Below are 72089 nucleotides of genomic sequence, written 5' to 3'. Positions count from 1 at the left end.
TTTTCTTTCTCGGTTTAACTTAAGAAAATTCTTTCCACTAAATAAAGGAAGTGATTTTTTGAACCACGCCCCCCCACCCTTCAACACAGCTCCGTCCCTGTTTATATTATATATTTGTCAAACATACACTTAATAAAGAAAATTCTTTCCACTAAATAAAATTTGATAAAGGAAGTGATTTTTTTAAAAAATATTTATATACAAGTCTAAAAATAAAATAAAAAATGACATATACTTAAGTAAACGTGAAACTTTTATTATCTTTATTAGTATGGTAATAAAATTTCACCTTAGGTAAAAATAATAAAAATGAATAAATTTAATAAATATTTAAAAGGTAAAATAATACTAAATAAATTAAGGGTAATTTTGGAAAATTAATATAAATCACTAATAAATTAAATATTATTAACTAAATCAATCAAAATTCTTAAATGATATGAATTAGTTTGAAAAATCGTATATTTAGGAACAAAAATAGTAAAACATAAGAAGTTAAATGTTGCTTAAAGTAGTGTCTAAAAAATATTACAATTTATTAAAAAATACTTGTTCATCAAATACTACTAATAAGGTCAAACAAAATTTTTAGTTAATATTTTTTTTAAAGTGGCTAAAAATATTTGTCAAACATACACTAAGCAAAATGTATTCAATTAAAATTTTTAAATAATAGAAATAAGTTTGTGATATTCAATCAACACTATTAGGATTTTTTAAGAAATTCAATAAAGTTCGTTGGTATTCAATTACAATTTTTTACAACTTAAAAAAAAGTCTTTTTGTATTTGAAAACATGCATATTTCAATGAATTCTTTCTTAAAATAGATTTTAATGGATTCCATAAGATTATTTTTTTTTAGAAAATATGCATTAAACAGTCTCACCTAAACTCTTGAGATTTTATGAGATTTTCTTTCTTTCTTTTGCTGTAAATTGACATGTTTTTCTTTTCCCAACACCCATAATCCGCAAAAGCGATAGACATTCATAATTTGTTTTACTCTTTCGACTAATGATTAACATGTCCTGAAACATGTGATATGAGAGATTTTCCCAATTCTTTGAATTTTGGGAGCATCTTGATACGTGCTTATACATATAAATCAATATGAATATATACAATATATTCACATGAGAAATATATAGTTTTAATGAACGTGAGAAGTCACTTTATGTATAAATGGACATATATAAATTAGGTTTGAAACAATTGGTGTGCATATTTTTTGTTTGGTAGGATCATTGTTGTGGAAATGACTACAAATATTCATACTATTGGCAAACACTATGATATATAGTTTTTATACAATTAACATGATTGATGATTGAAGGAGAATGAACCTATTATGTTTGTAAATATACTAGGAAAAATTGATTTGTTATGTAACAAGTTTATAGTTCTTTGTATAAGATGAATTTTATTTAAAGTGTTAGGTGGATAAAATTCATAAATTTTTATCAATAATTTTAAATATTTTTTAAAAATTCACAAAGTGCTTTAAAATTTTAAAAACTCATAGTGTCTTTCAAATCTTATGAATTCACATTTTATAAATCGATTAAAATCTGAACTATAAAATTCTAATTATAAAAATCTTTTAAGAGTCATTACATTCTTACAAATTTTTTTAAATTTTAAAGGATTTTTTTATATTAAAATAATCTTTTAAAATCTTAATTCAATACATCCCTAGGTAGATAGATGTATCTCTTCTTGTGACCAACCATCAAGGATAACTGTAGGTTTTTTCTGTACAAGTATTGTAAAGATGTGACAAATAATTAGTAGGTGCATATCAGGATCTTTTAAGTACATAAGGTGTTTCTTAGACTATTTTAATATATATAGATTCTTTAAGTGGGTTTTATAATGAGAATCAATTTTTATTTTATAATTTAAATAAAGTTTAATCAATATATTGGTCCATATGAAATTCATTTTTTTAATCATAATAAAAATATTGTTCAAATTAGTCTTTATAATATTAAATTTTTTTTTTCATTTTGATTTAGGCTGTTAGTTAGTTAGCTTTTATTAATGAGTGTCGACGTAGCTTACAGAGGATTACCTTAACATGTCATGTAGGATTCACATTTTTGTAGTAATATTGTTATGTTAGGACTAAACCAAATACATATTACAATGATTAGTTTAAAAAATATTTTATAAAGACTAAAAAGTATAATTAAATCTAATAATGATAATAATATTTTTACTATTACACATTATAATTTACATAATTATTACACCATTAATAACTTAATATAGATCATAGTTTTTTTTTATCAATTTAAACATTAAATTATATTTAATTATTATATTTTTTTATATAAATACTAAATATACGATGGTTGAAAACTCAAAAAAATCAATAAAAAGTAATTGTCCTAAGAACCTAGGAGTTTACTCATACTTCAAGTAATATGTTGCATTTTGTATCTCGAGTTTGTTGGTGTGTCAACACATGTATTGGTCTCTTTAAAAATGTGGGTCACTCGCACTTGCTCATGTCCTCTAATCATATGTGGAATTATGTGGAATGTCCTGTGTTTGTGTAACATTTTGGATGTTGACAAGTGCGAGGAGTAATTGTTAGTGCACAAGAGATGTGACACGAACAAGGAGTGATCATTGGCAGACTTTCAATGGGAGGAGTAAATGAATGATCAAATACATACTTGAATAAGAAGGATTTAGAGATTTTGCAAGTATGAAACTATATAATTGAGGATGACTTAAATGAATGAATTGATATTACTTATACCAACAAGATACATTTACTTTTTGATAGTCTATCACTAAAGAATTCCATAGTTAAGCATGTTTGGCTTGAAACAATTTTGGGATAGATGACCTTCTGGAAAGTGTGTGAGTGAAGATAAAACATGCTGAAAAGTCTAGTGTTAGTTTGTGGAGAATCAATGATCTTGAAAGTAGCTAGCCCATTATAAGTGGTGTCAGAGCCTATCTCTTTCCTAATACGATGTGGTTCGAGGACGAACCAAGCAAAAGCTGGTGAACATGTCACATCCTAGTTGCTGATGAGGTTGGGGAGTGGTTGCCGATGCACAAGAGATGTGGCACAAACAAGGAGTGACTCCTGGCAGGCTTCCAACGAGAAAGGTACATGAATGAATTGAATACAAACTTGAATGAGAGGGATCTAAAAACTATGCAAGTATGAAACTGTATAGTTGATAATGACTTAAAGAAATTAATTGATACTATCTCTATTAACAAAATTCATATACTTTATAGTAGCTTACCACTTAAGGGTGCATGACTCTTGAAGTAATTTTGACATGAGTGAACTTCTAGGAAGTTTTTTCGAAAAACATGAGTGAAGACAAAACACACTAAAAAGTCTCATATTGATTTATAAGGACAGTCAATAATCCTGAAAATAATCGGGATTTCACATCCTTTTTTTTTTTTTAAGAAAACATTAAATAAAAAATAAATATATTACAAGCATAATAAAAAAAAAACATCACATTTCACCTACAAGTCATTGTATAACTAATAGTAGTATACCTTCAAATATAGACTACTAGAAAAAAAATACACAAATCGATAATTATGTTTATATATCTTTATCCAAGTATTACTAAAATTATTTTAAATTAAATATATTGTTCACAATTAAATATAAATTATAATTTTACAAATATATATAAAAAATAAACATGAATAATATGATAAATTTATAAATAAAAATCAATTTGAATTAGATTAGATAAATTTTTAGGACCAAATCCAAAATTTGTCTCGAATAATTTGATCCAACATTTTCTTTTATTTATTGGTTTTTTAGCTTCTATTTTTTGATAAATCACCGTAATTAAATCTTTTGACTTTTTAACGAGATTCCAATATATTTTACAAGCTTTGATCCTTTTAGTCAACTATTGAACTAATTTTTGATTCAAAACTTGATCATACTTAAAATTAGAAGTGGTAAAATAGGTTGACTATGACCAATTTTAACCCATCCGAAGAAATATAGGACTTGGGGCTTAAAACTTGTAGTCCAAATTAAATGTGAACTTTTTAGTCCGACTCAATGAACTCAATACGTACTACACCCATAAACAACTTTTAGGAGACTTGATTTTCTAGACCCTAATTAATTCGGACTTTTTTTGCCAGGCCCATCATAGACCGTTTTGTCACGTATGATGATGAACTACACCCATGGGATAGTTTTCGGCTTATAATTAGATGGCATGGGTTTTTGAAGAATCCTGTATTTATCGGCATGGGTCATGGTATAGTGTCTTTTTTATTTTCTTTTGTTAACAGAACGCAGTGACGCACACAATAAGTCAATAACACGGTGGTAGTACACGGAGTCACGGACTTGCCTATTGGGTAGATACGCCACTCACGTTTTCTTCCTTTAGTTTCGTGGAACCATATGATGTCTGTCTGTCCCTTTTTCTATTTGACAACGTTACGTGGTGCCGTTCCATGATTTATGAACTATGACCCTTCTTTGTCTCGGTGCGTCCATTGCTCCAATCCATTTTTTCTTTTTCCTTTTCCGACTGTAACACCCATTTTCCTTCCCTTGTCTCATTACTCCTATAAATAATTTATCCATCTATCTTATGCATTGTTATTTATTACAAAATTTAATAATATCACACCTTCCAACAACCCCTGCCACAGTAATCTTGGGTTCCAAAAGAAGGAGAAGATGAACGTGGATCTGGAATCATTGGCAGAGGCAACTTCTGGGGCCATAGGATCACTGATCAGCACCACTATTCTCTACCCACTTGACACCTGCAAGACCAAGTACCAGGCTGAGGCTCGTTCCTCAGGTCGAATAAAATACAGGTTTTTCTTTTTCTTTTTGATCCCTACCCATCATTCTCAATTCCCTTTTTATGATTGATTTTCAATTTGTTCCTGCTCCCCTTGTTGAAGGGTGATCAAAATTGGTTTCTGTGTGTTCCTCCCAGAATTGGGTGTTTTTGGATCGAGACTTTGTGTTATGGTGTTATGTTGAGGAGATGGTGATCGTTGATCAACCACATGTTTAATTGCCTTGCCCTTTTCAAGTATTTGCTTTGTAGTCTCAGATACGCTGTTGTTAATATTGAAAGATGTAATCTTTTTATCTTGGGTTTATCTTAATTCTAGTTTTCTCTATTAGATTGCATTCCTTAAGTCGTAGGAAAAAAAAAAGACTTTACGGGGTAACCGGATCACCCAACAATGGTGATTTATCGGGAACACTAGAGAATTGGAGATGAGATGGTTTTTGGGGAGTTTTTTTTTCTTCTGATATTAGATGGAATTGTCTGAATAGTTTCTGTTTAAGAGTTAAAGCTTCTAGAATGTGTAAAACTGTCAAGTTGGATCAATTTAAAAGGCCTTGTTTGTTTACTATTTTCAAAAACAGTTTTCTATTTTCTAAGACTTGTCCCCTATGTACTCCCTCCGTCATCCTTTTCTATTCTAATTTCTAGATGCATTAATTATTTTTTTTCTATATATCCTTACTTGATTATTCTTTTTCAAAACATTAATGATAAATAATTAAGTGAATAGAGACATAAGAAAAAGGTAATTTTGAAATGATAGTACAATTAATTGACAAATTTAATTTGATTAACTAAATCAACTATTTTGCTTAAGGGGTGTGAATTAGTTGAAAGGGTCTTATAATTAGGGACATAGGGAGTATTGAACAATGAACATAGCACTTGAAAAAAACAGAAGAAGAGGATGAAAACCATTTTCCAGCTGTTTTTGTTTTTGAAATACTTGTTCTGGAAACAATTTTCAAAACTTGATTAGATTTTGGATGAGAAATTGATTGCTGAGTAGTGTGGAATTGTTTGAGAAAGCAGTTTTTAAAACAACAAACTGAGAAGAAAATCAAATAGACCACCCTTTTGCATTCAATTATGAATATTAGAAATAGAGGGATCAAATTGAGAATAACTAAGTCTTACAAGAACCTATTTAGTGGTTTAGTCGGCTTAATAGTTAAATTTTTCCTTTGATGACTGTTACATTTTATGTTTCTTTAAAGGAAGTAAACAAGGAAGTGTGATGCATTCATAATTTACAAATGATAAAATTATTCTGCATGTGGTGTGCCAAATTGCATTTGCATCAAAGTATCATTTTCACATTTTGTAACATCAGAATTTCTTGGGCTGAGTATGCAGGTTAAATGGTTGATTGATTTTACCTCTTGGCCATTGTGTGTCAAAATTAGCCAACAGAATGTATCTCTTGGGTATATATACTTAAGTTCATTCTATTTGTTTTTACATTTGCAGGAATCTCACTGATGTATTATTGGAGGCAATATCTAACCGTCAGGTGCTTTCACTTTACCAGGGCCTTGGAACAAAGAATCTTCAATCCTTCATTTCACAATTTGTCTACTTCTATGGATACAGCTATTTTAAAAGGCTGTATCTAGAAAAAAGCGGTTATAAATCCATTGGAACAAAAGCAAACTTGGTTATTGCTGCTGCTGCTGGGGCTTGCACAGCCATTGCGACTCAGGTGAGGCAGCATTTGCTATTTCTAGTTTTAACCGTGCATTTAAAAATTAAAGCGTTTCTTTTATGGTTTTAGGAGCAGGACACTTTAATACAAAATTTTCATTATCTTTGTACTGGTATCTTTGATGGCACAAAATTGTGATTACAGTCTTGTATAGTTATGCATTGTGGATTGATCTTATTTTTGGTGATTCATAGTTTGATCGTGGAACCAAAAGGAGAGTATCTAGTGCATATCTGGAATAAAAAATGTTCGACCACAACATACTTAAGAAACTATTGAAGTTTTTAATACATAATCTACTACAATTTTTGGTTAAGCATCCACTGTTAATGGTGGATCTGCTAATAAATCATAGGTTTCGTTTCTATGTTACTAGTTTACTATAAACATTATTTTCTGTTTGTCCTTTGTTAAATTGTGTATGAGAGACAAGGTATCATATCAAACTTCGTTAAGTTTAATGCTAAGCATATCGTATTGATGACTTTGTAGCCCCTGGATACAGCCTCTTCAAGGATGCAGACAAGTGAATTTGGAAAGTCTAAAGGGCTACTGAAGACCCTTACAGAAGGAACCTGGAGTGATGCATTTGATGGCCTCGGTATTTCCTTGCTGCTGACATCAAACCCTGCAATTCAGGTAGGTCAAGCTGCAGTTTTGCATCATCTGGAACTCTGTATATGATTGTGTGTTTTCTGTGAACTTATATTTAGAATTCTTGATCTGAGACCAAAATTTGGAACTACCATGTGCTACAGTATACGGTGTTTGATCAGCTGAAGCAACGAGCACTGAAGAATAAACAAAACAATGCTGATAAAGGAACATCTCCAGCATCCCTTTCCGCATTTATGGCCTTTCTTTTAGGTGCAATTTCAAAGAGCATTGCTACCTGTCTAACATATCCAGCTATCAGGTATTTAAATGTTTCTTCAAGCTGGTTTTGATTTGTGAACTAAGTTTATAAGTCCCTTCTAAGATCTCTTTCTGCTTATAGGTGCAAAGTTATCATTCAAGCTGCAGACTCGGCTGAACCAACCTCCAAAACAATGATAAAATCACAGAAAACAGTGTCTAGTGTTCTCTATGGAATATGGAAAAGGGAGGGCTTACTGGGATATTTCAAAGGATTGCATGCTCAGATCTTAAAAACTGTTTTGAGCTCAGCACTGCTCTTAATGATCAAGGAAAAGATCTCTGCTACTACCTGGGTGCTTATCCTTGCACTTAAAAGGTACCTATTACTTCCAAGGGGTAGGATTAAGAACTTGTAATTTATAATAGCAGTTACTGGAGGAAGAAGCTTCAATTCGTTGCGGATAATGAATGTGGTTGGAGTGCAAAGTGTGCACTTTAACAGATACATCCATCTCTTCAAAGTTGAGACGAGATTGTTTTGGTGGCTTCTCTCTTCTGTCCTCTTCCCTGGCTTATTGATATAGAACAATTAGTCCAGGAATTTATGCAAAAGACTGATAGAGCAAGGCAAAGTAGAAAATCTTGACAATAAATGGTTTTTTTATTTTTAAATATTTCTTGTTTCAAATAAAGGCTTGCATTACTTATTTATTTTTTGTAGTTAGTTCTTTTATATGTAGTGGAATTCCCACATCAGAAGGATGTCAGTTAAGAGTAGTGTAGGAGCTTTATAAATAAGCATCCTCTTTTATGTATGTAGTCAATTCAGTTTCAGATTGCTGAATAGTTTTGTTCTGATTCTTTTGTTGTGTCATTTTCTGAATCTTTTTTCAGACAAGGGGGTACCTGTTGGTGTGATAGTTAGCTGGTTCTAGCATTGGTTCCTAGTCGTTATTCAGGGGAGTTTTCTATCAAATAGTATCACTGATGAGTTTCTTTGCAGTGTGGTGCAATACCAAAAACTATGATCCATGCTTTGTTACACAGTGAAGGTGCTATGAACAATTTAAGTTTGTAACTCACTTTCATTCAGCATTTGAGAGAAATAGTTATGGTACATAAGTATGTAATTGGTTGATGTGGCCGGTGATTGGGATATTGTAGCATACTTTATGATAGGTTAGGACATAGGAGGGTGTATATTAGGAAGAATAAGAGGAACACAGAGAATTAGACCTTTGTTTGTAGGAGACAGATTGCAACTGCTAACTAACTCAGTTAAGAGGGAGGTTGTTAGAGGAATAAATGGGGAAGGCCAGGAATTGTAAGGGCACGTAATTAGATGATTAGGAAGTGGAGAATTCAGATCTCTTGAATACCATAGTCAATGTTATGATCATCAGTCGGAATACTGAATTACAAGTGGGGTCAATCTAATGAATTACTCATGATTCTATCTATATTAAAAAATATATAAATAATTTCATAATCTGTAAGTGTACACTTGATATTTAAACTTTAATAAAATTCAACATAGAAGCTTAATTATGAATTTATTTAAAATTTTGAGCACGTAACATTTTTTTAGCATTCAATATACTCAATCTTAAGTTAAAATTTAAAATATTTATTAAAACTATCATTGTTTTGGTAAAAAAAAAAAAATTATCATTGTTGTACATTGTCAAACATAATCTAATATATATAGACACACACACAAATTAGCCAAGGAAAAATTTAATGTAACAATAATTTTATCATCTCAAATTCTAAAATGCGGTTATGCTTGGTAAAAAAAAAAGGTAAACAAATCTATAAACAACACAAATGTAAGATATAAATTGAATTTTTTCATGAATGATATTGTTCAGCTGTAGAAAAAAAAATCAATAATGCATGATCCGTCGAGTCAACCGAGCCATTGGTTTGATGTTGAGTTGTGCCAAGTCTAATTGAGTCACATCGGATCATGTGCATGCTTGTTTCAACGTGCGGTCCATACAGATGGGACTCTTGAGTCTAGGGCTAACGAGTTGACCCAACTGAATTAATTTAAGTCTTATAACTATGACCATAGTACTCTCTCCATCCCATAATAATCGTTATGTAAGAAGAAAAAAATTGTCTTAAAATGATTATTATTTCAGCTTTTTAATGTAACATTAATTACATTTGCTCCAATTATCCTATCTTTTTTTCCTTAATAATGACCAATTAAACCTAATTTTATTTTCCTTTGCGAAGAAGTATGATCTTTGTTTTGTTTCAAATGTTTTTTCTTGCTCTTCTCTTTCTCCTTCTTTAGTGACCACACTATTATTCAACTCAACTTGGATGAAAAATATTAGAATTTGAGACTCAGACGTCAAGTCAGATGGTGTGTCATGCTCTCTTTCATTACATTGGTTGTCACTAGTATCCACTAAAGACCTGCGGAAGGTGGTTGAAATATACAGGGGTGTAGGATACTGAAATGAAAACTGATCATGTTAGGATTATTTTGTAGGTTGGTAAATTTGGAGAATATTGATAATTTTGTTGATAATTTGACCTCAAATTTAATCATTGATTTATATGAAATGAATTTTGATTTGGATCCATTGAATGAAAAGTAGACCAAAGTAAAAGTTGATAATTTTTTGAGGATGAAAAAGAGATAAATTTTAGAGGTTTTGGTTGTGTAAAAAAATTGAATTGCAATATATTTATATTGTAAAAGAATATATCTATTGCCCAACAATATATTCGTTGTCAATACGTCCGTTGCCAACAATATTTTTGCACTAATTAATATTAATATAGCCATTAGAATGAATAACATAATAATAATAATAATATTTTTTGTTTTCTTGTTTTAGTTTTACGGTTGCTTCACGAAGCCACTGTTGCCACCGAAGCACCCATCTGAATCTTGTAATATCAGGAATTGCTATCCGAGCACATTGCTTCAGAAACGGCCTGTTGTGGATGATCTTAGCCAAGACAAACAAGACACGATTGAGTAAATGGGGGAAAGATAACCACTAAAACATTTTTCTTAACCATGTACATTTCAATTTATACTTTTAAGTAATATTTCTTATATGATTTAATTTTCACGTTTTGTTGATGGAAATATATTAATTAATTAGAAAATATTTTATTTAACGTAAAACAATTTTATCACATCATAATTTATAATTAAATAACAACTTAAAGAAAAACTTTTATAGTGTTTGTGCTTTCTAGATGTTTTAATAATATAAAGACTATTTAACAAGAAATTACAATTTGTTCCATTGAGTGAAAAGAAAATATAAATAATAAGAGTTAATTAAGTTTAGTCCCTTAAGTTTTTTAGATTCCAATTTATAGTCCTTCACAATTTTTTATACAATTTTTAGTTTTGCATTAATTTTCCATCAACAATTTTAATCCTTCTAATTTTTTTTTGTCCATTTTTAGTCCTTTGTTTGTTTTTATTGCTCAAAATTAATTCTTGTTTTATCAATTTTTAGACTCTTATTTATTATTTTATATTTAGAATTACTTTTGAACAATAAAAATAAATGAGGGATTAAAAATAGACAAAAAGTTATAGAATGAGTAAAAATGATGACAAAAATTAATGAATGATTAAAAGTTGTCAAAAATATTTTGAGAGACCGAAAATCATGATAGGAAAAAGTTGAGAGACTCAAAACTTAACTATCCCAAATAATAATTAGGTGAGTGATAAATAAATTTATTAAAGTATTTGATAATTCATTAAAAGTGGAGTACTGTGTCTTTCTAGTTTTTAGTATTTGCACCCCTTTTATTTTTGTATCTTTTCCTCAAATATTATTTTTTGGAATTTAATTTGGAATGTATTTTTTGAATAATTTGTAGATGTTCCAGAATTTAGTTTCCGAAATACTTCAAATAGATTCTTAAAAGTTAATTCTTATTATAATTTTAAGGACTGAAATAATCATCATTTGGTACTTTTAAGGATTAAAAATATATTTTTATAATTTTAAGAATTAAATTGATTAATTCTCATAATTTCAAAGGTTAATTGATATATATTTTGGAGCTATTTGGATTGTGCTACTAGTGTCACATGAGCTCTTGTGTGTGTGTGTAAATCAGGACATTTCTTGACTGAAAGTCAAGGATTAATCCTAAAGATACTAAGATTCATTTAAGAAGTTGATTTTCTTGGCTGAAAGTCAAGAATTAACTCCCAAGCTACTAAGATTCATTTAAGGAGTTGACTTTTCTCAACATTTATTTTTTCATATGCATGAGTCAAAGATGGAACCCATAAATACATGCTTAAGGGATAATATTATATACTAACCATATCATACCATGTTAGCGTGTCACATGAGCTTATGGGCCATACATTGATATAGTGGATGCATTTGATTTGGGTCTAATTTTTGTTCACTACAACAATTTGAGTTTGCTTAGCTTATGATAATTTTGTGCGGGTGCTGGTAATATATGCGAGTCAATTGCGAAATTTAATCCAATTTAAGCTCGTAACATAGGCATGGGTTAGGTTAGGTGTTGTTAAAATCTGATTTGGGGCACTCCCCTTTCCTATTTTAATTTGGTTATGACTTAATTGACCTTCTTTTTTTTCAAACCTCTTTTCAATATATTGTCGCACATTCCCCCCCCCCCCTTCTTATTACCTATGATTCAATATCTTGTTTTGATCTTCTTGCTTGCATGGTTTCTTTGTCTAATACTAGGGTTTCTTCACGACATGCCTACACTACTTTTTTGTGATTTATGCATAATTAAAAGAAATAAAGTTGTGAAAGAAATAAAATTAAAAATTAAATTTGATACAATAATTTTTTGAAATGCATTTGTTTTAAAATTCCAGAATACAAAATCTAAAACAACATCTTAGAAATTACTTTGTGGAATAATGATTAAAGAGGATATATGTGTATTTTGGGTATAGAGAGTGTTAATAATATTATTTTTTTTAAATTAAAAGAAAAGGGGAGTGTACTTAGAAAAAAATGGAATAGATATACCATTTGTCAATTTTTATTTTTTGGAAGGCACTTGTTTTTGGGTTGTTCGGTGGATATAGCAAGTTCCTAGTAATATAATATATAATCATAATACAAAAGGGTAAATAGTAAACATAAAATAAATTAGGAAAATATAAATAATAATAATAATAATAATAATAATAATAAATAGAAAAATAAATATTTTTTTAAGCAAAAAAAATCCATTTTTTTATATGTATGTACCTTTTCATATTATATAACCATGCACATTGTTTGAACTTATAATTTTTCTTGTGAATAATATTACATGTATATGTTGAACATGTATTACTCTTATTTAACCACCACCTAATCAATGATCACAAAAACATTTTGTTTAAAGAATTCACACTAAAGAGTTGATTTAGCTGGGACAATTTTATAATTATCGTTTGAAGAGAAAACAGTTTATTTTTGTTGGGACAGTTTGCTTTATAATTTACTAGGGGGAGAGAGGCAATGGTGCCTCTTTACGCATTTTAAACAAAAATAAAAAATAGAAAGAAAAAAAAGATTTAGAAATAAAAAAAAAAACTTATAACATGAGAATAGCGAGTAATTATTAAGAGAGAGTAACAAGTTTAAAAATTAATAAATGATAAAATTATCTAAAAGTTTATTAATAATATAAATAAAACAAAACTTAATTATTATTTCATTTAAATTATGAAGTTGATTTAGCTTAGACTACCACTCGTATAAGCAAAATATCCTACTAAAGAGAACACTTTAGTAGGAGGTATAGCTTATTGGACCATTTTTCTTAAAATGAAATTATGTTTATCATTTTTCAACTTAAATGAAAAGCTAATTTAGCTTAGACGACTTGTTAATTCTTGAAAAGCCAACTTGGTAAATCATTTCTTAAAATTCACTAATTACATAAAATTTTATCTCTCTAACTTCCAATTCTTTTTTAAGAATACAAAATTATAAATTTGGTCTTCCTATTTATCTCATAATTTGATTTTGATTTCTCTATAATTTAATTCACGAAGTTAGTCCCTTAGTCTTTTGCATAATATTCATCATTCAATCCACAATCCCGAGATTGGATGTTGACGTTGACAATTAGTTTATTACTTGCCTTGATCGTCACGTGTCACGTTTTTATTGGACGTTGATATGTTAATTAGATGCATAGAACTAAGTCTAATAAAAGCGCGACACGTGATGATCAAAATTCAACAAAAATGCAATGGGTGGTGGTAAATGTGGACAAGATACAGTTAACGTCCAATTTCAATGTTAGAGACTGAAATAAAGGGATTACAAAAAACTGAAGAACTAAATTAGTGAAATTTTTTTTATAGGAGATCAAAATTGCAATTCTAAAATAAATAGGAAGATCATATTTACAATTTTTCCTTTTAAGAATAATGTAACTTTGAGTTACTTGGAGATATGTTGGAAAGGAAATATGTCAAGTTAAAAGATTAAATGTTTTTATTTGTTGTAAGTTTATATTTTTTAAATTTTAGTTATTGTAATTTTTTTTGTTTATTTTTAGTTGATGTAAGTTTATATTTTTTTTAATTTTAATTCATGTAAGATATTTTGTTTATTTTTAGTTCCTATAAATTTAAGTTATTTAATTTTAATACATGTAAAGGTAAATTTATAAGAATTATAAATGATAAAATTAAAATATTAAAAAGAATAAAATTGAAAAACACAAACTTATAAGCATTAAAAAATAAAAAAAACCTTATAATGACTAAAATTAGAACCAATTTACTGGGATTGAAATTAAAAAAATAAATTACAAAAGGAAAAAAAATGAGTAATTTGCCGATACCAAAAACATAAGCCAAAAACAAAATTTATTTTTTACGGTGTAAAAATCTTTAACGCTTAAAAAATTGTACTCTTTATAATCATCTTTAATGTATATCCTTTGACGTAATGAAGTAATAGTACAACGATGCACCGTTCTGAATAAAAAGGAGGAAAAGGATAAAGCTTTCTCAACCAGTTTTTCTAAATTTCCAATTCTAATTTCTAAATAAATGGAAGAAAAGGATAATAAAGCTTAAATCTCAAGCAGTATTGTCATTAAGGAGAAAGCTTAAATTTCAAGCAGTTATTGTCAGCAACGAAAAGGTTTAAATAGTGACAGAACATACTAGAGCTTCATCCGTTGCTAGTTGCACTCGCGTACCTCGATTCCTCCCAGGTATTCTTACTCCCCAATTAGTTTTTTTTTTTTTTTAATAATCTTAAAAAAGAATCGATTTTTTGGTTTCTTTTTGTTGTTTCATATGAATTGCTAACATGGGTCGTGGTGATTTTGCTCTTTTGATGTAAACTAGGGTGGTGCTGTTTCGTGTTCTTTTTATTGGCGGTAAAATGCCAGAAGATATTGTTTACCAACACCCTTTGTTTGGTGGCAAGATATCTAGCACATTCCCCCACAGATTCCAGGTCATTGTCTTTTTTTTTTTTTTGTTCTTTGCATAAACCATTGGAAGACACTGTGTGACTTTAGTTTTGCTGAAATTAAGGTTCTGGTTATTTGTTGTAGGATGTCAGCAGCATTCGACAAGTCCCTGATCATCAGGTTTTGTCATGCTTTGTCTTTGATTGTATAATATTCCATGTTTTGTTTAGTCCTTTTTGCTGACTTGTTTTTTGGGTCTTGATGCTATGTAGGAGGTGTTTGCGGACCCGAGCCGTGATGAAAGCTTGATCTTTGAGCTTTTAGAATTCAAGCCTGATGTTGCTGATAATGGGAGTGCTGGGTGGTTTCTTCAAGACCTTGCTAGTGAACAGGATGCTGAAGGAAGTGTGGTATGTCGTCGTTTTATTAGGTTTTGTTTCTTCGAGTTAAGGGATTCATGAAGTGGACACTGTAATTGGTGTATGGAAACTAGATTTTATTGCGTTAATTGTATCCTATGTGTGTGTGCGTGTGTTTTTTTGAAAGGCTAAGAAGAAATTTTATTAATAACAACTAGTTTTAGCACAAGTGGTGCCAAAACCAAGTCAGAAACAACCTTCATCGGAGATTACAAAAAAAAAACAAGATTACCTCTAGCTCAAAATACCTGAAACTCCCTATCTAACACACCTTTACAATATAAAAAGAAATAACATTGCAGATATACTTTTTCCTAAAGTGCAGCATGTTTCTCTTATTCGTTCTTTTTCATTACTGCTTCAAATAAGATAAAACCTGCACACCAAAAAGAATCCCGAGCCAAAATAATTAATCTTTCCGCTGGCAGCAACTTATTGCTCCATGATCTTCAGTTATTCTGTATTCTGATTATCTTTCTGTTGTAATTTTCGGGCTGTCTTCCTCTGATAATTACTCATAACAGTTCCAGCCACCAATGCTCACCAATTGTTTGATCATCTTCCTCTAACAAAACCTGAAGCCACTTCCAAACCTCCTCATGTCCAAAAGTGCTCAAAACTGTTAGATGAACCCAATGCATTCCTTTGGATTTAAAATCCAATTAGACAGAATAATTGAATTTACCAGCAGCTTTGTTCCATTCCCATGTCAAGGCGACTTGTATTTTCTCCAACATCTCTTTCAAACCTCTTTCAGATTCTGAAAAAATCAAATCATTACGAGATTTCCAAATGATCCAAAGCACTGCATACCAAACTAAACACCAGTGCCACCTCTGTTTAATACTTTGATCAATGAGCCCCCTGAACTGAAAGAAGTTATGTTCATCAGTGTGCAAAGATGCACTCAATACCCACCAGTCCAAAACCCTACTCCATGCATTCCATGATTTCTTGCATTCTGTCAGAATATGAGTAGTGTCTTCTGTAGCATCCTCACATCTTTTACAAATAACATCCTCCTCACGCAAAACTTTCCTATACACAAGATTTTGCAAAGATGGTATTCTATCCTGAGCAGCTTGCCATATAGAAAAAATCTTCAAAGGGACAACATTCACCCACATTTTAGAGAAAAACTCAATCTTAGGACCACTTCTATGTGTTGCCAAAGAGGCATCATGGATTGAGTGAGTGGTTACCAAGAGTAGGCGTGTTTTCTGAATATTTGATTATTTTTTTATGCCATACTTTATGATGGGGTCCAATGAAAAAAAATGCTTAGAAATCTTGGTTGATTTAGTTCCATTAAGGGTGCTATCAATTTTATCCAATTTAATTATCAAAGTTTTCTTATAAAAGTTTGTTGGCTAATGGTGGTTGGGTATTATGATCTCTAACTTGTGTGAATGTTTTCTGTGTATTTTAGGAGGTTTATCTGTCATTGATGATTGATAGACTCCGTTTCCCTTTTCAGCACACTATAACATTGCTTGTAACATTTCTTCCATTTAATTCCAAAGTGTTTGATTTATCAAAGCATAACACTACAATTGCTTTGTGTGAGTGTGCATGTACTAATACATAGGAACAGGAAAAGGAACTTCTGTCAGAGAAGATAGCTTTCTTTTAATGTCTTATTTGTTGCACAATTTATTGTGTTTCGTGATCATCTAAGTTTATTGTGTCTCATGATTATCTCTCCCCTTTAAAGTACTTCAGGTTATTGAGCAGTCAGGAGTTCTTGAAGCACCTGGTTTGATGTACAACAATACGCCTGCAGTTGTAACAACTGCAGTGGGTCAAATGGTAAAGTTTCTATGCTTGTTTTGACCTTGATTTGTGTTTCAATACCATTTCCTGGTCGTCTAAATGAGTGACCTTGGGATTGATGTTCATACATTGTTTCTTATACTTCTCCTTCTCTGGCTTGCCAATTAGATTTCACAATCCACTTGCATGCCTAGTTATTTACTCTATATTCAGTGTCACAGATTGAGGATGTGCAAAGACAATGTTATGGGTGCAAAATTGAAACAACTTATTATCTATTATTTATTACTCTTGATCTTGATATTATTTTGACAACTTATATTACATGATTACTTGCTTAGTTGTATTTTAGCTTCTATAGTTTTTTTTTTTTGTTTGGTGTTAATTGTATCTGTTAATAATTTTGCATCTTGGTGGCCACCTATACCTCAATACTGTTCAATTGATGCCTACCCAGCCTTTTAAGATTTTGCTATAATTAGGAGTACATTTAGCTGCTTATTCATCAGAGGCAGTCTGAGATGTCATATGAATTCTGCTGGTGTAGTGATGCTAGGAGGACTGGCTTACAGATGAAACATAGTTTTTAGTCTGTTCTACCACTTTCCATAGATATTCCCATATATGTTGATCTCCTAATTGTCTTCATATTGCTTATAAAATTTCCAATCTATGCCTGTAATTCATTTGTTTTCTCACTTTATGGATTCAGCCTGTATTGTCAAGAACACAGGCTTCTCTTGGTGAGAACAATGGTTTGCATGTGGTCGATCTATGTCTATGTCTATTTCCTTCTGAGATTATCAAATGAGAAATTGAGTTTCACCTATGAAATATGTTCATTTTACTCGATAACCCTCCTGAATCAGACTTGTCACATGTCTCTCCGTGGTTATAGAGCTGCATATTGTAATTGGCCAAAACATCAGATCTGTATAAGCTAAATAAAAGAGGTTGTAAGACCTAGAAATCTCGTGTGAAATAATGTTGGTTTTGTCCAACTGCCCCACCATTTGTATATATTATTTCCGTAAAAAATTTAAAAGCTACAAGTGCCATGGTTCTCTGAGCCTTTTTAAAGCTTCCCATTATTGTTATTATAAGTTGATGTCTTTATCATGTGGCCCGTGTGCAAGATTATTCTTTATATAATACGTGCATCTGAGTTTTTGTTAGTATTTTTTTGCCATTGTACATGTTTTTAATCACTTGCTTGCCATCTGTTATTATGGCCAGGCAATTTCTAAAGGACGGCAAGGAAGGGAAGCACAAAATATTGTGAAAGTAGGTTCTGTTTTACTTCAAATTTTGCAAATACTAATTAGACACTGTTCCTGCATTGACTGGTCTTTGAGCATTCCAAAATTGTTTCATTTCTTCAGGTTTATTTGGCAAATTTGCGTCTTAGAGGAGTTGATACTGATGTACTAGTCTCTGCATATGAGCCCATTGTTATAAAGTAAGTTTTACAATATCATTTTCAAGACAATAAGCTATTCTCACAATTGTCTTGCAATTGGTCTCTAATTCAAGTTTTGACTTATTGGTTGAGTTCTATTTAGATGGATGTTCAGGTTTGATTTGGACCTTTTGTTTAGGACAAATTACACTCACATCCCCTGAAGATTAATGACATTACAGTTGATACTCATCCCTTTTTTGACATTACTTTGACCTTTTTGATCCATATAACTGTATAAGAAATCTGGAAAGCTTTGTGTTAATGTAAAAGATACACAGTATTATGCTGTTATATACACAGTTATGTTAAACCTCGGAGTGAGTGCAATTTGTCTTCTCTTTTTTTGGGTTGAAACTTACCCTTTCTGGTTTATATGTTAACACATGATTGAGCATTTTAAATCTACTAAGTTAGAGTTAAGCAGATTAAAGATAAAATCAGAAGAGAATGAAATATAATCTGTGAACTTATCAGGGAAAGCTCTACATATGCAATACATTCATTATAATTATATTTTATATCTGCAGCCCTTTGAGTGAAAGTGCAGACACAGTTGGTGCTGGTGTAGCTGTTCCAGCTGCTCAAGCCGGATGCATGCCCATGGATGAGGTCTTTAAACTTGCTGTTACAAGCTTCAGGGTTCATGACTGGGGTCTTTTTTGATGCAAAGACCATGCTAGGAGCAAGTTAATGCTCAACTATGTGGAGTTCAGGCTTAAAATTTTTTATTTGAGTAACATTTGGAAAAGTAGGGGAAATCCCATTTTGATCACTGTATATTCCTCGTGTTTTCTTTCTTGGTCCATAAGTACTCTTTTATTTTTGGCATTTGGTCATATTTCATCTAGTTATTAACTTACTAGGATTGTCACTAGTTACTTGAGAATAATGTGTTTGGAAATGTCAGTGACTTTTTTCCTTCTACAAGGTGCTGGATTGCTGTTTTTAATAATAGTTCACTTTTGATGTTGCTTTATACCCAGCAATCTGGGACAGAAACAACGTGCTTCCTGGAAGCTCTGTGATTACTTGCAGCATGAAAGGGCCATAGCCCCCAGCTTGTACGTGGTAGGGTTATGTATTATTGAGTTTTGGTAGACAGAGTAGTTATAGACAAAATGATGAAATGCTTGAAGAGACTTCTAGACAGAGCATTGCCTACTATAGACTTTCAAATCAATAGGTGACAGACATATGTTTCGTGCTAGAGATGAACTTGTATTTTAAAGATGTCTTTATACATGTCAGCTATCAATTTGAGTACTTAATAATAGATAATGATAGGATTTGATGCATGAATAGGATTGAATGATACGTCCGATTATGTTCTGGTATTTTTTTGTTTTACATTTTCCCCCCAATGAAATCAAGTTTTATCATTTTTTAACTTACTGTTTTATTCTTAAAACATTAAATAGAATTGAATTCGTGTATATTTCATCCTGTTCTAGTACTTCCATCAAACATAGTCAATGGTCAGCATGAGACTTTCATGAATTCCATGTCATTGAAAGGATTTAAATTGTTTGGTTTCACGTCTTAGATGTGATTTTTCATGTTTACTTATAGTGTGTTTGGATGTACATTAGTAACATGGATCAGGACGTCTTACGTCTAACCCAGAAAATAAGCAGAAGCAACTTATACTTGTTTCTGTTGGACGTGGATCCGTATAGCTCGGACGCCCAAGCAAACATGCCATTAGTAGTTAGTAGTTATAAGTTATATGTTTCAATGAGTTTCCATTTTTTCAAGAGTTTTCAAGCACATTAAGAAAGCATTTCCTTTTCCTTTTACTACAAGCTATTGCAGATGCCTGTCATATTAAATGAATTTGGAACCCTCTCGTCTCTTAGAATTTCTTTGCAGCTAAAATTTCAATCAGTCACTACGTTCTTTCTTTTTCAGTTTCTATGCAATGATTAATAAAACGGTTGAGAGTTGAGACACACATGTACACAGTAATGGACAAGCACAAAAGCTTGCTTCAATCTAGGAACTGTATTTGCCCCCTTTAGAAGGCACATAAAAATCTTTGGGTTGAGAATTTTCCAAGAAAAATAAGGCAAAGACCCCAAACCTTAGAAGCCCAAATAGAAACCAGGATCTTAGTTTCAGCCATCGCAATCCATGCAATGCAAAAAATTCTATCTTCGTTAGGCAACACAGTCACAGTAGAGTGTCCATTTCACATGTAGCCAAAACAAGTTCAATTCTGATGTTTTGGACTGTGTCAACTGATGAATGATGCAAAAACCATTAGAGGTGGCACTCTTAGGACCCCAAAAGTTACAACCATGATATTGTGATGAGTCAATCACGTGTCATGCAACTAGTTTGAAAAATAATGCAATTTTATGGTCCCACCCAATAAAATAAACGATATGGCAGTCTTCTTAGGCCAGATGGTTTCACACAATGTGAAATGTAGAAAGGAAATTATTGGTGAGCAATCAACATCATATCATTGTCATATCTCTTAAGATCAAGGTGCTGCCACACTGACATAGGTTTATTATGCACCCTGTTAATGGAGAAACCCAAAATTAAAAAAAAAAAATTGCCCTGAAATTCCATTGGAAGATGCTTTATGAAAGTTGATGGTACCCCTTTTCTCCGTCAATTTTGCAATGCTTTCTCACAGGAACACTAACAGAAATTTTGTCGTAACATATTCAAACATTTTTTTTTTTACATGATAACTCTTCAATTTCAATTTCATTATAAATTATTCCTTTCCTTCTAGATTATTATATGATGTTTTAGAAAAAAAATATATTCTAAAAAAAATATTATTTTATAAAATCAATGTTACATTAAATATTTTTTTCAGAACTATTCTTAATTAATACTTTATAGAAGTAATATATAGTAAGAATAAATAAGTAATTAGTTAGAGAGAAAAAGATATATTAGAAAATTATTTAATATTTTTTAGAAAATTTAATAAATTAATTACATTTCTTAATTTTTATATTAAAACCTTAAATGTTATATAATATAAAAGGGAGGGAGTAACAAATTATTCTGATTTTGATCTATTGAGAATTATTATCCACTCTGACTCTCACCGGTTGAAGTGCATTTATCAGCATTAAGCATTAGCCAAAATTAAGAAAGCTCCTTCTCGTGAGTTTGAATTTGGAATTTGATACGAATACAGGACAAGAATGCTTTATATTCATTGTAATTAATGAAAAGAAAAACACAACGAGAGAAAAGACTGCCGACAATGACGAACGCGGAGTTACTATCGCTCAATTCATTTGTGTCCATACTTCAAATGTCAGTAATGATACGAAAATGTTTTATGGACTACCTCTATGTTATTCTACACTTTAGGGGTGAAAGAAAAGAGAAAATAGATAAATACATGTATAGCAACTTTGAAGTGTTATAATATGATTATGATAAAAAGAAAATGATAGGGAGATAAAATAATTGATGTTTATATAATATTTTATAAAATAGTATTCATGTATGATCACTCTAGTAATATATGAACATTATTTGTATATTTTTTAACATTTCATTAACACTAATAATTTTTTTTGTCTTTTTTATTTATTATATTATATTATATTATATTAGCTATCATACTTATATTCATATTTCTTTTTTTTTTCTTCTCTTTCTCTCCTTAAACTTTTGTTTTGAGTGATTTAAAAGAGGGAGATTAAGGAGGATATTAAAATTTTCCTTTGTTTGTTTGACAGAAAATTAGAAAGGAAAAGTGATGGAAATTCATGACCCGCATATTTCATTTGGGCATTTTCCTGTTCCATTGTCTTGAATTCGAAAAGAAATATAAACTTGGAGTGTTAATGTTGATACATATTTATTATTATTTTATTGATGATTAATTTTTATTAAAAAATCTGTCTCGCTACTTATAAGGGAATGTATAAAAGAAAATTATATATAAGTTGGATAGTTTTGTCTAAGAATACCTAAAGTTTTTTGGACCAACTCTTACACTTGTATACAACTCATTAAGTCCTTACTCTTCATATTGGACTCGAGCAAAATTCCACATAGAGTTTATCTTATAATGCAAACCGATAATTACTCATTGTTTTTCAAATAAAGTATATGATAATAAACATAGATACGCCTTGTTTAAAGTTTCATTGTAATGATCAAATGAGAATTTATATATTCCTTTTTTGAAAGGGTCTAAAACCTAAAGGGTCTAAATATCGACTAACTAACTAATTCAATAAGTACCTTTGGGTTTTTTTATTAGCAAAGAAAAAATATATTAAATAAAGGGTATGTGGGGTACCCTGACCCTTTACCTCTCAAGCAATCATAGGGTACATTGACCACTCAAAGAAAGAGAAAGAAAAACTCTTTACCTTGACACTAACCATGACCGATATCTAAATTTTAACATGAAGAACATACTCAACATTTGCAACCTCATTTTTTAATTTATACTATTTCTATGCAAGTTTTTCTAACATGTTTAGTTACGTTAGTTTTGCTTTTTGTCGGATTATTTTTTAACTTTATTAGGTAATTTCGATAAAAAAAAACTTTTAATTGATGTTAGTATTTTATTACATAATGATGATTTGATATTGAATGTAAAATTGGAAGGTAATAAATGAAGATGAAGCGTACAAGAGTTCGCCAATCAAGAGGATTTGAAGAAAGTAAAATATTATGCGAAGTCCATGTGACAAAATCCAACCATCAAAGCATTGGAAGAAAAAACGAAGTTTTTTCTTTGGATATTCAGCGCCATAGTGCTGGAATTGCTAATGTTATAGCACATGGCACTTGTCCTAACAATGACACTCTAGCTATTTAGCACTTGATATGCATGAATCAAGCTTCTTTAGACATATAGCACTTTAGTGGTAGGGAATCACTACTATGGATCGGAGCTAATAATTTATTTTATATTATCTAAAGAGTTTAAAGAGAAAAAATATGACAATTTTTTTTCTTTTCACATTTTCTAACAAAGTATGACTCTATGGAGTATGGAGGCTAATTTTAGAAAAAGATATGGATCTAGGGTGTGGAAACATCAATGAGCAACTCCTTTTATATTTCAATCAATTAGGTTTTGCTTTATCTTACATTTTCTCTTTTTTATTTTTCACACCTATTTAAATCTACCTGTTTGCGGATGATTGATCTTAGATTATCAATTTAAGTTTTCTGTCTTTAATCGAATGGTTATATATCCTCTTATTACTTTTAATAAATTAATTATTTATGAGATGTTTGGATGGCAGTAAATAAAGTATACACACAGTAAATTAGTATGTGATCTTTGCTTGCACAGCTAATCACCATGAGCAGCAAGGATCTAGCTAGGAATAGATGTAGTCATTCGTGTAAACCTCTTTGAATTTCCTTTTATTTTCTAATGCCTATTTCAATTTAGATGTTATACTAAGGAATTAGGTGGTGTTAATTGATTAACACTAGTTAAAGTGCCAAGAAATTGGATTTTAATTGAAGAGTAAATTAAAACAAAAGTTAGAGATTAAGAACTTGAATTGGGTTCGGGTTAATAGTACGGGATGGCAAGAATCTCGTATGAGTAATTATCCGAACTTGATTCAACTTTGAGGAAAAATATTTACTTTAATTGAATATCAATATTATTTGACTAATGGGATCAAAGACAAGGATGGACGTGTAAGTACCCGCTCTATACCCATAGATGTCCTCATCCCCAAAAACTATACTAATTATATTTTCTTATTTATTTTATCTTTTTTTATTAGACTTGCCATCTTTTTAATTTATTAGGTTGAATTTATGTTATGAATCATTACATTTTTATGACTTATTCAATTTAATGACATCTAAAATTAGTTTTAGGTTTAAAATTAAACATAAAAGTGTAAAAATACATTGTTAATTTAATCATTTTTGGTGGCCGGTATAGCAAAGGAAGAGTATACCTAATTCACATACTGGGAAAGGGGGAAATTTTTTATCCTTATTTGTTATAGGTGATATAATGGACTACCCGATCCAATGTAAGTTGTGGGTTATAATGAGTTAAGTAAAAAAAGTTCAGATTTAATTTGGGCCTAAAAATGAAGCCCAAGCCTTCTAAAAACCCAATTTTTGTGGGCTTTTAATTGGTTTTTGGAGGCACTGCGTGTATTGGATCATGATTAGGTTGGGCTAAAAATCCTACATTTTATTTAGGCTAAAAAATTTAAGTTTAAGTCTTATATTTCATCAATTAAAATTTGGATTGGTCCAACTAATTCACCCATTTTGACATCTCTACTATGAGAGATTTGGGACATGGATGGCTAGAGACAAAGTTGGGGAGCAAGTACAAAGACGAGAAATGACATACTCATCTTCGTCCAATCTTGTTATCATGTCGGTACATAATGTATAACAAGGAAGAATAAAGTGAAGTTTAAATCTAATCTCTTTCACGTGTTTTAATTAATTGTTCTCGATACCTTTTGTGTTTTTATAAAAATAGAGATGCTTGCATGTGTTCATTTATTTACTTATAAAACTCCCTTCAATCAAATTCAACTCCATTGCGAATATGAATAATTGATAAGAAATTTATTATAAGAATCATACTTATACTTTTACTTTACTACTTAATAACAATACTTTGGTACACTTGTTCAAGCTACAACAATCATTTAGAAAGTTTAATATGTTATAAAAATTTCCTCATATTTTATAATTAAATAATTTTTAATAATTACAAATAATGTTATTTCTTGCTGTCTTAATTATCTACAAATATTCTCTTCCTCATCCTTAGACACAAGTATTTTTTTTATAAATTTTTTACTTTTTAAAATCCCTCAGATTATGAATTATTTTCATTTTCTTTGACATTGAAATTCATATTTTCTTCCTTATTAAATGTTAGGTATTTAATCAAATACTTTCAAAACAATTAATTTTGTATTTTCTTTTTTTGTGAAAATTTCTCATGTGCTTTATACTATAAAATACTTACTTTTAAATTTCAATTCTAACATTATATTACAAGATTTTTTTCTTTTCCGGATGTCAATTATTTCACCCCTATATATTAAATTAGAGTATATTGTCTTGAAAGTGACTTAGTATTTAGTTTATAGTCTCTTAAAGAACGACACCTTTTATTCTTAACTCTCTTTTTTCAAGTTTTAAATTTAAATTCTTTTAAATTAAGTATGCATACTATAACATCTAGAGGAGTCGCACCCAAATGAGATGAATTCAAATGTTGTGCATGTATGAGACTATATGACTTAAAAAAATTAATTGATATTATTTACACCAACAAGATATATATACTTTTCGATAATCTATCATTTAAGAATTCAACAACTAAACATGTTTGGCTTGAATTTGTTATGAGACGAATGACCTTCTGAAAAGTTTCCTAAAAAGTGTTTGCACAAGTGAGAATAAAACATACTAAAAAGTTTCGTGTTAATTTATGAGCATAATCAATAATCAGAGACGTTACACAAACACATCTTAGCATTTTTCTTTAATTTTTTTAAGAAATTGCCTAAATTTAATGTTTTCATACAATGAAGAGATATACTTATTAATTATATTTGAAGATAAAATTTACTTTCTTGAAGAAAAAATGAAATTAGCTGGTTTTTTATTAAATAAAAGGATCTGTTATACAATATTAATTAATCCAGAATAAATAGCTTTTAAACATTTATATTATATTAAGTAAGCAAAAAAAAACCCTAATTAATAAATTTAAATAAAATTGAGACTTTTTTATACTCCAAAGAATTTTTTTCAACAAATTCGTCTGACTGTTTCAATTGATCATTTCTCAGCCTAGCATGACCTAACTTTCATTTTCAAGCATAACTTTTTGGCCCCAAATCACCCGGCATTGCATAAAAGTCTTTTATATGACCCTCCACGACGCAGGACCACTGTTATTCATTACCATCACTTTCATTTCTAATTTCACATACACTTACCCTTTCAATGACATCTTCAAAGCTTTTATTTTGCTTTTCTTGTTTAAGCTGTTTTAACCTAATTTCATGCATATAAACAAAGTAAAGCAAAGGCAAATATTTGTACGTATAGTTTTTAGACAGAAAAGGAAAGTAAATTATAGAGATAATGAAGTTTGCTCTTTTTAATTCGCAGTAATGTTATCCATCATATCTAAATGCTTATTCCTGTTTTTGTCCTTTTCTCTTTTATCGGAGTTAATTTATTTTATATAATTAAAGTTAGCCTATATTCTTTTTCATAGATTATTCATCTTCTTTGGAGGCACATCAATCCTTAATCATATTGAGTTTTGAGAAGCATTATCGCTAAAGCTCCGTTTAATTATGTCCAATAAACGATATTGGTGTATGATGTTATGATAGCAAATAGATAATCTAATATAATGTAATCTATACGTGCCACAAAAGGGGCATGGACTCTATCTCAAAGAAATTGGAGATGAAGGGATTGATATTGGCACCTTGTGCTATTATTGCCCACTAATCATTCAAAGTAAGATGCTGAGTTTGTCACATTACCACCTACTTTGTCTCTAATCGAAAGAGACTTAACAAAGATATCACGACCTTATGGCATATAAAATTCAAAGATAATATTGGCACTCGTTGTGTTCATTAAAAAACCAAAAGTTTCTTCTTTAATTCTCTAAATCCTTGATTGGAACTTGTCTTCTATCTTTTATAAAGGGAGAATTTGATTTCAAAACACTGCAACTATAACAGATAAGTTTCTTTCGGGAATTAGACGAAGTGTTTGTGTGATTTGTAGAATTGTAGTGTTAGAATAGCGTTGGCAACAATTAGCTTTGAAAATATTTAAAATAATCTATAGAAATGTGTATTTTTTTTATTGGAAATTATAGAATTAATTTTGAAAAGGACAAAAGCTTCATACTTTTTTATAGTTTGAATTCATGTACTAGTTACTTTAAGACATTAATTTAATAATATAGATAAACCAACGCTTAAATATTTTTTAGTTCCTATTATTTTTATAATTTTAATCCTTAAAATATTTTATTTTAATTGTTGTCATTAAAGTGATTATGTTAAAAGATAATATGATACTAAAGTATCACATCATTGCCTCATATGTCATTCATGTAGACATATGTGTCACACACATATCACATGTTATTATGTGCACACAAAGATTAAAATGATAATAATTTTACAAAGATTAAAATGATAATTCCCAAAATTGTACGAGCTAAACTAATTTTAAATATGGGATTTCTTGAGATTTTTTTCTTATTAATTTTTATTGTTGGCTGAAATGAATTATTTCTTAATTATAAAAGAAGATTATTAATGTTTTTAACCGGCAAATATACGTTAATTGTTAGATGTTAATTTTTTTGTTAGTAGAGAAACTCATCTTCCCTAGCTAACGCATTAACTATATTATTCTAATTCTATTGATTATGAGTAACATTCTCAAATGTTAAATTAATATATTAAATAGCTATTTAATATAGGTAATACATTCACAAATCTTGATGAAGTCCATTACAAAATAACCTAAGAGTTCATTATTTTACACCACAAAAAAAGTATAAACTAACAAACCTAATATTAAAGGGAAAAAAGTATATGGTATGTATTGTCTTTTTTTCATTGTTCAAATTTCCGGCCAAAAGTTGAGTTTGCCCATCATGCATTAATATACTACCCAAGTCTGGCAAAAAATAATCAAGATTGCACTAAATTAAGTCAAAATAATTTCCAACATAAATTTATTAGTTTAGCTCTTATTTTATATTGAGCTAGCTCATCAAACTCGATCAGTCCACTATAACACCCTTTTATTGTAGTTGAAATAGGTATACATAGACTTTAGTTTGGTAACAGCCGGATTTAGGGTGAAATATGCAAACCCCTCATTTTAAACTTTATTATTTCATATGTTTTAAAAATACCACTTTAATATATATATACATGCACTATCAAAATAATTTTCTTCTTCTTTAACATGATTTTTATTAAGATATAGTTATTATAAAAGTCAACAAATTAATCATTTAATTTTTTTTATTAAATAATAATATTAAAAATATTTCTATCATTAGATAATATATTATTTATTCTAAAAATATTACTAATAATTAATATTTTTATTAAAAACTAAAAGAAAATTATTAATTAGTTGATAGATAACATTATAAGTAAAGACTTTCTTCGTTTAAAAAAATAAGTCTTATTATGCTATGATTTTCTGTCATAGTTAATAAAAATTCCATTCATTTTATTACTATAGATTTTTATTTCTAATAAAATATATACTTTTTATTATTTAATATTTATAAACTATCAAAATATTAATTAGTGTAAATATTAATTATCTATTATGATAGTTCTATAAGTATTTTTTTCAATTTCAAGAGTACTTTATAAGATAAAATTTAAATAAATATAATTAATTAGTTCAAAGAAACCCCATGTTAAAATTTACTTTAATTTGGACCTTACATTTCCAATAATTTAAATAAAAAATAAACTTCAAATAAAAATATAATAATTTAAATAAATTAATTTAATTAGTTAAAAAATATATCATTCTAAAACCTACTTTATACGTACCTAAATATATTTGAGCTGCTTTGATTATCAATTAAGCCAAAAATCGTGATTGAGTTATATGGTGACTAGTTAGTAATATCTTTTACGAAGTGTTTGGCTGTAAATTTTAAAGTTCATCCATTTTTTAGGAAATCAATGCCATCCACTTGATAAATAACCAGCCATTAATTTCTTATTAAAAGTTATGAACAGTGATAGTGAAAAAGATTCTCATATAATTTGCAGGATAAATAACTAAATTTGTCTATAAAAGAGTGATACTAATAAATTTATCATTTGAAAGATAAAAAATATAAATTTTATTCCTAAATGTGTGATAATTAATCTACAAATAATTTAATGATAAATTCATTTTTAAAATTTATATCTTAATGTCAAATTAATTATCAAAAAATATAACTTATAGTTAAATTGATCTTTGAACTTATAATTTAATAATAAAATAATATTACAAATTTAATCATAAGATTAATTTATTGTATTTTTTACATATTTAAAAACTAAATTATATTTTTTCTTTTAAAAATTAATTAATCATGGTATCACAGCTTCCAGAACAAATTTAACTTTTTATCCTCGTTTGTACGTCTGTGTTAACATGGTAATTCACTTCAGGTTGCATGCATGGGACCGTTGCCATGTCGATGACACACAAAGTCAAATCTATCAGAGTTTAACAGATTGACGAAAGAAAAGGACAAAATACTAATGTCCAAGCCAATTCCTCAATTTACCCGCTCATTTGGTGTGTTAGTTTAAGAAGAAGGTTCATTTGAGCAATGTCAACTGACCGATACTACTATATTAAATTGGATTGCAGTTCACCGTGTTTGACTGAGCAAATATCGCTTCTTTACAATACTTGTAAAATCCGTACACAAAAATGAATTCTATGCAATCATTTTCAACTAAAATTTAGTACAGATCTATCTAAGATATTTTATATTAGTGAAAAAATTTGAATCTATGATATTCTTATCATTTCATCTCTTATGTTTCTCTATTCAATCATCAAAAGATCTTATGACTCCCCGTATGATGTTATTATTAATTTAGGGTTTACACTAACATGTGTATGCATATACCTCTTTGGAGTTTTATTATTCTCATTAGTTTAGCAATTTATAATTTTACTCTTAATTTTAAAAATTAATTTGATCTTTTTTATTAATTTTTTTTTAAAAAAATTATCACTTTCATCATATATCTCCCTCCAAATCATCTCTCTTTATTGTCTTCTATTTTTTTAACTCATTTTTTGTTTCATTATTGTCACGACTTCCTATAATCATTTTTTATGGTGATAAAGATAGAAATGACAACACCTATAGTGGTGACATAATGATGATTGATGGAACGACAATAATGGTGATGGACGATAATGACAATGATAATAATGTAAATTGCAAAAAATATTATATTATTAGGGGGTGGATCCAAAAAATTTGTTTAACTAGGACAAAAAAATATTATATTATCCTTTTACATAAGAAAAATATAATTTTGTACAAAATACATAATTTTATTATAAAAAATCCAAATTTCTTATATAAGTTTTTATAAATTACAATTGAGTTAAGGTGTGTGCTTATATCATTGACTTATTGTATGCATTTAGTATTATAGGAGCAAAATAATAAAAATTATAAGGAAAAAAAATAATAAAATTAGTATCAGTTTATTCTCTCTTTTATCTCTTAATTATGACTTTCTACATTCATCTAAATTTTTTTTATCAATGGGGGCAACATCTATTTTTTCTTGGGGGCAAAATATTTTTTTAATCAAGTAAGTATAAGTAAAAGAAATTATCTTGTGAAGGCAATTGCCCTCACTAAGGTTAATGTGCATCCATAGTGGCAACGACAATAATAGTGATGACAATCAATAGTGACAATGATATCGGTAAAGATGGTGATGATAATGATTTCAATGATTATGTTAGTAATAACAATGAAAATGATGATGACGATGGTGGAGGTATTGACAAAAAAACAAAGAAAATAATAGAGAAAGATAATTGGGGAGGAAAGCTTATAAAAGATATATTCATATGTTATTTTTTAAATTAAAAAAGTTAAGATTAGTTTTAAAATTAAGTTAAAAATAATAAAATTCCTAAAATAACGAGCATAATAATTTTTATTCTTTTTTATGAAAAGGAGGGTCTAATAATTTTTTTATTTTGTAATTTTTTAACAATCAACTTTTTTTTACCATTTAAAAGATAACCTTGTTAGGGGTTACAATTAATCAAGGAGCAAGTGGTGTTGTCATAAGAATGTTTATGAATGGAGTTCTCCTGTAATATTTAATATTTCCTATTTTATGTTTTTAGTGCTAATTAAGTCAACGGGTATGTTAATGTGTTAATCAACTTCACCTTGTTTTTGTTAGAGCAAGGGTGGTGGTTTACATACACACACACACACAATTTCTGTTTAGAGAGAAATTAAGAGAGTGATAGAGTAAATGGAATTGAGAATGAGACTTGTATTATTGATCATCTTTGAATGATTTACAATGAATAATTTTTATACATGGAGGGAACTTACAACAACAATCCCAGTTAGTTATAACTACCTAATTGTTTAACTACCATAAACTAACTTATACAAGCTTTTGAATTAGTCCACTACATCATCCCCCCTTAATTGAAAATGTTACAACACCTAAAGCTTTCCTTAGCTTTTCAAATCTTTCAGTCTTTACTGCCTTAGTCATCACATCTGTTACTTATGATTCAGTGGAACAATAAACAACTTTGATCACTCTTTTATTCACTTGTTCCCTTAGAAAGTGAAATTTTGTCTCAATATGCTTGCTTTTTCCATGGGAGATTGGGTTCTTGGCCAAGTCAATCACAAATTTATTATCTACAAACAACTTTATAGGCTTCTTCAACTCGATCCTTAATTCTATCAGCAATGAATCAAGCCAAATAGCTTGACAAGCAACAAATGAGCCTACTATATATTCTGCTTCACATGTTGATAATGCAACTACTGGTTGTTACTTAGCACACCGTGAAATTGGTGCTCCTAAGAACTGAAACATGTAACCAGAAGTGCTTTTTCGATCTGACTTATCTCCACACTAGTCAACATCAGTGTATCCTACTAATTCAGCTTCTCCTTGATTTGATTCACTTGGGAACAACATACCATACTTCATAGTTCCCTTTAGGTATCTCAATATTTTGTTGGCAACCATGAAATGTGACTTCCTTGGTTCAACCATGAACCTACTCACCAAGCCAACTGCAAAACTGATATATGGCCTACTATTGCAGAAATATCTTAGTGATCCTACCAACTACTTGAACAAAGTTGGATCAACAAGCTCATCATCTTCACTTGTATTATCCAATTTCAGTGTGAACCTCTTCAAGACATCCATTGCATACTTCTTCTGATCCAGAATGATCCCACTTGGGACTGTCACAAACTCCATTCCCAAGAAATAAGCCAATTTGCCCAGATCTATCATTTCAAATTCATTCTTCACCTTATGTCTTGCTATAGATCCACCAAGATTCAATTTAAGCTTAAAAACCCATTTAACATCAATTGCCTTCTTGTTTGGTGGTAGTTTAGGCAACTACCAAGTATTATTCCTCTTAATAGATTTTAATTCTTCTATCATGACTTGCTTCCATGCATCTTCCTTCAAAGCATCTTCATGATTGATAGGTTCTACATCTTCCAGCAAAGCAAAATGCATCAAGTAGTTCCCTTCAGTAGTTGCTTCACTACCATGCAACATCTCGAAGTCTGCATACCTTGATGGGGGTTGCCTTTCTCAAACTGGTCTCTGAACCTGAACACCTTGAGGAGTGGTATTCTCTTCAGTCTCATTTAGTTCCTCTCTATTTCCTTTATCATCAATCTACACTTCATCAAGTTGTATAGGAATGATTGAGTCATGCTTGTTTCTATGATTTTTCCAGTCCCGCAACTCATTTTCACACACCACCACATCCTTGCTAATTTCAATTTTTTTGTTTGGGAAGATTATACAATCTGTAGGCACTAGTGGCATGGTATCCAACCAAGATCATGGCTTCACTTTTAGCTTGCAATTTCTTTCTTTTCTCATCAGGTACATGCTTGAAGCATAGTGAGCCAAACACTCTCAAATGACTTACAATTGGTTTCCTGCTAGATCAATATTCTTTTGGTACCTTCTCTTTAAGTCTCTTGGTAGGGCATCTATTCAACAAATATGTGGCTATAGTTACTACCTCACCCTAAAAAATGTGTGGCAGATTCTTCTATTTCATCATGCTTCTAGCCATATTCAACACAATCCTATTTCTTTTCTTATCCAAACCATTATGTTGATGAGTATATGGGGCTATAACTTTATGTAAGATACCAAAATTCTCACAAAAGGACTAAAATTCATTTGATATATACTCTCCACCACCATCAGCTCTTAGAATTTTTATGAGCCTTCCACTTTGCCTTTCAACCATAGCATGAAATCTTTGAAAGAGATTAAACACTTCACTTTTAGCCTTAACAAGATCTAACCACATCATTCTACTATATTCATAAAAAAAATATGTGAAATATCAATAGGGGTTGAAATGGGCCAAACAACCTGTCAGGGGCCCACGGTCTGGCTTGGTTAAGGCCTGGCTTAGCTTGTCCTGTTTATTAAAAAGGACAAATTTGAGTATTTTTAAAAATTCTTTTTAATTAAAAAGGCAAGGCCATAGGCTTTAAAAAAAGTCCACGGTCTGTCTAAACTAAATACATTCCTACTTCCACTTATCAATTACCTCACTTACCTGTAATATAGGCCATAAGAGTCATGTGGTCCATCAAGGACCTTTTTGTTGGAATACATGTGGCCCACAAGAGTCACATGGTATGTGTAAGTTTAGAACCACTCCATTACTTCCATTCCTACTTCCATATTCCTATAGCCTGAATACATTCCTACTTCCTCAGTTTCCTTCTTTCAATAGTGGGTTTGTCTTGGACTCTTGGTCCATCACGTGACTCACATCACTTTTATGTTTATGACCTTGAGACTTTTGTTTTGAGATTTTTTTAGAACAAGATCATGTTTGGTAATTTATAACTTATAAGAGAAGCATGTCTATTTTGCTGATTTTTTACTTATAATTATTTGTCTTGGTTTGATCAGGCCTTGTATATAGGCCTTCAAGCCAGGGCAGACCTTTATGCAGGTCAAACTCAAGCCTTAATAAATTATTTTTGACAAATAAAAAGCCAGAATTAGGCTTAGTGATAATGATGCAGGCTAGGCTTAGGCCCGTCAAAACCAGCTACCCAACACTCATCAAATTACACTTCATTCCTGACATAAATAATAGATTTTCTATAACAACTATTTTTCCATCATTCCTTTTCACCACAATATTCCTTACACCTTCAGCAACCAAAGTTTTGTTGTCAGCCAACTTGATCTTGGTCTTTGTGACCTATCATGTGATTTGAAGACCCAGTGTCCAAATACCAAGGCTCTATAGGCGAGTTTCCTTAAAAAGTTTTTACCATTAGCAAAATTGGATCCAAATTTGAATCACCATCCTGTGCTACATGTGCCTATTGATCATCACTTTTCTGTTTTCCTTTGCCTTTTCCTTTACCATGCCAACATTCAGCTTCACAGTGGCCCCATTTTTCACAGTTGAAGCATTGTATCTTGCTTCTATTCTATCTTTCTTCTTTTTGTATTTGAGGGACTAGCTTCTCCATTATGAGAGGATTCTGTTTTGTCTTCAGCCTTTGGCTTGCCTTGGTTATGATTCTAGCCCCTTTTGACAAACTTCCCTTTGTCTTTCTTTCCTTTCTACCTCTCTAATCCTTCTTTCACTTGGGCTTGCAAAGCTTGATCAACAACTTTTGCTTGATTCCTTTGAATCAATTTTAATGCTTGTGCCTCCAAAGAACCTTGAAGCTCTTCAATCTTCATATTTTCTACTTCTTTGGATTCTTCAATGGCTACAATGATGTGGTTAATGCTTTGAGTCACCATGAACATGATATTTTCCATGATTATCACGTCTGTGATTTGTTCACTACATCCTCTCATTTGATTGACAAGATTCAACACTCTACTGAAATAATCTACTACCCGCTCTCCTTCTTCCATATGAAGCAACTCGTACTGCCTTAACAACGATTGAAGCCACACCTTTCAAATCTTGTCTCCACCAATGAAGCATCTTTCCAATATATCCCATGCTTTCTTCGTTGCAGATGCCTTTGAGATCTTATAAAAAATACTTGTATCCATGCTTTAATGAATCAAGAACAAGGCTTTGCTATCGTGTTTCATTGCATCTTTGTACGCGACTTTTTGTGTGTTTGTAGGACTATCTCCTAATTCTGGGTAGCCCGCTTGAACGATCTCAAGAACATCTTGAAACCAAAATATTACCTTCATTTGAATGTTCCATCGTCCCCAATTCTTGCCATCAAGTATTGGTAAATTTCCTAGAAAACACGAATTCCCAGCCATGGTTGTAGCAACAATGATCAATAACAATGAACGTTTCTCTCAGTTTCAGCAGAAGCTCCCTTGATCGCACAAGGCTCTTGATACCAAATCTATTGGAGAAAGGGTGGTTTACACACACAGAGTTTCTATTTAGAGGGGAATTAATAAAGAATTGAGAATGAGACTTGTATTATTGATCACCTTTGAATGATTTACAATGAATAGTTTTCATACATGGAGGGAGCTTACAACAACAAACTTAGTTAGTTATAACTACTTAACTATCTAATTGTCTTTCCCTCAAATAATAACTACCATAAACTAACTCATACAAGCTTTTGAATTATTCTACTACTTCAGTTTTTGCTCAAGGTGTTATTAGATCTAGAAGACGAGTTTTTTTATTGGTTAGTTGGATGTTGAAAAAGTGAAAATAAAAAAAGTAGTAGTGGAATCTTCGTTAGAGATCAACATTTTGAATCATATAATTTCTTTTAAAATGTATGAGTATGACTAATAGATGCTTAACAAATTCATCATAATCATCAACGACTTGGTCTCAAGTTATTGGGAAAAATCTTGAGTAGGAAGAGCATAATCCTTTTATCATGTGTATAATTTTCTATATTATTTACCAACCAGAATTTTGCAAGCTTGCATTTGTTCTCACAAGAGATAGAATCTATATCCTCTTCCGTCTTCATGTTCTAGTAGGAGAGAAAAACATATAAAAGAGTGAAGTGTGTTAAATTTTTTTCTTTTCATTTCACCCATTTGTATGTTTGTCTTTCTCACTGGAACTGCCTAGTACTAAAGAGGATCTATTCTAGAATAAGATATTTGCTATCATGGTTGATGATCGTCTAATTGAAGGAGAGAAAGAAATAAAATTAGAAGTAAGTTCTTGTTTCTAGAATGACTTTTCAAAGTCAATGCAATGTTGTCCTTTGCAAATGATTTTAAGATTATTTTAACCTAAAAATTCTATTCTCCTATTACCTTTTTTTGATGAAGAAAATTAAGGTTGTTCTTTGGTATTGTGACTTAAATTACAATCTCGAGCTAATATGGATTCAATTTTTCTTTCTTCACAAGATACTATGATTTAGTTAATAAAGATGAGGTATATGACTTATGCCATGAATTTTAATTTAACAATAATGCTTAATTGCCAAAATGAATTACTTCTTTCCTTGCTCTTGTCCTAAGAAAAATCACCCCTGAGGATTTGAATGATTATAGACCCATATCTCTTATTGGTAGCGTTTATAAAATTATTTCAAAAGTTTTAGATAGTCAGCTAAAATGAGTGCTTAATTTTGTGATTTCTTCAACTCAATTTTGCTTTTTGAGGGAGATTCTTTATGGGGTACTAATGATAAATGAAATTATTGATTGGAAAAAATTGGCAAAGAAATGTGTAACTCTAATTAAAGGTTGATTTCAAAAAAAGTATATGATCCACTTAACTGATATTTTCTAAATTAAATGATGGAAAGAATGGGCTTTTCTCCTCCATAGAGGTAGTGGATAAAGGAATGTTTTTCTATTTTGTATTTGAATAATTTTTTTTATCAATGCTAACATAACTAGTGAAGTGTTGTGTTGTTCAAGAATCTTAAGCACGAAGATCCTCACTACTAGAAAATGTGTCTTTTACATCGGTTATTTATGACTTTCAACATCGGTTATTAACCGATGTTGAAAGTATTATTGTTAACATTGATTTTTTGAAACCGATGTTAACGTAAAATTGACAACATCGGTTATTTAAATAACCGATGTTATATAATAAGAATTACACCAAAAAAAAGTATCAATGTTCATAACAGTGTTGGCTGTAACATTGGTTTTAGTTTAAAACCGATGTTAACTACCAATGTTAACATCAGTTTTATATAAAACTGATGTTAACTTATACGTTAACATCGGTTACAAAAACTGATGTTAATGTATTTGGAAGTTAACATCGGTTTTTTAAAAAAACTGATATTAACGTATAAGTTAACATCAATTTTTGTAGAAAACCGATGTTAACGTGTTAGGAAGTTAACATCGGTTTTTTTTAAAAAAACCGATGTTATTATTAGGAATTTTTTTAATAGACTATCTATTTTTTCAATAAACCCAAAAATTAACCTGTAAAATTTTCAAATCAGACCACACAACACAACATATATAATTTGCATTCTGTTTTGAAACAATTTTTAGCAGAAAACTAGCTAGTAAACTATCAATTGATTTTTTACAATTGATAACTATCAATAAATAATTTATTAATAACTACCAATAAAGAATATTCAATGTTAAAAGGAAACATCAATTGTAAAAAATGTAAAGGAAGCTAGTAAACTAATTAAGTAAACTAAAATTACAAAGTTTCCTAACATCCTAAGTTTGATTTCTAACTTTGAGATAATATTGTGCCCACTGGATGTGAAGCGCCTTCAATTTCTCTGCTTCCAATGGTCTAACATCATTAAAATACTGCATGATAAAATAAAACATAAGTTAATAATGTAATACCAATTATAACAAAATCAAATTTGTTTGAAATAAATAATTAATGTTTCCCAATTATTCCTAAAAGTTCCTAAGATTATAGTGGACATCCAGTGCATCACGTAATAGCCACACTCAGTGCTTCCTTTTTGTCTATTACACTAAATACATAATAAAATTTAGATATTAAATGTTAACTACAAATTAGTGTACATACACATAAAATATATATAAGTATAAGCTTTCTTTAAATCATTTACTTTAACAACAATCCACCTAGCACCAACCTTGGATTTAGGTTCTGGAGTATCGTCAAGTCCTTTCAAAGCACTGTTGAATACAAGGAACATTAAAATATTGATGTTGCTGAGTAATGCTAATGCAAATGTATTGGAAAACAACACTGACATGTTAATTATTCCTTTAAGGTAGTTGCTTGGCCTATCATGCAAGGAACAAAACCAGACAACAAGATTTTCCTTAGGCAAAATGACGACCATTTGCCAGTGTGCACTACAGTGGAGACCAATATAGGTTATTGTAGTATTATACATTATTTAAATTCATTTGTTCAGTTATACTTACCCATTTAGGTAAGCTCCTAAGTAGACATCCCGTTTTGAATTCTGCATTCAGTTCTTCATGTAACTTTTTGATTCAAATTGCAATTGCCCAGATCTTTGAATGGACTGTGGCTTGAGGAATCCATACACATGAGAATTCCCCGCTTGCATACTTGTCTCAGTGAAATGCCTATTGTTGTTAACACAAAGCGAATTATGTATGAATTTAAACAATAACTTAGGTAATTAACAATAATCTAAATTGACTTACAGAGTCCACAACTGTATAATAGAGATGCTGAGACATTGACCCCCGTGTGCTATTTCAAACATATATTCATGCTTTATGTACTAGGGGAAGTCTTGATTAAACACCTCGAACACGGTAGCATACCACATAACCTGCAACGACTTCAAAAAAGGTTGTGGGATGGTCAATGTCATCAGGTATAGGGGATCATCGACCTCATGATCCGGCCTATCTGTAGGTTTTGTTGGTCCCACAACTCCCTGTTTATCCAACATAGTTAATTAACATAATTCAATTATAGTAAACAATTCAATTGAAATAAGAAGCATTTAATGACAGTAAAATATATGTTCTGATAAATGCTTTACGAGATATGTCGGCCAAGCAAGGAAGGTATTAAGTGTCTGCCCCACTAAGTTAACCTTGTCAGTGGGTACAGGAATGGGAGCATCTGCATCTTTAACCTCCTCAACATCGACCTTCACTTGATCATGCAACAAAGGTATGTTGTGAACGATTATGGATCCCTCATAAACTCTTCCTAGGGAAACTAGGCGGGGAGGATTTTCTTTGATGTACAACCCGCATTTGTCTGAGTCACCTGTGTCTGGATCGTTCCCTAAGGGATCAACACAACTATCCTTTGTGCTGACACGAGAAGCTGAGGGACCAACCTCAGGCTCTGGAGGTAGTGCAAGTCCCTGTGATTGCATCTGTGACTGAAGCTGGGACTGCATCTGGCTGAAGGATAACATCAGCTGCTGAGTCACTTTTTCTGTGATCGACTCCTCCAGCTGGTCCCAGATTTGTTGAGTCAGCTGCTCTAGTTCTTTGGGAGCCATGGAGGAAGAAGTGCGTGAGGTTTGTGAAGCCAATCCAAAGTATTTCTTGATGGTCACACCGGCTCCAACAGCACGCACACGACCAGGGTGTTTTGGTCACCCAATGGCAACAGTAAGGACATCCTGACGTCCATGGGGGACAAAGGAGCCCTGTGATGCCTACTCCTCCAATGAGTCTTGTACATAACACATTTATTTGTTTAGTTAATCAGAGAATAAACATAAATAATTACAATTATTAATTGAAAGTGACTTACAATCTTCTCAGCAATTTCCTTTGCTGCCTCAGACGTCATCTGGCCAGTTTTCTTGGTGCGGGCCATCTTCCACTTCACGTGCTGTCTGATGGGAGATTGAGGGTCAATCACGGCCGTAGTGCTTCCGGTTTAAGCATCTTCCTCCAGTTTTTTCTTTGTCTTCTCAGCCATTAGCTTCTGTTCTAAATATTCATAACCCTTACGAGACAACACGTGGGGGGCAGTGTTTTGCTTCTGGATAGCCTGTGCCTTTTTCCGCACATCTTGCAAAAATTGAACATTAATGAAACTTATGATTACAATGTATTATAATAAGTGAATTTTAACTTGAAAACAATGAAAATGACAAAGTACATACCTCCCACAAGGGGTCTCTGCGGCTCTGACAAAATTGGGTCCATTTCTCCTTGCTAATGTTGTATTTTTCGTAAACAGTGTCATCCACGCTGTCCTTGTCGGCTGCAAGTGCCCATTTTGACGTCAAATCAGACTTAAATTGTCTCCACCGCTCCCCTACAGTCTGAAGTATTTTTTTCTTTGTCCTAATGTCAGATGCTTCAGGGATATCAAATTCAGCCTGACAAACAACAAATTAGGTTTTATTGTTAGTAAATTATAAATTTTGCCTAATAAACAAAATGCAAGATGAAAACTAAAATACCTGAATATCCTCCCATATCAAATCCTTCTGAGTAACAGGGACTTGCTTCCAATTCTCGTATGTCATGTCGACCTTATCACGAGCGATAATCCCCAAATATGTTCTTAATTTCTTCTTGTGGGGACTGTCGACCTTCCCGGTCGTAGGATCAACGTGGACCATCGGTCTGTTTGCCCCAGCTGGTCTAGTCGCCAATGATCTTAGCCGTGTGACTTTTCTTGTCTGCTTCAAGGTAGACAGCGACTATGATGTTGCTTCAGTATGTCATTCTTGGTTATTAAGTTTATCACAAAATACCAGAGAATGAAGACTTGATGTTGTAACTTGCTAGTAATGTTTACCAATTCTAATTATGAAGTAGTTTTTCATTTCAATTCTTTTGTGTTATAAAGTATGAAGCAAAAGATGATCAACCAAGTTACAACTTTGTCTTTTTTCAAAGTGGTTACATTAGAGCATTCGTTATTACTATTGATGTATCCAGTAGACCGAAAGAAAACTATTGATGTATCCCATATTTTTTATCTGGTATTATACCTTGCTAGGGGCATAGGAGAAGCTCACTACTAGAGTGGTGCTTGAGGGGTCTCACTTGCGGTCCAAGAAGGGAGAAAGGAATAATAAGTGTGTATTTGGTTTAGAGGAAGAAAATAGAAAAAATAGAAATAGAATACAATTTTTTGAATTAAAATAAAGTGTAAAAAGTGTAAGGCCAAAATAAAAAATACACCCTAAAGCCATATTCCATTAAGGGGGGATAAATCCCTAAAGCCATACACATGGATTGTCATGTTTCCTTGTCGTAGAATACCCCTTTCAAGTAGTCAGACCAATTAATTGTGCACCATTACCATGCAGGATCTATTTCTAAAACTTGCATAGTACTAAATGAAATTTATGACAACATAAAAGCTTATGAATGTGTCAAACAGTTACAATTTTAAAGAAAAACTCTATGTTTAGCATATAACAAGATTAAGTTGAGCATAATTCAAGCAACTTAAGATTATAAACTAAACATATTAAAAACAGTCAGTCCCATGCAAAAGTGCTAATAATAGTAGTAGGAGACTAGGAGTTAATAAATCATACTTTCAGGATCTGTGCCAAAAATGAAGAATATACTAGCATTAAGCTTTGAGTATAGCAGTTGTTTATATAGTTAGTTCTGAAATTGACATAGCATTTGCTAGGGATTCAACCATTTTAGCTCCAGAACCTCTAGTTGATTATCCTGCCCCATATGAAATTCCTCCTGCTGATTCAGCTGAACCACCTTCACTAGATAATAGCCTTTCTGATGGCTTAACTGAATACATTGAGTTATATTCAACACTATTAGAATATTTCGATCTGACTTGTTATGGAGCAGTGGCTGATGGGAGGACAAGTTCTAGCTCTGTAAGCTCTTGACTTGCATCTAAGAACTCAGTGATGGAGGATAACTTTGCAGGATTTGTAGCTTTTTTTGACTATTTATGCATTTTACCAATGTAAAATAAAACTAGTGTAGTTAGAAGCAAGTAAACATCATGTTCTATGTTATGGTATCAATATCGCTAGGTATTTAAGGACAAAGCTTATCTAAATAGTTCCTAGTTGGGACAAATTAATATAAAGTGTGTTTTCAGCAGTGTATAAAGTGTGCTTAAATTGATAATTTCATTTAGTCAAAACTATACTGTTGCTAGTTTTTTTTCTTGAGTTATAGTTGACAAAAATTACATGCAATTTTAGTATTGTTTTTAAATTCAGAACTGGAGTTTTATTAATTTGTAATAATAATAAAGGGTTGCATTAAATTTCCACATAGATTATTTGAGGTAAAATTTCAATTTTGATTAGACAACAACACAAAAGCATCAATGGAACTGTATCTAAGTTTTGTCAAATTGCAATTAATTAGCAACTTGGGGATGTAGGATTTGTTGCTTCACTAGACTTACATGTTTCTTTGTTGGCAACATAGATAAAATTCCAATCTTGGTTTGTTTGACAACAACATAAAAGCATCAAAGGAACTATATATATCTAAGTTTTGTCGAATTGTAATTACTAATTAGCAACTTGGGATGTAGGATTTGTTGGTTCACTACATTTACATGTTCCTTATTGGCTGAAAAGGAAAAAACTTATGAGACCTCATATGACTACTTTGATGGCAAATGGATCCGAGATAGGAGAGGCCCTTTGTACAATAGTACAACTTGTGGTACAATCAAAGAGGGCCAGAATTGCATAACACGTGGAAGGCCTGACTCTGGCTATCTATACTGGAGATGGAAACCAAGTCAATGCAGTCTTCCAAGGTTTAAGCCTCAAACTTTTCTCCAACTCATTAGCAACAAGCATGTAGCATTTGTTGGGGACTCAATGCCTAGGAACCAATTAGAGTCCCTTCTTTGCATGTTATCCACTGGTTCAACCCCGAATCTTGTCTACCTGAACGGCGACGATAACATTATTGTGCTATCAATTAGGCACTGGTTTTTGCATCCTACAGTGTACTATAAGGGTGGTTCAGTTTTAGGGTGTCACTACTGTCCTGGCCTTAATCACACTGAAATTGGGTTTTATGATGTTTTAAGAAAGGCTCTAAGGACTACCCTTAATAACATAATTGATAGGAGAGGGGGTAAAGGCTATGGAATTGATGTAATTGTAACAGCTATCAAATGTTATCCCTTCGAAGTAAAATCTGAGAATTGTTACATGTTAGCAAAATACCAGAACAAGAACCCAATACTACAGAGAAGCCCAAAAGAAAGACCATATGCCTAAGTTACCTGCAAGATTACGAGACTTGAAGCAACACCAAGGTAGTGCGCCAATATTCAGCACCAAGGAAACACCAACATAAATCTATTGCAACCATTAAATAATTAGCAAATTATAAGTTGTTATAGTTTGTTAGAAAGTTTGTTACAAGTTGTATTGAAACTATTATATAAGAAGGTTGAATGGAATGAGAAATACAAAGAAGTTTAATCCAAGTTCTTATCTTAGAAGGAACCTTGTCCTCGAAACAAGGTGTTTAAGTGCCCTCTGCCCTTATGATTACAGCTATCAAAAGTTGAAGAGAAAAATTACAGAATCAAAAGTGCCAAAGAGAGCAACCTATGAAACAACGAACTCACCAACCCGCGAACCCACCAACTCACGAACCCACCAACTTAGGAACTTGCGAACCCACCAACTCACGAACTCACGAACCCACCAACCAGGAGCCAAGACTATGTCTAAAACCTATGAAACAACAAACTCACCAACCCGAAGTTAACATTCTATAGGGATAAAGGTTAAAGCAACATGAAGGTTTTCCCATGTACCTAAATCGCGACAATCATGAACGGGAACTCGTGGAACTCGAACACGAACCTCAATGGCAGATTGAGTGAGGAGGACATACAAGTCTTTCAAGCCTGAGCGATGAGGAAGAAAGGGAGAAAGGGTTTTGGTAACTGATCGCGTGGGGGGAAAATAGATTTTTGGGTTTTAACTTTTGAATGATATCGGTTTCTTAAACATAACCGATGTTAACTAGTTGATGTTAACATCGATTTTTCAATAACCGATATTAACATATTAATGTTAACATCGGTTTTATCAACTAGTTAACATTGATTTTTTCAAAACTGATGTTAATTAAGTCAACTTATTTACGAAAATACCACCGCGCTTTTCTTAAGATCGGTTTTTAAAAAAACCAATGTTAAGCTTGCGATGTTAAATCAATAAATTGTAGTAGTGCCTCTAGCTCCCATTCATAATGTGCTGACTTTTTTTGGCAAAGATGGGTGCCCACTCACTCAACAGTTCAATCTCCTTAGCTCTCCGCCGAGTGGTATCAATGCTATGTTGCAGACAGATGTTGCCGGAGTGTCCTTTTTAAGGACGTGATCTTTCTTTGTTTTGGTTGTTTTTTTTCCACCTATCCTAAAAAATCACATATTATTATATATACTAAATTTATTAAATTGATCATAATAATTATCTTAAAAGATATACTTACTATGTATTTTTATTATTTGACGATGTAGATTTTTTTCTGAAGAGGACATGGAAATTAATCTAAAATATTAGAAAATAGAAAGTTTCATGCCAACAATAAAAAATGGGACACTAATAACACTAAATACGTGAATTAATTGATGTTGAGTTATTTTAGCTTAATCGGTAATTTTAGGTTTGAGATTGAAGTGTGTAATTACGTTAAATACATAGTGTTGGATCGAGTGGCCTCAGAATAATTAAGAAGGGGGGGTTGAATTAATTATTACTAAACCTTTACTAATTAAAAATTTACCCTTCTTAGGATTTTACTATATTGTTAAGAAAATAAAGAGTAGAAAAGAAACTTAACCAAAAGTAAAAGCGGAAATTAAAATGCACAGCGGAAAGTAAAAGAGTAGGGAAGAAGGAGACAAACACACAAGAGTTTTTATACTGGTTCGGCAACAACCCGTGCCTACATCCAGTCCCCAAGCGACCTGTGGTCCTTGAGATTTCTTTCAACCTTGTAAAAATCCTTTTACAAGCAAAGATTCAAAAGGGATGTACCCTCCCTTGTTCTCTTTGAACCTAGTGGATGTACCCTCCACTAGAATTGATCCACAAGAGATGTACCCTCTCTTGTTCTCAGTCAACAACCCAAGTAGATGTACCCTCTACTTGTACCACAAAGGATGTACCCTCCAATGTGTTAAGACAAAGATCTCAGGCGGTTAAACCTTTGAAACTTTGTAAATGAGGATACAAAAGAATTCTCAAGCGGTTAGTCCTTTGAAGACTTTTGTATAAGGGAAAGGGAAGAATCAAAAGAATTATCAGACTGTGTCGTTTGGAATTCTTTGACAAGGGAGAAGGGAGACACAAAAGAATTCAGGCGGTTAGTCCTTTGTTCTTTTGGAAAAGGGAGAAGAGAGACACAAAAAGAATTCAGGCGGTTAGTCCTTGGCGAATTATTTTTGGCAGAGGGAGAAGGGAATGAAAAAGATGAATAGCATAAGTTTTCAAGGTTTAGAAAACCAGAAAACTTTGGAAAGCTTTTGGCACAAAGAAGAAAAAGAAGAAGTTCAAAGAGATTCAAGGCTTGTAAAGGATTGTATAAGATTGATTGGATTGTTATAAAATGCAAAACAAAGCCTTGCTTTTATATACTCTTTATGTCTGGTCAAGAGGACCATTTAGAAGAGTTATGACTTTTAGAAAAACTTAAAACCAATTTGAAAAAGTCAAAAACCATTTGAAGAGTTACATCTTTTGATTTATTCAGAAACAATCACTGGTAATCGATTACCAAATCAGTGTAATCAATTACACAAAGCTTTTATGTGAAAGGATGTGACTCTTCACATTTGAATTTGAATTTCAATGTTCAAAGGCACTGGTAATCGATTACCAAAACATTGTAATTGATTACAGCTTTTTTGAAATCAATTGGAACGTTGTAAATTCATTTGAAAACTTTTTCAAATTTATTTTGCTACTGGTAATCGATTACAACAATCTGGTAATCGATTACCAGAGAGTAAAAACTCTTTGGTAAACATGTTTTGAGAAAAATCCATGTGCTACTCAGTTTTTGAAAAAACCTTTTTATACTTATCTTGATTAAGTCTTTTTTGATTCTTGAATCTTGAGTCTTGAATCTTGATCTTGATTCTTCGAAGCTTGATCCTTGAATCTTGATTCTTGAAATCAACTTTCCTCTTGAATCTTGAAGTGTTCTTGATTCTATCTTGAACATCTTGAACTCATTCTTTGATTGGCCTTTGAGCTTTTCGTCATCACCTTTGTTATCATCAAAACATCTTTGAATCAATCTTGATTCATCATGAAGCTTTGCTTATACACATAGGAGGAAGAATTTTATCATTCATAATAATCTTATCCGATTTAAATAAAATTATGTATAAGAAAATATACTTGTGATGTAGAATTAAAAAAATCAAATTTGAACAATATTTATTTTTCTTGATCAAAAGTCAAAACTATTCATTTCTTGACGATTCCATTGAGGTTGTAATGAGTAGAAAGGCAATAGGCAGAAGATGCCATTCAATCAATATAGTAAGGATATCTATTGGTTTAGATGGTGCAAGTAGACATATATAATATGGATTGAAATTTTTAGAGCATTGAAATCAAATAAATTTACTTATAATATATAAAAACATATTTCAATTTTAATGCATCAAACCTTATAGATATCAATAAGTCGTTAATTTGAATAAAATTAAGCATGATCCCTTTAAGTATAATATATCAAATTTGAGCTTTAATTTGTGGATTAAAAATATGTGATAAAGAGGAAATAATTCATTAAAGGTGACCAGATTTCTTGGTACATATTAACCGCTAGTAAAATTGATGTATACTATATTATATTAACAATGATTTTTGATTGGTTGTGACATAGAATTGTTTTATAATATTAATCCATTACCATTAAACTCTAAGAAATATGCTTATATGTAGAAAATTGAATATATAATAATAATAATAATAATAATAATAATTTTTAGAAGAATATGTTTGATAAAAGTAATTAGAAAACTAGCCAAAAAAACTAAAGGATTGAAAAATTATCTAGTAACTAAAAGTTGATCAGTTAAAGCCTAAAAATTATCAAAGTAACTTATTAAAATAATTTATTGAAGTAACTGATAAACATAAAATTAGATAAATGGACATTTTATATGATTTATATAAATTTTCATTTTTCTGTATGGATAAAAATTAATCTTATATTATATTTTAAAATATTATCACTGAAGTTTAACATAAAAATTAATTTTTTTGTATGGATAAAAATTATAAATTCTCAATTAAATTTCAAATAAAATAAAAAAAACATAATTGGACATCATATATATCTCTATTATATTGGTTAGTATGGTAATAAAATTATACTTTATATAAAAGAGGTATAAATTAAATTTAATAAATATTCAAAAATAAAATGAGGAGAGATCAAATTACACTAGTATAACTTAAACAATTATTACATCATTCTATGACTTTCAATTGAATAATATTTTCTTAAAATTTACCGTTGGATTAAAAATTTCTTTCACATAGATCAAATATGCAAAATTTTATATTAATCCAAAATCATTTGTTATCTCATTCATATAGATTAAAATCGAAGCAATATAAATAGTTCAAAATATACTAAAATATGGATAATTTGATTACCTTCTTGTTATTTTTTAATTTTGACAAAATTTGACATAGATGATCTTGATAATATGTAGATATAATTCAATGATTAAATTAATAAAATGTTGGACAAATGACCTCAATAACTTAAGAAGGGGGTGAATTAAGTTTCAACATTTCCCACTAACAAACTTTTAACCCCCTTCTAAATGATAGACTCAGAATGGAGAAGAAGAAGTAACAATCAATTTAATAATGTTCTTTAAACATGCAAGACAAAATTGATTGCAATAACATAAATGAGATAAGGGAAGAGAGAAATGCAAACTTGATTTATACTGGTTTGACCACTTCCCGTGCTTACGCCCAATCCCCAAGCAACCCACTTGAGATTTTCCACTATCTTTTTAAAAATCCTTTTTACAACTTCTGAACACCCAAGGAATCCCTTTCCCTTGTGTTCAGGAAACTCATAATTCAAGAGATAACCAGTCTCTTGATTACAATTGACTTTTTGAGAAGAACAAAAAAAAATTTCTCCTTTAGAGTGGATAATACAATTTGAAGTTTTTGGATGAACTCTCAATAGATTTGCAAGTGTTTGCCCAAGAGTTGTTGAGAGAACATTTGACAATGAAGTTCTCTTAGAATATCTCTCTCTTGCTTTTTGAAGTTAGACACGCATATATATAGGTCCTTCGTGCTTTTTCAAAATGGTTTGAAGAGATGTGTCTTTTTGAAAAACTTTTTTCTGAAATTTTTCACTGGTGATCGATTACAGGTTTCTGGTAATCGATTACACAGTTATATTTTGAAGGGTCATGACTTTTGAATTTGAATTTCAAGAGTTCTGTTGCTGGTAATCGATTACACATCAATGGTAATCGATTACAGTTTTTAAATTCAAATTTCAAAACCCTTCTAAAAGTTATTTTTTCAAAATTGTCTTCTAGTAATCGATTACACTGTCTGGTAATCGATTACCAGAGCCTTGGATGTCTTGGAAACACTTTGTTTTGAGGCAAGACTTGATCTTGAGTTAATCTTGAAGTAAGGTTTTGTTTGTTGAATCAACCTTGTATTAATCTTGAAGCAATGTTTATCCTTTAAAACAACCTTGTTTGATTCTTCTTTGACATCATCAAAACTATGTATACATACATTCACATAAAAATCATATTTTATATCAAGTTATAAAAATATATAATAATTATCAAAATTATACCGGTATAATTTAATCCCTCCTCATAGAATTAAAAACTAAAAACCAAAACAATACTTAAAATAGCATATCAAACTGTGTTACAAGTTATTCAAAAAATACTTGTTTACACCAAACACTAATAACATGCATGGTCAAACAAATATTTCATCAAGTAAAAACAAAGCAAGTTAAATATACTTGTCAAGCATGCAATGGCTATGATTTACCGATCAGTGAGTTCCGAACTGAGTTTGGAAAGTAAATTCATTCTGATGATATATTTAGTTACGTCCAAAAGTTCGTTTGTATATGAAAATTTAGTTTTATAGAAATGAAACTTGAGTTATTTTGCCAACTTAGGTTTAATCTAAACTTAAGTTTGTACATTATAATTCAAACATGCACACTAACTCTAATATATCTCTATATTGAGTCACTTATTTTTTTTCTTTTTCCTTTTAAATAATTGTATAAATTGAATTTCCTAAAAAAAAAAGTTGCACATGAAAGAGGAAAGAAAAGGTTAAAATATCATAACTGGTGTAATGAGTAAGTATTTGACTTGTGTGTTGAAAGGAATCTTATGGTCTTGACCCTTGAGATTGAGGCAGCAAGAAAAAGCCAGGGCAGTTCTCTGCAACTCCAAACTTGTTTGCGGTTACAAAGAGACTTCACTAATTAGAACGCACTGAGAGGAGGAGCCTGCGACCTATGCATCAGCATGACCCCACTCCTGTTGTACTGTACCAATATGCATTACTTTTAGTGCAGGGTACGGCTGCTAAACACCATTCAATTCTAAAGTGTGTTACTATTTCATTTTTTGAAAGAAAAAAAAAAGTTATTTATAGAAGTTGTTCGATATGTAATTTTTTAAACTAAATTCTGGCTTCAATTTTTTTATTTGAACATGAAATTACATTTGGAAGTGTCAGTTTATCTCAATAAGTTGATTCAATAGGAAATATATTAATTGAGTGTTAAACAAGAAACTTCATATAAATTCTGATTGAAAAAAAAAAAAATATGCCTTTGTTCTTTTCACACTTTGCTCTTTGGACCAAAATTAAATTATCATATGCCATTCTGATAATTACACAACTTGTTAACCTACTTGTCATTCGTTTTGGTTTTTTCCTTTATTATCACAATAAGTTCTTTACTTTGAGAAAAGTCAATCTTGCCCTTGGAATTTAAGATTGTTCACGCCACCTGTCATTCCTTCTTTTGCTTTTCTTTCATGAAAACCTGTCATTCCTCTGCCTTCCAATCCAATGTATGTTCTTTCTTCCTAATCATATAATAATTAGTTAGCACTCAAATTAAATTCCCAACAACTGGTTGTTTCTTTTAGGAAATTGTTTTGTAAACAACAAAGAAAGATAGCTCTTTTGATTTTAAGCTATACTAGTATTCCAAAATTACATGTATTTGAACAAGGTAAAAAATAGAAAGTATTGTAAAATAATGACATATTCTCTTAGAAATACACCATAAAATAAGCATCAAATAAAAAAGTGAATACATATAATAATTTGAAATCATAAAATTATTTAATTAATAATCAACAAATCATAGAAGTTTTTATTTTCGCCGTCCCATTTTCATCAAATTAATAACTAGAAGTGCCGTATGGTACACCACAAATCAAATTTCTTTTATATATTATCCAAACATTGTTATTATAGTGATAGAGATGATGCGTTTACCGGAATAATCTTTTATGTATAGGCAGAAGATTGAGAATTACGATAGAATAATATATCATAAGAATGGGAGTTAGATTTGCACCTTTCCAAACGAGTGACCGGCTTGACTAAAAATGGGGCGAAAAAGATTTATTTATAGCCTGATAACCACCAATATTCCGACAAAATTGTTGTGCATGATTGAGCTGATATGGATGGTAAGCCATCCTCATCACCGGCATAAATAGGTACCAAATCACGTGATCCATGAACTTTGGCAAAAAAGAAAAAAGAAAGAAAGAAAAAAACTGTTTGATTTGTGATCATCTACTAGTACTAGTCCTTTGCCCCATGATGAGGACTCTATTTTTCTGTACATTCACTCTTGACTCAGATAACTAAGCTAGTAAGTCACAAGGGAAAAAAAAGGACCTAGGATATAATTTGGTCTTTCTATTTCTATATATGTAAAAGGGGGTTTGCTAAAAAAAAAAAAAAAGTGTTACATGGGGTATATTCAAGGCACAACTAATGTTCTCATGCTACATTAGTATTGTCTAGTTTTTAGACCCAAATTTATAATTGGATGTGCCTGACACATGCCTAAGAGAAGTTTTTAACCAGTTTTCTGGGGAGTGGGGAAGATATATATATATATATATATATATATATCATCGAGCACAAAAATTAATCAGGGTGAGGGTGTTTTAATTTAATTGATAGTTTTAAATTTGTATCATAAGTATGCGATTGTCAAATACTTCATAATAATTTTTATCACCTCTAGTAATATTGTTTGACTGTTTTATTTCACGTGAAAAATACAAAATACATGTAATTGCTTAAAAAATGTCTATATATATGATCAACATTGGAAATATGCATTTTGATTTACCCATATATGTGGAAAGAAACTCCCTTTGTTATCCAATTATGACCTAAATGTTACATCATTTACACGTGATTACCCTACTGTAATTTGTGTTTCACCTGTATGAACATGCTTGCAAGATTGCTGTTACGCAGGCAAAATAATGATAAGCCCCATTAGGTTTCTGAGCAGAACGTGGTTGTGTCGTTAGCTATAGTGACAGTGCATGAGACAGCCCACAAATACTATTGATTCTTTTCTTAGAAATCAAAGTGTACCTTTGGTTACATCTGAATGACTCAAAGGCATCAAGAATCGTTGGCATGGCCATGGTGGGTAAAAAAGTGCATCTCCAATTGTAGAGGAATGACATGACTAAGTGTCATTTAGAACCGAGCAAATTAATCGTGGTACAAATCAAACAAACATAATTGGAAATTTGAGACACAAATCAGTTGGAGGAATTATCGTTATCGAATGCTAAAACTGCTCTTAGGGACATGTGCAAACAATGTTACATCTTAATTAATTAATCTTTTACTAAACCACATAGTACAGCGTATATAATTGCGGTGTTGGATATTGTTTCATCATTTTGTTAGGTATGTTGGTTGTTGAAATGTAATTGTACTATGCCATTGCATTGCCGGGTCATATTATTTCCATTGTTTGTTCCCTTTAAAGTAAACTTGGTCCTTTTGGCCACATGGGGTGACACGTGCCTTGCTTCAATTTTCTTTCTCATGGATGTTAAGTTTTGTATATATAATTATTATAATTTTCTAAGTCAAGTTGCAGATTTTCTAGCTAGCTAGGAAGTAGTGGAGAAATGATTTTATAGACAATTTTATTTAGGAAGTGGGCTATATTTTTTTATTACTAACCACAATGTAGTTGACGAGCAACGACATAACAATTCTTTGTGACGTGAACCTTTATGACTTTATGTAAAAGGCAGATCTTATAGTGTTTTGAAGTTTGTAAATCAAAATTCTGAAGGACCACATAAATGTGTATATAATATACCCGCCTCGTGAAGAATTAGCTTGACGATTTTTAGAAATAAGATGATCAATTGTTAATTAATTAATTAACCAACAATTTAACTATCACTAACCGGTATAAATTAGTGTATGACAATTGACAAACCATGTGCAAATAAAATTTTCTTTAGTTTATTTTTCAATTTGGCGCGGAAGAAAAAGAAACGAAACTGTAAGTTTAACAAAGAAAACTTGAAGCTTTCACTAATAAACCATGGCGAAGATAGCGGCCGGAAGTTGAATCCTAGATTCCCTAATAATATTCTTGAGTCAATCCAATTTTGGCTATTGCATTAGCAATACGGTTACGTTTCTAACAGCAAGTACCATAAAATCTTAAAACTTGCCAATATATTGCATATGTCATAGAATGTGTTCCTAACATTACTTAAGAATAATATCAAGAATGGTGTTATCTGTTATGAGAAGCTAGTTTTGCAGCACCATTTGGAAATTCCTTTCATTGAGATCAGTATATATATACTCTTGTAATCTTGTTAATAGATATAGGACTAGAAGATAGGGTGAAAACTAAAATTACATGCATATTTGACTTAGTTTATTTTACAAAAAATAATTAACTATTTTTTTTTTATCAATTTAGTTTCTTGATTTTTTTTTTAAAGAAAACAAAATTTTCCCAAATTATTTCCCGATGAAAACAACGATGGGCTACATATATCCTCCTATGTATTATACTTGATTGACTCGTATAATATAAGGTATATATAATATAGGGCATATGCAAATGATTCAGGATATAACATGTTTCTTTGTAACAAAAAAACTTTGTTAAGTACAATCATGATGATAAGTACTAAGATTAACAAGATGACGTAATTTACATGTCTTTTTAGTAAGTTAAACCATGATATTTCCTTTAATCATAAATGGAAAAAAATAAAAAGCAAGGAAAAGTGGTAGAATAATAGAAAAGCAAAGCAATGGAAGGAATAAGTAGACCTAATAAAATGCTTGCTAAGTTCTAACCCTAGAAGATAGACAGAAGAAGGGAGTGAGCAAGGAAAATGGGATTAAGGGGAAGCCCTAATTAGCCCTTGAATGAGGGGCAAAGAAGGGAGAAGAAAAGGGCAATGATGAGTTGAATGACATGGGATCCACTTGATTATCTTTTATTTGCCTTAGTTTTTATTTTTTACTTAGGAGTTTGGGTCCCATTTCCAGCCACCACAGTCTTTATGGATTGAATGATAAAGACCACCGCACGTGGAGTCTGAATCAAGAGACTGTCCACTGTCCAACCACAATCAAATGACACCCTGTATTTTACTTATAATCTATTTTTTCTGGTTCATTTCCATTTCTTTCCCACTTCAAAATTGAATGGCAAAGAGAAAAATAAAATAAAACCCTTTATTCCCATAAGAAACCTTCGCAAAGTTCATGTATTTCCTAGTGATTCAATATTCTTCGTGTTTATATGATTCTTCATAAGTTTGAGATGGCTAGGATCAGTCAACTATTGCAAACTTTATATAAATTAACATTTTAAAAAAATAATATTATATTAATCTAACCATAAGATTTAAAAGTATAATAAAATAATTACCAACAAGGGATTGGTGTTACTGGATTAAAGTAACATTTTAAATTTAATTCTTGTGAAAGAAAAAACATAATTATAAAAGAAAAATCTTATTAAAAATGATTAGTCAGATTTTTCAATAGAGATTAATTATCAACAAAATCAATAAATACATAATACTAATAACATAAAAAAGCATAAAGTAAATTAAGTTTATAAATTCATACTTTATGACTTAAGAATTAATTTATACTTAATTTATCATATTACTTAAAATATAAATAAATATTTATGATTACATTATAAATTAATATATATATATATATATATATATATATATATATATATATATATATATATATATAATCACGATAATATTATATAAATTTAATGATTAAATTGAAAAATTTAATCTTCATGAAAGTTTTTTATATGCAAACATTTATTAATAAAAATATCATTCAGGAGTATTTCAACCCGTGATGAATTAGAAAAAACTAAAACAAACATAAAGTATAGTATTAAATTTTATAAAAAAATTAAAATTGAATATATAAAAAAAATTGGTGCATAACAGGACAATTAGACCCTTAATATCAGTTAATCACTTTCTTGTAAATTTTAAGATTTTTAACATGCCTTTTAAAACTATTTTTTAAGCCAATTAATGCATTCATTTTTTTATATTAGTTTAATAATAATAATAATAACAATAATAATATTAGTTTTTTTTCTGTAAAAAAAATAACGACACACGAATTAAGAAATGTTGTTACTCCGTACGTTTGTTATTCCATTCAATTTAACATTTATTGTACAGGTCTTTTTGTTGTAAATATACATTTTCTCTCTTTTTTTTTTTTTCAATCTACACTACTTTACAATTTAATTTCCAATATACACTACTTAGAGCTTTCTCTCTCTTTTTTGTTTTGTCTAATTTAAAATATTATAAAATATAAATATTATATTATATAATTTTTTAATTGATTTTAAAATTACTTATTTATAAATTAAATTTTATAGTTTTGTTTTTTATTTTTTTAAAAGAAAAATTATACAGACAAAAAAAATAAAAAAATAGATAAAATTATAATACAATTTTTTAGTTACTTTGTATGTACTTTTGTAGTTAAATTTATGTGTTGTTGATATTTTTTTGTTATATTCATTAATTAAAAAAAATAAGAAAATTAGTTAGTAGTATTAAAATAAACTAAAAAAATACAGTAAAAAATAATTGATACATCTATCTTATACACAATAGACATATTTCAAAGAGTAATAACTGCTATATTGAAAATATCTTTAAAAATATTTATTGAAAATATCTTTAAATAAAAATATATTGAAAATATTTTTAAAAATATTTATTTAATAATTATTTTTGGCTTAAGTGATAAGAATTTATATTTTTTATTATTTATGGCTGAAAAGGAGAAAGAGGATGCCAAAGGGTGGTCCCGATTTCAACTCGCATTCCTAATGAGATCGACGAATAAGAAAATGAACAGAAAAGTAGAAAAAAAATATGAAATTTGTCGACAACATAATCATAATAGAAAATAATTATCTTAACATATCTTCATCTTAAGTTTTTTCTTACTAAAGTGTAATTGTTTAAGTATTTTATTGATAATGTAATATAATGATCTTTTATTTAGTTGTCAAACAAATTTTTTTCTCATTTTTAATTAAATCTAATGACATAAACAAACTAATTATATTTAGTAATATAATTATATTAAAAATAATTATATTAGAAAATTTAGATTTTAAATAAAAATATTCACCTAAAAAATATGTTAATTAAATTAAATAATAAAACAAAAATAATTATATTTAATAATATCATTTTCTTTAAAAAATTAAAAAACAAAATTACAAAATTTAATTTAATAAATAACTAATTTTAAAATCAATTAAAAAAGTTATATAATATAATATTTATATTTTATAATATTTTAAATTAAAAAAATAAAAAGGAGAGAGAAAATCCCAAATAATATATATTGAAAATTAAATTACAAAATAATATAATTAAAAAAAAGAAAAAAGAATGTGTATTTACAGAAAAAAAAACCTCAAGTTACACCATCCAATTTCAAAAGTAAAAAAAATTCAAAAATTTGTCAAGATTGTTGAAAATAAGAAGAGTCATAAAACGAACGAAGACTATAAAAAAAATGATTCCATTCATAAAAAAACAAAAAGGAAGAGAAAACATGTGCTTTTTCAAATTTTACTGAGCCCTTATTATTCTCACTCATTATTTTTGTTGCTTAAAGCTTGCCCTCTCCTCTCCCTTATCCTCTATCATTCATTCTCTTTCTCTCTCTCTCTCTCTCTCTCTCTCTCTCCACACAGAGAACAACTCAGCTTCAAGCTCCCATCTGAAAGGAATTCCATGCTCCACAAAACACACAAACAGAGAAAAGAGAGACCCACTAGCCCACTAAGCGATACAAATTGAGGGTCACCTCATCACCTCCTAGCTACTACACACAAACACAACAACATACATAGGAAAAAAAAAATATAGAAAAAGAAATCTAGTGGCAGTACTACTACTACTTCCACTATAGCTACTAGCTACCAGATAGGAGAAAGAGAAAGAGTGAGACTTTTTTTTTTTAATACCCCACCAATTCATTTATTTTTCTTCTTTTTTTTCATTAAAAAAAAAAAGTGCTTATAGAGAAGCTTGGTTATATGAGATAACAAGATCATGGAATTGGAGGCTGATCATCAAAATGGGATCCGAAGCAGGCCCAATTTCCCTCTGCAGCTGTTAGAGAAAAAGGACGTTGATGACGTCACCGAACAACCTTGTTCCACCACCAGCGTGGTAACTACTGCTGCTGCTACTATTACTTCTGGTAACAACGACCTCCACGTGGCGGAGCAGTCGAAGAAGCCTCCGCCAAAGCGGAGTTCCACGAAAGACCGCCACACGAAGGTCGATGGGCGAGGCCGCCGGATTCGCATGCCAGCGGCCTGCGCCGCAAGAGTGTTCCAACTCACGCGTGAGCTGGGACATAAGTCTGATGGTGAGACCATCGAGTGGCTCCTCCAGCAGGCGGAGCCGGCGGTCATCGCTGCCACAGGCACCGGCACCATTCCCGCCAACTTCACCTCCCTTAACATCTCCCTCCGCAGCTCCGGCTCCACCATGTCGGCGCCTTCTCACTACTTCCGCGGAAACTACTTCAACCCTAGCACGTTCTCCACCTCAGCCGCCGCTGCTTCCGCGGCGGCGGTGGCACAGCTAAGGAGCCGCGCGGAGTGGGACCGGAACATGAGCATGGTGATGGAGGATTCTCGTAGGAGCATGCTGGAGAACACTTCTTCCATCTCCGCAATTTTGAATTTCAACCCTATGGGTAACGTCAATGTAATTCAACAAGCGAAACAAGAGCTTCGAGAAGAATCCGCCGCCGCCGGTGGCGGCGGCAGTCTTGATTCGGTGGCTTCGGATTCCGATGGAAGCTTAGGGAGAAAGAGAAGGCCAGAGCAAGAGCTATCACAAATGGGAAGCTACTTGATACAATCAAGCACAGGGTCGCTTCCGTCGAGCCACGCTTCCAATACGGCGGCGTTTTGGATGGTGGCCGGTCACGGCAACCAAGCCATGAGTGGTGGTGGTGGCAGCGATGGTAGCAGCGATAATCCCATTTGGGCAATTCCCTCTGTTGGGAATAGCGGTGTGTATAGAGGAGCTATGTCTGCCCCAGGTGGCATTCATTTCATGAATTTTGCTTCTCCGATGAACCTTATCCCCGGAGCTCAACTAGGTTCCGCCATGGTTGGGGGCGGAAGTGGTGGCGGCAACAGTGGTTCTCAACTTCTAAGTGAAAGTAACTTAGGCATGCTTGCAGCCCTTAATGCCTACAGGCAGATTCCGGCTAACGGCGTCTCGGAGTCTCCGGCCAGCGCCGGGCAACCTCACGGCGGAGACGATGGACGTGATTCCTCCGGTCAACATTCCTGAGGGTAAAAATAATCACAAGTGTATGATCTGATGCTAGCTTCTTAATTTTTCTTTTAATTACTAGTATATTATTACTAGTGCTACTATTACTACTATTAGTTCTACAACTAATTAGTGGTTTCTATAATATATATATATATATATATATATATATATATATATATATATATAAATATATTAAATACGTAATTATATATGTTATGTCCATTTGCAAAAACATGCAAGAAGCGCAAGTTTGATTGCTTATTGAGTTCAGTTTGTGGTGTGATTTTTTTGCTGAGGATGATCATGTTAGGGTTCAATACGTATACTTTAACAATGGTACGTATTCCACTACATTTTCTATATATATGAAGGTGTTTAATTTAGATAGGTTAGATTCTTATTAACAATCAGATCGTTTTTTTATGGTATGGGATATGATTAATTTGTTGCTTGGTGCTGCACTATCACCTGTGTCATCATATGGAGTAATTAATTAATTTTATAATTTTATAGAGAGACATGCTACATAGACACATTAATTAATAAATTAGTAGCATTGTTTAGAGGAAGCTGGGTAGGGTTAACAAACTCATTATAACTGTCCATTATTATTGCTTGGAAGGGGGGGTGGGGGGGCGGGAATCAACAAGGTACGAATTTGATATTTTATTTTTTACTGCATTGAGTTGAAGATGCTGCCTTTCTGCTGAGTACTGCAAACACTGTCACATGCATATGATGCATCCCTTATTGCTGCAGTTGTGAATTATGTATGTGTACTACAGTACATAGCTCTTGCTAGGGACCAATATACATCTAGATACATAATAGATGCTTTGGATGAAGAAAGAGCCCACTTTATATTATCTCCTGAAATCTTGATCAGTGTATTCAGGCTTTTGAAGTAGCTAAGCTCTTAAACTCAGGTGGTGACCAGTGAGCCCCCAAGGGTTGGCCATTGCCTAAAATTCACATACAGTCACTGCCTCCACAACACCTTCATTCTTTCTCTTTCCATTATAAAATGGATGCATATATATGCTAGCTAGTTTGGCAATTGGCATCATAGCCTGAGTTTATTATTATGTGTATAGTACGTTTCACGAATTATAGTTGTAATAATCTTCTAGCTAGGCTATGAACTCATCACATATTACCCATTTTCACCCTTTGCCTCTATTGTTCAGAAATCAGCACTGTGTTGTTTTCAAAAATTTAAAAACTGCCTGTACCAAAATTAGGTTTCTGAAAGTGTGTGTATAATTAATTTGACTAATTTTTATAGAGGTTTTTTTCTTTTCAATATTTTAGAGATTTTTAAAAAAGAAATTATCATTTCCCCCCAAAAGTAACAATCAGAACTGGATTTAAATTATATATACTAAATTTGTTTTGGGACCTTCATTTTCAGCCCCACGCTACTGTTTTCTTATACCAGAAGTAATTTAAAACTTTAAGCCTTAATTCATATTATATGTATATCATCTCTAGTTATTTGTTGGTAATGATTTCCTTTCAAAAATTACATCACTTCCTTTTTGTTCTTTAATTACGTCACTTCCTTTTTAGATAATAAAATGTGAAAAATTCTCATTCCAAAACACATTATCCTCTCTACATTTTTATTTTCCCCATCAAGTAAAGTGTAAAAATTATATAAGAACTTTTATGTGTAAATATAGTTTTTGTTTTCTTTCTAGCTAGCGTCTTTGGCTCAAATGTTCGTGCGTGTTTGATACATGGACTACTCACGTACTTCTATCATTAGACAGCCTTATTTAATTGCCTTTGTATGAATTAAAACCACAATAGTACAAGTTGGGGTGACATTTGTGCCATTAATATTTACTTAATGTTAATAAAAGGTTCAAATAAACGTTCTTTTGCTTCCCCTTTGATTAAAAGTTGATAATTAAAAAGAAAAAAAACTTGACTAATTGAGAGTAATACTTCTTCTTTACTTGTTTGTTTCTTCATTGTCAGCATTTAATTAGAGAGATAAAGAAAAAGAAAAATATATTTAAATTCATTAATGAAATGAAATGCTTCTCCTTAATCAATTTAGAGGTAGAAAATTAAAAGTAGAATCGTTGAATCTCATTAAATACTTGAGAAGATTGCATTCATTTCCTTTGAGAGATGCTTAAATTATACACTCTTTCTTTCTTATTTTAAAATGTACGCACTCATCTCTTGAAAAGTTGAATCAGTCCATTTTAATATAAATGAGTTGTTTTTAAAGATTTTTTCTTCTTCTTTTGTACGATATCAACATAATTGATAACTAATTTTGAACATCTATTATTAAGTTTATTAGATTAGAAAATGAAATAAAAATTTTAGATGAAATTTCAAAATCAATAATTAAGGTATTTAAAATTTCATTCTATCTTCTAAATGATAAATGCTAAAAAAATAACCGTTAGTGATACTAGTTTTTTTAGAAGACGTTAGTTATACTAATTAAAGATCATAGAAAATGATAAAATGTTATTGATACATTCATAATTGCAAACAGTTGTTAAAGATGTTTGTTTATATTGAAAAGTCTACCAAGGGTCTAACTTTGAGCAGTATGAATGAATTATTGCAAGTCATTTAATATTTAAATTCAATTTTTATGAATAAAAAAATATTAAAACCGACTAAAGTTTTACTCATATATTCATTGCTGAAGATGAAATGAAAAATGTATATTTTAATTAAAAGAAGAGAAGAATGGGAGTAATTTAACATACTCTATATACTTTTTTCCAGCCAATTATTTATCTCAATTAGTTGGACCAAATATAGTGTCAATACAAAAGTCTTGCGCTGAATTTATTCTTGTTAAAAAATTTATGGCTAAGTTAGCTATTAGTATTGTAAGTCCTTGTTGAAATTTATGTCCTATCCAGATGGTGAAATGGGATAACACATCTCCTTTTCCAAAACTTTATGCATAAAAAATGGAATAAAACACTTATAATTGATTTTTTTTAATTTGTTGCGTTTTTTTTCGTATTTAATAATCTTTCATTAGGTGTGACGCAGAAATTGATGATCATTATAGAGAGCCTTGTTGTATTGCATCATTATGATTTATATGAATGTCGTCCATGCATTAGGAAGTAGTGCATGGCGCAGTACTTAGGGTAGGTAAAAAAAACTTGGTAGGACAGAGTGGGTACCTTGTTAAGTAAACGATGAGACCACAAAAAGAAAAAGTTACGTAAAAAAATAAAGAAAGAAATAAAAAGGTAAAAGATTCAGCGCATACAATACACAAGCCATTAATGTAACTATTACAAGTGTTGAGGTTTTATATATATATAAAAAAGTGTTAAAGTTTTTACCTTGTTCATTAATAGAATATATGATAAGATATTTTATCAATATTATTAACTTAATTAATCAATTTGTATTTGATAAAATATATCATCATTATTAATTAATTAGACTAACAATAATACTGATAAAATATCTTACATTTATTTATTTATCAAAAGATCATAGAACGGTATTAATTATATCATGCGATGTATCCATCAGATTCCAGCTTTGGAATAGTAAGCTAGAAGAAGAACGAAATAAAATATGGAAGAACTCATAGACATTAGATATATAGATGATAAAAGGATCGATTAAAGGCTTTTCATAATGTTCATTAATGTTATTCCGGACTGCATGGTTCTATAGGTAAATGCCCTTTTAGTTTGAAGCTGAACAAGGTTCTGATAAAGTGATCATATATATCATGTTAATGTTAAGTATGCTAATGAGAGAGTTTGAATTTTGGTCGAATAATTTTTCATTTTAAAATTAATTAATCTTGGCCAGTTAATTGAGGATATTTTGACATAAAAAAAAAAGTAACATCAACTCATCAAGACTCCTTTTTATATATTATATCTTACAAACAAAATACATTGGCAAATAATGTGGATTTTAAAAATAAGTAAATATTATGTGTTTAGACGGATAAAAAGATATTGAAGCATGGAAAATGTATTTGATTAATTTTTTAATAAAAAAAATCTGTACTAATCTTAAAGGGTTTCGTCACCCAAAATGATGAACTTTGATGGTAATGAGATTTTGCACAAACATACAATTAAGGATGATGGAAGAAATTCTAACTTATACAGTCGATATGTTTGAAATGAATGTGGTGATAAATCTTGTGATGAATTCGAGATAAATTATTGATGAATTTGAAGTGGGATGTTAACTCGTTTGAATTCCTTAAAGTCTAGCAAGGTTTCAACGCAATTGAGACTCCATAATTAACGCGTAGGATAATATGTACTTCGACACTCAAGTCAATAATAAGTCTATCAGAGGAACAAGAAATAGTAAATGTGTACCTGACATCATGATACTGCTAGTATTTATAACATTATAGGTGGGTTGGATTCTTGACTCAAGCCACATTGCCTTCTCAGCAGAAATATATGTTATTTTGTATTGGTGTATCAGAAAGGCAATTTTACTCTGAAGTATTATTTACATACAAATATTCGTTCCTTAAGTTCTATGTTATAGGATGTTGACTTCAGTCAACATTTATATCTTTGCAGTTTGGACTGATTTGGCACAAGGTTTGAATTGGGTCTTGGGAACAATGTGAAGATACTTATAAAGACTTATGATGCTAAAGTTAACACTTGAACCAATACAGTAATAGAACTTCGATAATTAATTCATCACCAATAACTTATTTATAATGGTTTGTCACAATATCTGTTCAGTTAAATAGATCCTCATTAGTAGTCCATGAGATATTGGATAAGTTAACAAAGGAGCATTTTGAAATCTCAATTATGACAAGTGTACAAGTGTTTAGTGATGAATTCTCAATCGTAGTTGTGCATCCATTGGAGTAGACTAAATTGAAGAGGGGTTTGGCCCAATTATACAAGCTTGGGTCAATCAATTGTATCACTTTGTGGGTTGAACTTGGTAGGAGTGCATGCTTTGACCTTAGTGATCTCTAAAACAAAATGGGCTTATTCCAATCACGTGTACTGTTTTGTAGATTGAACCTAGTAGGGATGTTGGACCCAACCCTCATAATTGGATCCCAAAATGTTGGGTGTTGCTAGGTGCACCCAGCAATATTGTTGGTGCACCCAGCGATTAAAGGAAGTATCCATAATACCCTTCATTTAAAAATAATATATAATTAATTTTTTTTAAGAAAAAGTTTTCTTCTTCCGCGCTTTCCTTTCTTCTTCGTTTCTTCTTCTTCCGCTTGATCCTTTCTTCTTCTTCCGCGTGCTCATTTGTTGTTCCTTTCTTCTTCCTCTATTGGCAAGCATAGTTTGGTGCACCCAGCATTTGCAAGTTGTTGGTTTCATCTTCGCGCCATTGGTTTTCGTCTCTACGCCATTACCGGTCGTTTGAAGGTTTGAAGCTGTGTTCCAGTATTGTTCCACTTTATAGGTTAGTGTTGAACCCTCATTTAGTGTCGTTTAATCGCTTATAATGGCCATAGGGTAGAAGACATGTTTATGCTGTGGTTGGTTACGCGAGGTAGAAGACGAACCTTCTTCCGCTGAAGGTTCGGTTCTTCCGCGTGGTTGATAATGTGGTGGCTTGTCTGTTGGAAGAAGGTTCTTCCGTGGATGGCAACGGAAGATGGTTCTTCCGCGTGATCCAGTGGAAGAACCTTCTTCCGTGAGTGTCAAAGGCGTTACATTTCCTTATCGTGGAAGAAAGTTCTTCCACTGGAACCCGCGGAAGAACCATCTTCCGCTGCACTCCGCGGAAGAACCTTCTTCCGCTAGAAGGGTTTCCTTCCTGCGGAAGAACGTTCTTCCGCAACAATTTGTTTGACTGTATTTTGCCTTTTTTTTTTTTTAGAAATTTATCCCTGAATGAATTATTTTTTATTTATTTATTAGCTATTATTGAATTGAATTGATATTAGAAATTTATATAAGCATTATTGTGGATTGTCTTTTTAATGGTAGAGAACTTATAAGTTGAAGTGCTTTTGCTTTTCAAACATGAACAATGATGAGTATTTGTAGTGAATTTGTAGATTATTATTTTGAACTGGACAATATAAAAAAATCTTAGAAGTTGTATCTTCAAATAGAGATTTACTAGTGAAGTTGAAAAGAAAAATGTTAGAGGTTAAACTTAAGCTTTTGAACTTAGGCTTCATTAACAAGTTGTAATTGATTATCACAACCAATCTTTGATGCAAGGAATGCAATTCAGAAGCCAATATAATCACAAATATCACACTAAAGAATTCAATATATGAAAATGAACCAATAAGTTGCAAGATAATTTCCAGTATACCAAAACAATCATATTGATATCAAGAATAATTCCAATAGACCAAAAATCATAAGAAATTGCAACATTTAAAGAGGTAGGATCAGAAAAGATTTGCACAAGTTGATTTTTATATTGGTTCACTCCTTCACTAAGAGTTATGTCCAATACCAAAGTCATGGGAATAATTCCAATCTTTATATTGGTTCACTCCTTCACTAAGGTTCACTCTTAGAGCTCATGTAGACTGGCTTATGGGAAGAACCTGTTGTACCAATATTTTGTAAATAAATATAGAATCTGAACATGCAATATAGGTTATGAAGTGTGCATTGTAGCCAAATGGAAGAAATAGGCCATGCATGTTGTAGCCTACAAAGGCAAAATGAAATTAAAATGCACTTATTTTTAAACACTGTATAAGAGATTTAAGCTACCAAAGTATTTAATTATTCAATTTCAGCTTGTAGGAAAATTTTGTCTCCTAAATCCTTTTTCCTCTTTTAAAAATACTAAACCAAAAAACAAAAAGAATAGACACACACAAACCAGCTTCGTTAGGAAGATCATGTTCAAGAAACATTGAAAACTTAATTTGACCAAATTAGTAAGAAACATAGAAAACATGTGCTTGAACAAATTTGTAATGACAAAGCTTTGTTACGAATTATTTGAATATTTAATTTGACCAATAAAAGTAAATGTTCTTCATGATTTCAGATCATGGTTAGAACACGAGGTCTAGGTCGTGCGTTAGGCACCGGTCGAGGCAGAGAGACTACTCAGGATGTGCCTAAGGCTGATGTTCCTTGGCATTGTCGGCCCACTGCTTCAGCACGTAGGCAACGAGTTCGTGTGCCTGAGGATGTTGCCCAGAGACCTGAGGATGTGCCTCAGTTGCATGAGGATGCTCCTCATGTGTCTGATGGTACCCCAGATATGACAAGTGCTGCGGATGCTGTTGACACAGAGGGAGTGGCCACTGAGGTAAGCTTGGGGTCACCTACTGCAGATGAGGGATTCCCCGGTGGGCCACGCAACCCATTGGTTTTGACCGGTTATGCTGAGCATGTCGCACACAACATCTGGAGTGGACAAGTACGTACGGTTTAATTTTGAGTAATTAGATAAAAAAATAATTTGTAATAGGATTGTTTTTGATATACACATTATTGTAAATTGTTATTCAATTTAGGAGCGACCCGATCTGAAGATGGTCTCCCATGGTAGAAAAGTAGATAACATAGGGAGACCAGCGCTTGAGATCGAAGGCGTGATTGCGGCTACCGGACTGAGTCCACTGATCTAGTGTTCTGTTATAACTAGTGATCCTAGACTCATATCCGCCTTTGTCGAGAGGTGGCATCCGAAGACTAGCAGCTTCCACCTCCCGGTAGCTTCAACCCATGTACATGTCGTGCACCTCCAGGCTTTCAAGGATCTCGCCCAGACAGGGGGATTCGCCTGGGGTGCGGCTACTTTGGTCCACATGTACGACCATCTGAACGACGCGTCACAGGCCTCTACACGGCAGATGGGCGGTTATATTACACTTCTTCATGTACGTATCGTTACTTATAATTTAAATTGAAGTATCATTGAATCCTTTTTTTTTAATTGATGCTGAGTATGTGTTTGTAGTGCTGGATATACGAGCACTTTCCTTCAGTGCACAGATGCTCCGTTGATGCTGCTTATGATGAGGGGAGCCCCCGGGCTTGCAGGTGGCTTACGGGTAAGGCTCACATGACGGGGATCAAGGGAGCCCCGTATCGGACACGCATGGATGCCCTCACTGTGACTGACGTGTCCTGGATGCCCTACGCTGAGCACCGGGGAGTCAGGGGCTTCGACTTGATATCGTCATACACAGGCCAACTGAGATGGGGTCAGCTTGTCATGTACACTCGACCTGAGCGGGTTACTCGACAGTTTGACTACATTCAGACCGTCCCTCCGTCGTCGGTTACTGAGTCTCTAACGAGTGATGAGATAGACGACCGGTGGATCCATTTTTCAGACCATTTGGTAGGTGCATGGGAGATTTGTGTAGTTCCTAGGCAGGTGGCGCCATACTACATGGAGTGGTTTTTCCGGATATCCCACCCGTTTGTCACGCCTATCGAGGAGACTCTTGAGTCGAGACAGCTGCCTCCCCCTCATGTTGAGGAGTTCGTCGAGCCACCTATCCCTGAGGTTTCAGTCGCGTCTGATCTCCCTACGCATTCAGTGGTAAGCATAAGTTATGTAGTTTTTCATAATTTAAATTTTTTTTAAAATTTGATACTGAGTTCGTTTTTTTCACTGAGACAAGTTGACTGCACAGGATGTGTAAGGATTGCTGAGCAATTGGAGCGGGTCATCAACCTCAGGATGGTCACTGAAGGCACTGACTTATATGATATCATGGATCTTTGTTTGAGGATAGCCAGAGGTGACGCCTCAAATGACAGTCTTAGGCCGCGACAGAGACGCCCCATAGATTATGATTTATCTTTTTTATTGTATTTGTTTATGTATTTAAATTTTAGTATTTCTTTTTGTATTTGATAAAACACATCGACGTAGATTATGTATTTATTTGTTTTATGTATTTAAATTATCTTTTTACTTAAATTGTTAATTTTAGTATTTGTTTATGTATGTGATAAATATATGCTTTCAAATTTAAATAGATGGTTAAAAAATAAGTTAGAAATTTTAAAAAATAAGTTAGACATTTTAAAAAATAAGTTACAAATTTTAATTGATTGAAAAAAATAAGTTAGAAATTTAATTAAATGTAATTGATTGGACAAAATAAGTTAGAAATTTTAATTTATACTAAAAATTATTATATAATTTAAACAAAAATTATTTAATTTAGAATTATTTGGAAATTATATAATTTAAGTATATATAGTACGAGAGGCAAAAAAATTGATTTTGATTATGTTATTCCTTTTGAATTGCTTGTAATGCAGTGGATAAAAGTATTGTTTGCAACTTTTTTTTCTCTTTGTAACTCCTTATAAACCTTTTTTTGGCCTTTTTTATATTTTTTTAAATTCCAAAAGTAATTATAGAAATTTACTCATCAAAGTTAGAAAAAACAAAAAATTAGAACCAACGACATTAATCATCCATTTTTTATACATACTACACATTACAAACGGGTCACAAACATAACAAATTGACACACTAACACATATTACATCGACTAGAACATCATGAACACAAATTTAATTTGCACGAAACAACACAATATTTAACTAGCATTCAATCATGCAAGGACGTAACCACATCGTCCTCATTTTCCATAACCACTTTACTAAAGAGAGCCAAAATTTCTATTGACATAAATTGTTTCCAGTAATTGGACTCTACCAGCACCTTTAGCAGGTTGTCGTCACATTTCAGCTCAATAATTGCAAATTCTAAAACTTTCTCAGAATACTCCAAATAACCAGGTTGTCGATAAAACAAATGCCTTACAACTTGGGATTCGTGAATCCCATGAGGAGGATTCCCTTTAGGTGCTACTTGCTTGATCAAATCCTTCAGTTGATCTATGCTACATCCTTTTGGAATATCAAATTTTTTCAGATTTATTTCGGTGAACGCATAACCCACAAAGTTGTTTTGGCGTGGCATGTTCCACCTTCTGTTGTAATACAGAACCGCATCATGCGTAGAGATGTTGGGGCATTCAAGTAAGTTTAAAATTGCATCTGGTGTTCTACCAACGGTACATAACAACTCAATCGGTCCAACAAATGAAAATTGATAATTACACATTAACATGGTGTTCACATCCATGTCATTTTTCAATTGCATACTTTGAAAGTGAATGTTGTTACCTGTATCTTCCACTGGTCGCCGGTAATGAATTTCATCCACAACTTGATTGTTGTTTAGCTGAAGGGTGTTGTGTATTCTGCTTTTGAGAGTTGAAAAATCGCACAGGTTTGGTACTCGCATGGGCACTGGACTAGAACTTTGAAAATAAACTCCACACTCGTTGTGAATGACGGTTCCATTTGGAAAAATGAATGTCAATCTCGAGTTCACGATCGTCTGAGACGAAGTTTCTCCTAAGAATGCCATTGTTTATCGAAAATTAATTTGACAAACTCTGCATACTAGTTGTTGTTGAGTACCATGGGCATGCCCATCTGTCATTTATATAGATGGCCCAGGCAGGCACGTGGCTTCACTTTTACCAGACTCGTGACTATTTTACATTTTGAAGCGTAAAACTAAAGCAACCTCGTGTCACGTCATTCACTAGCGTGTCATGTCAGTCATTGTCATGTCACGACAGTAACTATTGTGTAACGTGAAATCCAGTTCACAGAACTGCTTATTTCATCAAACCTTGCGTGGAAGAGTCGACAGAGGTAAAAGTGAAGGACACCTCGCTTGTTTCTCTTGTGGCCGCCACCGGTCTTGTCATCGTCGAAGGCGCCCTTGCGCTTGCCAGCAGAACCTTTTCCGGCGACCTCCTTGCCTTTTCCTTTGGCCTTGTTCGTTATTTCCACAGAGAATGCAATGAGACCAACGCCAATTGCATGCTCAGAGTCAGAGAAATGGAGAGAGGAAGAAGTGTGTGTAACTGTGAAGAACGATGAGTCCAAAATTAATTTTACTGTAAAAAAATTGAGGCCTGATAGAATTTATTTGTTATTTCCTTTTCAATTTTGAGCGGAAAATTATTATATCATTTAACCTACAACTTCATTAAATTCAAATTTTTGTTAGCAAAAACAGAATACACAATGTACCTTCATCAAATGTCAAATTTTATATATTTTTTTTAAATTCCAAAACTAATTATACAAATTTACTCATCAATGTTAGAAAAAACAAAAAATTAGAACCAACGACATTAAGCATCCATTTTTGATACGTACTCAATTTGTTCACGCAAGAATTCATTAGTATTTCAATACTAATTAATTACATCAACAAAAATACAATTGTCATCGATACATAAATATTACAAGTTCATTGTCCGCTTAGGTCTACGTGTGATGTTTTAATTGTCATTAGGCTTAGGTACTGCTGCATTCTACCTACTATGGAGTTCGCCACTGTTTTGCCTCCGGATACGAATTGGTTGACCACAACAATGCCATCGGCGGTAACGGACAACGATCTTTCAGATAAATCTGTTGTAAGTGAAATTACAATAATAACTTAAACGAACAAACCAACTCATTCAATAATTGAAATTATTTGAGTAAACGAATTTTCAATGGACCTCAACAAAATGACTGTCAAACACATGACCGACGCATATCATGTGGTGCGTAGAAGAATCGACCGGTAGTCGACTTCTGAGAGGAAAAAATGTGAAGCTCTGCTGTCGTGACAACGATACAAGGATTATATTATATCTTGACACAATTACATATCCCATATCCGTTATATCCATCCATTTGTCCATACTAACCTAAATCACAAAAAAAATACATGTGTCACTCATGTAAACATTATTTATATAAATAAAAAGCATAAAACGCATACCTTGGATAACCCATCCACGTGTAGGGACAACCTCAACTGTTCATATCTTTCTGTGCCACCAAAGATCTTTATGTAGTCTTGGGACCATTTGCCAAGTTCTTTAATCAATTCGTTACGCTTCACGGCCCAAGACTCTTCTCCTATACCTAACAAAGCGGAAACTGTCTGATATCCACAGTTACCATCCGCTTTCACATCAACAACGTCCTCAATGAAACCCTGCATAAATGGCGCAAATTGATCCAACATCGGGATCATCCTTGCTGGCTTCGATGGTTGAAAAGATGATGCACTGGGCCTGACTGAGGTGTTGCTATTTTGAACCGAATGATAAGCATCGACATACTCCCAATAAGACGGATCACGCTTTGTTGATCTTTCGCTTCTTCTCAACACTTTCTTCGGGGCACCTTTCGTCTTAACCTTCGACGGAGGAGGACACATAGAGGTCTCATCAGGAAACGTGAAATCTCGAAGTTTACTCTTGAAGGTAACTTTCCCGCAAACATCAAGTTCATTGAATCTTTTACGTAATCTATCAATCTCTTCGTCGATGCTCACTTCGGCCTCACATAAACCCTGGTCTAAAAAGCTAAGTCTTCTCCAGTACATATGGACTGCATCCAGTGGGATGCTGCCACCATCATACCTTAGTAGCTCGCATGCATAAGGAAGACCTAGCGTGGTTCTCAAGACACAACCACAACAAGACGAATTGTCTCTGAAATGACGTACGCGATCAAACTCAACCGAAATTTCATTTAAAGCGTACCTTGACACCATTCCCACAAGCCTCTTGTATAAGGTCTTCTTAAAAACATGACCAACGACATGCATACTTGTTTCGAATGATGCTCTAATTTCAGTGTGCTGCAACGTGATCATGTTGTTCATTGCATCCTAAACACTACAAAGGTCTCCAACGCTATTTTGTAATATCCTTTTCAGAGACCAATGAGCAGATTCAACCCTACATTTAAAACACACAACAGACAACACAATTAATAATAATCATTTATACTAAAATAATCATTAATAGCATGTAAATACCTATTTGTTGTCGTGTTGCCTAGGTGCATCACCTTATTCATCCAGTCCGTGATAAATTTCTCCTTGTGTGGGACAATCCATGTCTTACATACGTAGTCAACGAACATTGGCCACGGGGAACATGCTACTTGAATCCTTTGAAGGTGCTCAGGGAACTCCTATTCTGAAGGACAATCTACCAGATTACCCTAGCTATCCATTACGTACTCCCACGCATTCTTCTGACCAATAAGAGATTTGCAATTTGCCTTCACATTCTGGTCTATGTGAAACCTGCACAACAAATTTGTACACTCCGGAAACACAACTTTCACAGCATTCATCAGGGCTAGGTCTCTGTCTGTGACAATAACAGCAGGGAGGCGATCGTTTCTTAAAAAAATCCCTCGAAACCGTTCCAATGCCCATACAACATTGTTCACGCGCTCACCCTCCAGATATGTAAACCCAGAAGAGAAAGTCATCCCGGTTGGTGTCACCCCCACAAAGTCAAGCAATGGGAGCATGTACCTATTTGTTTTGTAGGTACTGTCTATCAAAAAAACAAGATGACACGCATTACATAACTTAACTGCATCTGGGTGACACCAAAACAAATCACGCACCACATCTTCATCCTTCAATCTATGCCAATGAATGTATTGATCACGTTCAAGGAGCCTCATTAGGTGTTGCATCTCAGTGTCATCTCCTTTGATTGAAGAACGATATGCACTTCTTGCATTGTAAATTTGTTTGATCGTGCTGCAATTGTTGGCGTTGTGCTCCTTCAACGTCAGCAGGATGTTTCTTGGTTTCACATTCGACTTCATCATATCAGCAATGATGGTCTTCTCGTCAGATGACAGTCTCCCAGTATATGGGTGTCCAACCAAGGTCTTCGCCAATTTGTGGTTGTGAATCCCACATATCAGCTTTACTGACCAACCTTCACCTCCATGCACTGGTTTCCCACGAATCTTGAAGGGACAACCACATTTCCTAGTGCCTGTGTCTCTTCTAACAAATTCTTTCTTCCTACACTTGTACTCACCGCTCCTTTCACACCCAATTAACACAAATGAAGTTCTTCCTCTACTACCAGTGTATGTATCAGACCTCATAATTACTGCAACAAAACCGTTTTCATGGGCAACCGTTCGAGCCCACTGCAAAACGTCCTCTCAGGTTGCAAAC

General features: G+C 31.8%; 5 protein-coding genes across 5 annotated transcripts; 4 read left to right on the top strand and 1 right to left on the bottom strand.

Moving 5' to 3' along the window:
- The first annotated feature begins 4300 nt into the window (after positions 1–4300).
- LOC114411135 (peroxisomal adenine nucleotide carrier 1-like) lies at positions 4301–8259 on the top strand. The gene is made up of 6 exons (XM_028374894.1): positions 4301–4508; positions 4677–4847; positions 6305–6536; positions 7032–7178; positions 7298–7455; positions 7537–8259. Exons 1-6 carry the CDS (start codon positions 4483–4485, stop codon positions 7811–7813), a joined length of 1011 nt encoding a protein of 336 aa, XP_028230695.1. The 5' UTR covers positions 4301–4482; the 3' UTR covers positions 7814–8259.
- A 6101-nt stretch (positions 8260–14360) lies between these two features.
- LOC114411128 (ran guanine nucleotide release factor-like) lies at positions 14361–19679 on the top strand. The gene is made up of 8 exons (XM_028374887.1): positions 14361–14612; positions 14749–14860; positions 14961–14996; positions 15089–15226; positions 16958–17044; positions 18245–18292; positions 18391–18467; positions 18998–19679. The coding sequence occupies exons 2-8, from the start codon at positions 14786–14788 to the stop codon at positions 19131–19133; spliced, it is 597 nt and encodes a 198-aa protein (XP_028230688.1). The 5' UTR covers positions 14361–14612; positions 14749–14785; the 3' UTR covers positions 19134–19679.
- A 12680-nt stretch (positions 19680–32359) lies between these two features.
- LOC114406699 lies at positions 32360–38655 on the bottom strand. Its single transcript, XM_028369476.1, has 7 exons — positions 38609–38655; positions 38432–38536; positions 38284–38353; positions 38090–38184; positions 37949–38009; positions 32864–32932; positions 32360–32644 (listed from the first exon to the last, which is right to left on the bottom strand). Exons 1-7 carry the CDS (start codon positions 38653–38655, stop codon positions 32360–32362), a joined length of 732 nt encoding a protein of 243 aa, XP_028225277.1.
- A 17747-nt stretch (positions 38656–56402) lies between these two features.
- Positions 56403–58549, top strand: LOC114411122 (transcription factor TCP14-like). The gene has a single exon (XM_028374881.1). It carries the CDS (start codon positions 56841–56843, stop codon positions 58101–58103), a length of 1263 nt encoding a protein of 420 aa, XP_028230682.1. The 5' UTR covers positions 56403–56840; the 3' UTR covers positions 58104–58549.
- A 7295-nt stretch (positions 58550–65844) lies between these two features.
- LOC114406692 (protein MAIN-LIKE 1-like) lies at positions 65845–66837 on the top strand. Its single transcript, XM_028369469.1, has 3 exons — positions 65845–65916; positions 65997–66587; positions 66784–66837. The coding sequence occupies exons 1-3, from the start codon at positions 65845–65847 to the stop codon at positions 66835–66837; spliced, it is 717 nt and encodes a 238-aa protein (XP_028225270.1).
- The last annotated feature ends 5252 nt before the right edge of the window (positions 66838–72089 follow it).

This window comes from Glycine soja, chromosome 1 (genome assembly GCF_004193775.1).
Source record: "Glycine soja cultivar W05 chromosome 1, ASM419377v2, whole genome shotgun sequence".
Lineage (NCBI taxonomy): Eukaryota > Viridiplantae > Streptophyta > Magnoliopsida > Fabales > Fabaceae > Glycine > Glycine soja.
This window is presented reverse-complemented; position numbering and strand designations above follow the sequence as displayed.

Bases quoted from the DNA above. Each gene is read 5' to 3' on its own strand.
- LOC114411135 (XM_028374894.1), top strand. From the start codon at position 4,483: ATGAACTATGACCCTTCTTTGTCTCG. The intron at 4,509-4,676 runs GTGCGTCCATTG...CCCCTGCCACAG, and splicing joins TATGACCCTTCTTTGTCTCG to TAATCTTGGGTTCCAAAAGA. The intron at 7,456-7,536 runs GTATTTAAATGT...TTCTGCTTATAG, and splicing joins CTAACATATCCAGCTATCAG to GTGCAAAGTTATCATTCAAG.
- LOC114411128 (XM_028374887.1), top strand. From the start codon at position 14,786: ATGCCAGAAGATATTGTTTACCAACACCCTTTGTTTGGTGGCAAGATA. The intron at 14,861-14,960 runs GTCATTGTCTTT...TATTTGTTGTAG, and splicing joins CATTCCCCCACAGATTCCAG to GATGTCAGCAGCATTCGACA. The intron at 14,997-15,088 runs GTTTTGTCATGC...GATGCTATGTAG, and splicing joins GACAAGTCCCTGATCATCAG to GAGGTGTTTGCGGACCCGAG.
- LOC114406699 (XM_028369476.1), bottom strand. From the start codon at position 38,655: ATGCAGAATTCAAAACGGGATGTCTACTTAGGAGCTTACCTAAATGG. The intron at 32,933-37,948 runs GCACAATATTAT...GATGAAGTGTAG, and splicing joins AGGCGCTTCACATCCAGTGG to ATTGATGATAAAGGAAATAG. The intron at 32,645-32,863 runs GTTCAGAGACCA...AATACTTGGTAG, and splicing joins CCACTCCTCAAGGTGTTCAG to TTGCCTAAACTACCACCAAA.
- LOC114411122 (XM_028374881.1), top strand. From the start codon at position 56,841: ATGGAATTGGAGGCTGATCATCAAAATGGGATCCGAAGCAGGCCCAAT.
- LOC114406692 (XM_028369469.1), top strand. From the start codon at position 65,845: ATGTACGACCATCTGAACGACGCGTCACAGGCCTCTACACGGCAGATG. The intron at 65,917-65,996 runs GTACGTATCGTT...ATGTGTTTGTAG, and splicing joins GTTATATTACACTTCTTCAT to TGCTGGATATACGAGCACTT. The intron at 66,588-66,783 runs GTAAGCATAAGT...GTTTGAGGATAG, and splicing joins ATCTCCCTACGCATTCAGTG to CCAGAGGTGACGCCTCAAAT.